The following is a 72,089-nucleotide window of genomic DNA, read 5'->3' as shown; positions in this document are numbered from 1 at the left end:
CATGTCTCCGCCATTCTCTCTAACCTCCAAAATTCCTTCCTTTATGATCTTGTTGATTCCCAGATAAATGTAGCATTGGTACAAACCACAGTGTGACTATATAATCTTGAATCAGTAGAAGTGTCTTAAATTCTTTGAGAAAAATTGTATCCGTAGAAACTTCATTATTTTCCCGCATCTGAAAATCCAGTAGTATCCAATGGAGTAAGCATTTGAGAAAGTTTTATAATTTACTTCAGTAGGTCTTGAAATTAGTTTCATTGGAATAAAAAAATATTTATCTTTAAACTCTGTATTCGGGAATTTCCCGTCTGAATAACACATGGTCTTCATTTTCTTTAAAAGATCAAAATCATCTTTAAAGCTTGGAGGAATCTCGAGTTTACTAATCATTGTATAATCCCTAATTTTATATTTAAGAAAAAAATAAATTTTCAAAATTTTTAAATTTCTTAAAAAATAAATAAATTAAAAATAAATATTTAGAAAGAAAATTATATTTCAAGAATTTTGAATTTTTTAAAAAATTAAATAAAAAGTAAATTATTATTTAAGAAAAATTTAGATTTAAGAATGTAAAATTCCTCAAAAATAAATAAATCAAAAATATTAAATTTGGCGGCTAGAGAATTGAACTCTTGTAAATTAGGAGACAACGCAATTTGTTGAAGAGTTGGTTAAGTTGCGTCAAGAGGGAGCAGTTGATGGCGCAAGTAGTACTAACACTTGATATCTCGTCGCGCAAGTACTTAACAAATAAAATAGTGGTGACAAGCTTTCTCACTGGGGACACAAGCTGCTGAGTACATGAAATAAATTGGCAGCCAATTAACTTGAAAAATGAATCCGAAAAATTAATTTTAATTAAAAATTTTATTTACTATAATTTAAATGATAAATTTATTTAATTCAAATTTTTAAATTAAATTTAGTTAAATTAAGTTCATAAAATAAACTTATTCAAGTTTAAATAATAAACACATTTAAATAAATTTATAAAAAAAATTCTAAATCAAATTTCTGAAATAAATTTATGTAAATTCAAATTAATAAAATAAATTTATTTAACAAGGTCTCTCGGCAATTGAAGTTCAAACGGCTTCTACACACTAAGCTTCACTATACAAAGGATCCTGATTTGTATATCAATCATCAAACTCTAATACCAATTGTTAGGTCTCGAGTATCGTAGAAGGGGCGGTTGGATACCATACTCACTAAATTAAAAAATTCTTTCGAATCTTTTTCAGATAAATAATTTAGTATTCGGATAGTGGTTCCGTGTTTGTAAGGTGAATACTGTTTAGGACAATAAAGTAATGAACAAAAAAATTCGTGGAAATATATATTCATATAAATCCTCGAGGGGTTGATACACTCCGGATAATAAATTAATCGGATACAATCCAAGTAAAAAATGTTCTTGCTATTACAAAAACTAACAAATTAAATCATATACAAAGATCTAGCATATTTTTCTATAAGAATTTAATTGTTGGTTAACGTTTATATTAGCCTCTATGAATATAAAAGAGTTTAATCGGGTATTATAACGTTACTCTGGTGAAAAAATTAACAGATATAAATTTGAGTGTGTATCTCCTCTGTCTTTTTTTACTTCAGTTCTTCAGCTCCATTGGAAAGAAGATGAATAAAACCACTCAATTGAATCTGAATTTTTTGTGTAGACTTATTACATAAACTAATTTACGTGGATGATTGTGAGCCTTACAAAATAATTTATGTTTCCAATAAAGTAGCGGCTTGAGACATCAGTTACACTAAAAGGGTAAACAATTTACTTGACAAAATGTTGAAGCTTGTTGGTTGCGCCAAGAGTGTTTGTACTTGGAAAATCTTTTACTCGTTCAAGTTATGTTGCGACAAGAGGAGTAGTAGTATATGACTTGTACTTGGATTCATTTTGTTTACACGCTGGTTGTACCAACTACTGGTACTAGTATCAGATTTTTCTACACTCGGAAGGAGAATAACTACATAAGGCTTCCTATTTGTTTTGCTTTTGGACCCGCATGAGTAATTTAAATTCTAAGCTTTCCTCTCATTGTCATGGTAACCAAACTTGTTCAACTTGTCCTTTGATTAACTGACAAGACCATCCATTTTTTTGTTTAATAAATAAACTTATCAAAATTATTAAATAAACTTTGTTAGGTCACACACACTGTAGAGGGGGTGAATACAGTGTATAATACAATCAAATCGAACTTTTAATATTTCAAGTAACAGAAAGCAAACTTTATTGAAACAATAAACTCTGTTACAGTATGGAACTGTTACCTCTCAGTGATGAACAAATATCACGAGAGCTGCTAGGGTTACAATGAATAATCTTCTCGATTATGATAACACTTATAGTGTAAACCCTATGTCTGTGTTTATATACTACACAGTTACAAGATAATCGCTAATTGATATGGAATATAATTCTGCTTCCTAAAATATATCAATCAGATATCTTTTCTTCCAAGTATTCTATTCTTCATAGAATTCCTTCTTCATGCATATCTCTTCTTATGTTTATCTCGATCTTCTTTCCTTTAATCAGCTACTGTCCTTATCTGAATGTCCTTTAACACTTAAGTTCTGATATCCATCTTCTGATGATTATCTCCTGATAATATAAGTACTGATATCCTTAAGTCCTGACTTCCAGTATAAGTACTGATTCCCAGTTAAGTACTGATTTGTCCTGTTAAGTAAGATCTGAAAACTAAACATAAATCATATTAGCCATAACATTATCAAATATATCTAACAATCTCCCCCAACTTGTAAATTAGCATAATATACAAGTTTAACAGATATTTGATGATGTCAAAAACATTAAGTATAAATGCATGAGAATTAGACTAGATAACTACAACTTATAGTCCTTAAAGCTTTACCAACATTTAACTTCTGATAACAGCTTCAGTCTGTACAAATATCAGAATTTAATCAGTTGTAGATCTTGACTTGGCTTCATCTTTTGATCTCTCTGATGTCAGGAGTTGTTCTGAGATAGTTCTTCAACAAACATCTCTCAGCATATCTAAGTTCATCAATCATCCTCCTTTTAGCATCTTTAAGTTCTGCAGTATCTTCACCAATTTGAAAGATTGCAGCCCTGAGATCATTAATCTTTGCTTTTCTTATATCCTGATCCAGTCTGATCAAATAAGCTTTATCAGACTCAAGATTGAATTCCACAGCCCTGTAACCTAGAAAGGTACTTATAATTTTAGCAGTGTTGGGCTTCATTTCAACTATATCATCCTTGTGATCTCTGTACTTTGGAACATATGTGCTGTCAGACTTAACAGAATAAAGCCTTTTCTGTCTCTGAATCTGATCCTTCAAATAGTTTGCAGCACTTCCTGTCAATCTGTCATCCACTTGAAGTAAGAATAGTACATGCTCCAATTCTTCAAAATACTTCAATGGAATGGCATTTTGCCTTATATGATAAACCCTACCATCTGTCATGAAGTACAACAAGATGTGTTCTTTCAAGTAGGTATGGTAAACCATTTGTACAGACTCTAGTTGATTCAATCTCTCAAGAATTGCTCCAATACCTGGTTCACTCAAGGAAGTTGGATCATTGGTAGTGTTCTATATTCTTCTTTCATCAGCACTTCCCAATCCAGTTTTATCTCTTGCTTCCTTTCCAGTAACTACTCTTACTTCAAAACCACTTGCAGCAGTCTTCAAAGGTTGAGTCTGTTTTGCTTTAGTGAATCCTAGTAGGAGTGTCTTTGGTCTATCTTCTGATATCAAGTTAACTTGAGCTGTGTCAGAAGTTACTTGCTTCTTTGAAATATCAGAACTTACTTTATCTTGACTCTGAACAACTTGAGCCATATCAGAGGTTGTTTTAAGAACTTTTCTTGAAGTCAGAGCAAGATCATCCTTTTCATCAGTGATGTCTACATTCTCAGGAGGCACATAAACCTTGATAGGTTCACCAACCTTTTCTTTACCCTTGGATCTTGGATCTATCTGCGGTTGTGATTTAGCCAATGTTGCTTCAGCATTTGTCCTTTCTTTTATCACAATGCCTTTGAGTTTTGGAAGTGTCTTTTTACCAGAAGCTTCAGATTTAGATATGGCTTTTTCTGATTTAAGTATGACTTCTTCTTCCATTAAACTCTCCAAGTCCATTCCTGGATTTTCCTGAAGAAATAACTGTCTTGACATTTCTTCATCAAGATTTAAAGTTCATCAGAACTTATTCTTTTACCAGCCGCAGAACTAATTCTTTTCCCAGTATCAGAACTTGTCCTGTGACTTGTGATTTCAGCTTTTCTTGATGTGAAACCTCTACCTTGACTATGACCTCTACCCATTCCAGGGTTTTCTTGATCATCCTTTTCATCATCCTTTCCTTTCAGTGTCTTGTCAGTTTTGCATTTGGACTTAATTACTTTCTCCCCCTTTTGGCATCAGCAGGAAGTAGAAGAGAGACAAGCAATTCCACTGAGGCTTGGATTTCAGTAAGTTGAGATTGCTGAGAAGCTTGATTTTTCAGAATATCATTAATCTGAGCTTGTTGTTTCTCTTGAGTCTTCTGAATATAAGCAATCCTGTCAAAGGTAGGTTGGAAGAACTTTTTCTTATCAATCTTTTGAACTTGTTCCTGTTTGATGAATTCTTCCTGAATCTTGTGTAGCTCTGCATGAGTAGTTGAATGAAGACCTTATAGATGTTTAGTACTCAATACAGTGACTCTAAGCTGGGTTTTGAAAATATCAGAATTTAACATTTCATCAGCTTTAGTCAAGTGCTCAGCAAGATGCTTTTCATTTGGAACACAGGAAACTGAGTTCCATTCCTTAGTCCACTCCTGTCCTGCAGGAGTTTCACTCCAAGGCACTGGTGCTTCTCTGGTAACAAACTTCTTAACAAGTTCAGACTTAAGAATAGTTTGTTGAGGAGCATGTCCTGAAGGACCTGCTGCATCAGCATCTGCATTTGGAGCAGCATCACCAGTATCTCCAGCATTTACAGCATCAGAACTTACAGAATCAGTATCTTCTGATAAAACAACAGTGTGAGTAGCAATGGAGGCTTCAGCATCCTCTAATTGCTAATCTGGTTCTAAGTTCTGATCAACAGCCATATCCTGATGCTCACCTATATTCTGATCATCAGCATCTAGATGCAGAGAAGGTGTAGTAGATAACTCTGGAGTTTGAACAGCATCAGTAACAAGTGTTGTTGATGGATTATATGTTGTTGGAGCTTCTAAGAGAATTACTTCAGGCACAACCAAGTTTTGAACATCAATATCAGCACTTGTGCCTGGATCAACAGGAGATACAGATGGTGTGTTGACCTTTTCAGAAACAGCTTCCTGAGATGGAGTTGATGGAGTTCCTGATCCCCTTCCTGAGTTGTTGCTTCTTCATCATCTGAAACAGGTCTTATTGCCCTCTGTTTCTTGTATCTCTTTGAAGATTTGGATTCCGTGGGAGTTTCAGGAACTGTCATTCTTCTAAGCCTCTTGAGAAGCCTAGATCCCCCAATTCCAGAATCCTTCCGAGAAGTCACTTTCTCAGCTTCTTTAACAATAGGTTCTGAAGAAGGAACCTGTTCCTCAGTATCAGATTCATCTCTCAAAGCAATCCTCCTTTTTTGAGGTGTTTGAGGAACAGTCTTTGTCCTCTTAGGTTTGGAAGAGGAAGGCTTCACAGTAGGTGCCGAGGATGAGGGTTTAACTGTCTGTGAAGTGGAGAGATAGGATTTGATATATTGCCTGAGGGTTGGTTGAGTAGAATGAGTGGTAGGTGCTGATGGTTGTTGTGGTGTTTGGAAGGTTGATGTTGGTTGGACATCAGAATAAACAGATCTATAAGTATCAGGATCAGCATTTACTAAGATCTGTTTTACAGACTGAGGAATCTGTAAAGATCTAACCACTGATTTCTTAGTGTCAGCATTTATCAGGTCATTAAAGTAGCGTTTTGCAACCTTAAAAGGTGGAGTTGAGGAACTGACTAATTGAGGTTCATCAGTACAAAAAGTATATATAAGTTGACAGAATCTAGCAAAGTAAACAACATTCCTATCCTCTGTCATCCTATCCCCAATAAAACCAATTATAGCAGTTGCAAAATCAAAATGAGTTTGGTTTATAATAGCATACCCGATGTGCTGACTCATAATATGAGCCCGTTTCAACTGCCCAAGCTTTGCCAAACTCTGTTCATACCCCAAATTGGCCATTAACTCCTGAAGAGCTGATTCCTCTGGAATTGAAAAGGTACATCCTTCTGGGAGATGTAGAGCCTTGCGTATTGTACCATGAGTGACTGCATATGAAGAATCACCCACTTCAAAAACAATACTGGGAGTGCCATTTGTACCACTATTATCAAAGTGCCCAGTCCGCCAAAATGTCAGAACTTGTTGGCTCGAAAAGACTGAAGGCTGGGTCAATGCATACCTAGTCTCACTGTGTGCAAGAAGATCTTGCACAAAATGCAATTCAGATGGAGCTTCAGCATGATCAAGAATTGCAGCATAGTTGTTTGGAACAAATTTAGCTCCATCAATGATTAAATCCTTAGGTGCCATGCGAAAAATTGAGATTTAAGAGTGCCTGTTAGGTGTTTGATAAAATGTCTGTCTGAAAAACCAACGTTAGAAGAAGAAGGAGAGTAAAAACAAGTAGAGAGAAAAAGTATGAAGGGAAATAAAGGATTAAAAAGTCCTCTCTCTCTCTTACTTATACTCAAAAAAAATGTTACAGTTGGACACCTGTCAGACATGCAGTAATAACGGATAGTTACTGGGCTCGAGAAAATAGTAATCATTACTTACCCACTTGCAGTTTTTCAAGGAAAAACCGTTCCACTTACCCAGTTATTCCATTAATGACGGTGAAACAGTTTTAATTCAAAATTGAAACCGGTCCCACTTATTTAATTATTTCTCACTTCAACATCAATATTCTGAAAATAAATTCGAGTGAGAATGACCAAAATAAATCAGATGAGTAAGTACTGATAAAGGAAAATCATAACTTAAATTAAAACAGAATTGATATGGTCATCAGAATATGATTATTTTTCAGGATTTACCAATGCATTACAAATTATCTCAGAGACAAAATCTTGAAACAAAAACAAATTTCATTAATATATCAAGATAATACATTCATGAAACTGAAATTACATAAGAACTTATACAAGATTTCCCTAAGCTGCTAAACCTAACGTCAATAGCCTTTGTCCTAGCTCAAGAAGCAGGGCAAGGCTGATGATGAAGAAAAATAGGAAGAAGAAAATAAATAATTTCTTCTTCCTACTCTCGACAAACAGAATGGCGAGTCGAATGATTCACTCTTGCTGGCGGAGAGCTTCCAGCCTTTCCTCCTCCAATCGCTCCAGATGGCGATGGTAATCCATATAGAAGAACAGGAGGTGGGTGAGAACCTCCTGTGGGACAGAGTCCCATATCTTATCAGGAATGACAGTGACGTGCCATTCATGCTGCCAATCGGCACAGCTTAGCTCCATATTGAAGGTTTTGTAGTTCAAAAACATGTTGTATCTGACCATGGTGTTTTTGAAAGAAAAAGTATGTAGGTAAGGTGAGTTTATGAGAAAAGATTTGATGGGAAGGCTGATGTGAAGTGGTTGCTTATATAGGCAAGAGAATGCCAGAAGACGTAAAGAAATTTAAAGCTGACAGGTAGAATTAATTCTACCTCGTCTCCCCAGACTTGGAAAAAGAAAAACATTCATTGGAAAGGGAAAACATGATTTAATGCGCACAAGAAGCAAGTAAAAGTTGACTGTTCAAGTACGAGTACCACTAACCCTAACCATAGTGACTATTAATCTTCCACTTTAACATATTCAGGTTTAAACTGAGACTGTTTCCAAATTTTATCCACAAATAAGTCAAGTAAGGAATCATACGTTAATATCAGAACTTAGACTTATATCAGAACGTAACAGTCATCAGAACATAATTTCTTAACTCGAAAAAGAAATGCCTATCTTAGTAAGTCTTCTCACAAATTCTGATTTATATTCTTCAGAACTTAATCCTCAGAATATGTAATCAGAACGTGTCCTCAGAATTTGTGCAATGTGACACAATGACTGTTCATCTAAAACAACATAGATCACCACAGTAATTTTCATCATTCATATGGAGTGATTAGTGTGTGCATTAAGCTAAATATCAGACAAAGAATAAAGTCTGATTCACTTCAGTACATCTTAAAAATAAGGCATAACTAAAACTTTGCTAAAGAGTTGTCATTATCCTGAAACCTACTGATGAATGAGTTCATGCTTGAGTCCACCTCAACTATTGTGTGCTAATTTTGTGCATCTTTTTAAATTTCTTTTTACAGTGGCTTCTCAGTGTAAGTGAGTCACGACCGCTTATCAGAATTTATGCTATTATCAGAGTATTTCTCCAGTAATCATAGAGTATGAAAAGTCACCAAGAAAATATTTTATTTGCTTTTCTGATGCATATTACTTAATACCAGCAATGCACTTGGGTCTTCCCTTCCACATTTTTACTCTAGATCTCAAAGGAGTACCTGATTTTCAATCCTTGATTCTTTTGCTTTTTCTTTTGATAAGTGAGGTTTATCAGCACTTAGTACATTCAACAAATTTACTAGCATCAGAACTTAACAGATGAGTAGCATTATTCTAGTTTGTGACTTAGTAATAAGATAGACAAAGTAAACTCAACTAAGCTCAATTATCAGAATTTGCTTGTGTCAATAGATTTCCACAGAAATAATTACTTCTTATATGGGATCCCTTGTTTATTGAAGACTACTAGTTCAGCATCTAGCACAGTTATCCTCATAGGATTGAATAGTTACTTAAACGGACATATCACTTATCAGAGTTTAGAAACATATATCAGACAACAGTCAGTACTTAAACACATTTTTCAATTAAGTACAGAATACACAAAGAGATTAAATTCTGTAAATACTGATCATAAAGTCTGATGCAACAGAACAAAACTAAGCAGATTTAGAGAAAAAACCTGAAACCATTCCATGTTCATTTACCAATCTTGTAAAGGTAGCTTCACACAATGGTTTTGTGAAGATATCTGCTAGTTGTTGATCTGTTGGAACAAAGTGCAACTCCACTGTACCTTCATCTACATGTTCCCTGATGAAGTGGTAACTGATGCTGATGTGCTTTGTCATAGAGTGTTGAACTGGATTACCTGTCATAGCAATAGCACTTTGATTATCACAGTAAATAGGGATTTTGAAATATGTTAACCCATAATCCAGTAACTGATTCTTCATCCAAAGAATCTGTGCACAACAATTTCCTGCAGCAATATATTATGCTTCTGCAGTTGATGTGGAAATTGACTTTTGTTTCTTGCTAAACCAAGAAACCAATCTGCCTCCAAGAAATTGGCAGCTTCCACTTGTGCTTTTCCTGTCAATTTTGCAACCTGCAAAATCTGCATCTGAGTAACCTATTAGTTTAAAGTCTGATTCTCTGGGATACCACAATCCCAGATCAGCTGTGCCCTTAAGATACTTGAAAATTCTTTTCACAGCTGTTAAGTGAGGTTCTCTTGGATCTGCTTGAAATCTTGCACAAAGACAGGTAGCATACATGATATCAGGTCTACTAGCAGTTAGATAGAGTAGAGAGCCAATCATACCTCTGTAATCAGTAATATCTACTGATTTACCAGTATCCTTATCCAGTTTTGTTGCAGTGGCCATGGGAGTGGATGCACTTGAACAATCTTGCATTCCAAATTTCTTCAGCAAGTTTCTGGTGTACTTAGTTTGACAAATAAAAGTGCCTTCTTCATTTTGCTTGACTTGAAGGCCCAGAAAATAGCTAAGTTCCCCCATCATACTCATCTGATACCTTGACTGCATCAGTTAGGCAAATTTCTTGCAAAGTCTGTCATTTGTAGACCCAAAAATGATATCATCAACATAAATCTGGACCAGAAGTAAGTCATTTCCATGGTTGAGGTAGAACAGTGTTTTGTCTATTGTTCCTCTGTTGAATCCACTTTCCAGAAGAAACTGAGCTAAAGTCTCATACCATGCTCTAGGAGCTTGCTTAAGTCCATAAAGTGCTTTATCAAGCCTGTAGACATAATCTGGATGTTTGGAATCTACAAAGCCTGGAGGTTGTTCAACATATACTTCCTCCTCCAATTCTCCATTGAGAAAAGCACTTTTCACATCCATTTGAAAGACAGTAAACTTTTTGTGAGCAGCATAAGCCAAAAATATCCTTATGGCTTCTAACCTAGCAACTGGTGCAAACGTTTCATCATAATCAATTCCCTCCTGTTGAGAATATCCTTTTGCAACCAGCCTTGCCTTATTCCTTGTAATTATGCCATCACTGTCAGTTTTGTTTCTGAATACCCACTTTATACCAACAACAGATCTATTCTTTGGTCTTGGCACTAGGGTCCAGACTTTGTTTCTTTCAAATTCATTTAACTCTTCCTGCATTGCTTGCACCCAATCAGCATCTTGAAGAGCTTCTTCCACTTTCTTTGGCTCAGTCTGAGAGAGAAAAGAATTGTAAAGACATTCATTTGAAGTACCTGTTCTAGTTCTGACACCTGCATCAGGATTTCCAATTATCAAATCAGGTTTATGTGATTTAGTCCACTTCCTTGCAGATGGAAGGTTTTCTCTAGAACTGGATGCTCCCCCATGATCCATGCTGTCTTTAATTTCATTTCCTGATGCTCCCCCTGAAATTATGCTCTCTGAGTTGGATTCTTCAGAATTTAGATTTTCAGCACTATCAGAACTTGGCTTATCAGAACTTGACGAATCAGAACTTGAAGAGCCAGATGTATGTTCTGATGCTTCTTGAGATATGGTAAGATCTTGAGTATGCTCCCCCTGCATAGGTGCATCTTCCTTTGACATAGTTACCACAATTTTAATAACATCAGAGTTTAATCCATCAGAGTTTACAGTATCAGGACTTAGACTGTCAGGATTTTCAGTATCAGAATTTGAGTCTTCATTTTCAAATCTCAGCTGATCATGGTCAATAAAATCTTCAAGACCGGTAATTTTCTTGTCATCAAAAGAGACATTGATAGATTCCATGACCACTCTTGTTCTCAAATTATAGACTCTGAAGGCTTTTGTGGAAAGTGGATATCCAACAAAGATTCCTTCATCAGCTTTTAGATCAAATTTAGATAGCTGTTCAGGATGAGTCTTGAGAACAAAACACTTGCATCCAAATACATGAAAGTACTTCAGATTTGGCTTCTTTTTCTTCACCATCTCATATGGTGTTTTTCCTTGCTTGTTAATGAGTGTTGCATTTTGAGTAAAACAAGCAGTCTGCACAGCTTCAGCCCAGAAATAGGTTGGAAGCTTTGCTTCTTCAAGCATTGTACGTGCAGCTTTAATAAGAGTTCTATTCTTCCTTTCAACAACTCCATTTTGCTGTGGAGTTCCAGGAGCAAAAAATTCCTGCTTAATTCCATGGTTTTTGCAGAACTCTTCCATTATCAAATTCTTGAACTCAGTGCCATTATCACTCCTTATGGTTTTCACAGAATCTTTGACCAATTTATCCAGATGTTTGACATGATCAATCAAGATAGATGCAGTTTCACTTTTTGTGTGCAAGAAATACACCCATGTGTATCTGGTGAACTCATCCACTATGACCAACGCATATTTCTTCTTTGCAATAGACATGACATTCACTGGACCAAATAGATCAACATGTAGTAGATGATAAGGCTCAAGAATTGATGATTCAGTCTTGCTCTTGAATGAAGATTTTCTTTGTTTGGCCTTCTGACAAGAATCACAAAGGCCATCAGGAGCAAATACTGACTTTGGCAGTCCTCTCACAAGATCTTTCTTGACTAGATCATTTATATTGTTGAAATTTAAATGAGAGAGTTTCTTGTGCCAATTCCAGCTTTCTTCAATTGATGCTCTACTCATCAGACAGATTGCAGAACCATCAGTACTTGTTGAAAGCTTAGCTTCATAAATGTTACCACGCCTGTATCCTTTTTAAACAACTTTGCCTTTGGATTTACTCACAACTTCACAGTGTTCTTCAAAGAAATCAACATGATAACCTCTGTCACAGATTTGACTTATACTCAGCAGATTATGTTTAAGTCCTGAGACCAGAGCTACATTTTTAATGATGACATTCCCTAGATTGATATTGCCATATCCCAATGTTTTTCTAATGTTTCCATCTCCATAAGAAACACTTGGGCCAGCTTTTTCCATAAAGTATGATAGCAGGGCTTTATTTCCAGTCATACGTCCTGAACATCCACTGTCCAGAACTAGAATATTTTTCCTGTTGCCTGAAATCACAAAGACCACTAATGATTAGTTTTAAGGACCCAGACTTGCTTGGATCCTTTGGCCTTATCAAGTTTGTTAACATTTGCAGCGGATTTAGCATCAGAGTTTATGTTAACATTTTTCTTATCATAACTTACACTATCAGACTTTGAATCAGAATTTACACTAGAAGGAACAATGGAAACTTTCTTCAAAGAAGGTTTTAATTGATAATAATCATAGTACAAACTATGATATTCCTTACAAGTATAAATGGAATGCCATAAACTACCACAATGAAAACAAGGATTTTGTGGTTTATATCTAACAGACTGACTCTTAACTCCTGATTTTGAAGGTAAGGAGTTAAAGTTCTTATTCTTCCTGCAAAAAGAAGCCAGATGGTTAGAACTTCCACAGTTATGACATGTTTTCCTAGGAGCATCAGGAACAGGTTTATAATCATTGCTTTTATTCACACCTTCCTTTCAATTCCTATTTTTCCTAGGTGATTTTACCTTGTTTACATTCTTAACATCTTTCAGCTTATGTTTAAGCTGCTTCTTAGTCATTAAGCCTATGTTTACTTCAGCTGTCTTTTCCTGTGTTAGTTTGTCAGAAGTTAATCCCTCTCTAACTTCTGATTTATCATTATCAGACTTTACAGTTACAAACTTAACAGGTTTTAACTTTGGCTTTTGCTTAACAACAGGCTTAATTTCTACAGTTCCTTTATCATTCTTATCCTCTCCATAACCTAAGCCCTCTTTCCAATTTTCACTACTTAGCAAATTTTGAGTTGTTCTGCCAGAGTTAGTCCAAGTCCTGATTATCTCTCTTTCCTTTTCTAACTCAGTTTTTAGATATTCATTCATTTTTAGCACTTCATCCCTAACATAAAAAGCATCATCTCTATCCTTCTGAGTTTGATGGAACATAACTAACTCTTTTTCTAAGAAATCATTTCTTTTCATAAAAGCAAGATTTTCAAAAGTTAATCTTTCACATGTTAAAGTTTGATCTCTATAACTAACAAACATGGTTTTAAGATATCTTCTCAACTCATTAATATCATCAGTATGAAAAGCATAAGTAGTCTGAGGTACCTTTGTTTCAGCAGCTTCAGAACTGCTCTCAGCACTTTCTTTATCAGCATTTGCCATCAATGCGTAGTTCTCCTCACTTTCACAGTCTGAGGTGTCTGTCCAGCTTTTCTGCTTTGTGACAAGAGCCTTGCCTTTTTCACCCTTTACCTTCTTGAAATCAAGAGATATGTGGCCTTTCTCACCACAGTTATAGCATTTGACATTGGTATAATCTCCTCTATCAGACTTTCCTCCTCTGCCTTCAGATCTTCTGAAATTCTTGTTATCAGAACTTATGCCTTTCCTGGAAAACTTCTTTCCCTTCCTGAACTTCCTGTATGAAATTTTTGTGATCCCTTTCACCATAAGAGCACACAGCTTCATCATCTCCTCATCAGCATCAGTCTCAGGCAAGCTTTCAGAATCTGAGTCATCATCACTTTCAGAACTTGATGACTCAGTATCAGACTTTGTGAAAAGAGCTTTACCCTTGTCTTTCCTTGGGGTAGCTGCCTTGGGGGATTCTTCTTCAGCCTTAAGAGCAATTGTCCTTGACTTTCCTCCTTTCCTCTTGCTTCTTTGTTCCATCTCAAGTTCATGAGTCTTGAGCATTCCATAAATTTCATCAAGAGTTGTTTCATCAAGATTCTAATTGTCTCTTATTGTTGTTGCCTTCAAATCCCAACATTCAGGAAGAGCTAACAGGAATTTAAGGTTTGAATCTTCAAGATCATACTCCTTATTAACCAGTGACAGATCATTCAAGAGTTTGACAAATCTATCATATAAATCAGTCAATGATTCATTAGCCTTTGAGTCAAAGTGTTCATACTCTTGAGTGAGTATTGTCTTCCTGTTCTTCTTAATTGTATCAGTTCCCTGACACCTTGTTTCCAGAGCATCCCATATCTCCTTAGCAGTCTTGCAGTTAATTACCCTATTTGACATTACATTATCAATGGCACTATGCAGTAAGTGTTGTACCTTAGCATCCTTAGCAATTGATGCGATATCTTCAGCAGTATAATCACTCTTTTCCTTTGGTACGGTCTTTGCTGCTTCACCTGCAACTGCAACAGCGAGCTTGGTTGGTTTGTGAGGCCCTTCCTTGATTCTATCAAGATATTCTGGATCTATAGCTTCCAGAAACATGGTCATCCTCACCTTCCATATGGCATATTCAGATGGTCTCAGTATGGGAACTCTGATGGTTTCATACCGACTTTGAATTTGTGTCTTTGGAGGTTCTTCAGTTTTGGTAGGCTTAGTTGGAGTTTCTGTGTCAGACATGATTGTGTTTGGATATTTAACTGTATGTGTGTTAACAGATAGGCTCTGATACCGCTTATTAGGTCACACACACTGCAGAGGGGGTGAATACAATGTATAATACAATCAAATCGAACTTTTAATATTTCAAGTAACAGAAAGCAAACTTTATTGAAACAATAAACTCTGTTACAGTATGGAACTGTTACCTCTCAGTGATGAACAAATATCACGAGAGCTGCTAGGGTTATAATGAATAATCTTCTCGATTATGATAACACTTATAGTGTAAACCCTATGTCTGTGTTTATATACTACACAGTTACAAGATAATCGCTAATTGATATGGAATATAATTCTGCTTCCTAAAATATATCAATCAAATATCTTTTCTTCTAAGTATTCTATTCTTCATAGAATTCCTTCTTCATGCATATCTCTTCTTATGTTTATCTCGATCTTCTTTCCTTTAATCAGCTAATGTCCTTATCTGAACGTCCTTCAGCACTTAAGTTCTAATATCCATCTTCTGATGATTATCTCCTGATAATATAAGTACTGATATCCTTAAGTCCTGACTTCCAGTATAAGTACTGATTCCCAGTTAAGTACTGATTTGTCCTGTTAAGTAAGATCTGAAAACTAAACATAAATCATATTAGCCATGACATTATCAAATATATCTAACAAACTTAAATACTTTTAAGTTTATAAAATAAACAATATATAATATTTTAAATAAACTTATAAAAATTCATAAAATAAACTTATTTAGAATTTATAATATAAACTATGTTAGATTTATTAAATAAACTCTTTTAAAGTTTATAAGTAAATTAATTTTAAGTTTGTAAACTAAATTCATTTTAAGATCACAAAATGAATTAATTTAAGTTTAAAAAGTAAACTTAAAAACAAGGACATAACCTGCTAAATCATTCGGCAAGGTAAGTGACTTGAATGGTCAAATTACCATTTGGTAACTAAAGTTTCGTCCTCCTTTCACTTCTCGTACTTTGGTTTAGAAACTTGCATTCAGTGTACCAAAGTTATACTACTTTAAATTATGCATCCTTGAGCTGTTGATTTGTATACCCTGTTCACCTCTTCTCGTACTTTAATAAATAAACTTTCACTTCTAAGTATGTTCTTCAACTAAACACTTCTTTTATAAATAATCCTCAGATTTCTTTGACAAACCGATGATGCCTAGTGCAACTGGTCTTATTTAGAGACGACTAACTTCGATTCAGGTCTTCGTATTATAGCTTTGATTATATTGTTAAGCTTGCAGCAACTTCATTGCTTCGAACACTGAGTGTAACACAATCAATGCAAATACACTTGAAATCTTATGGCGACACTTTTACAACGTATCTTCAACATTTATGAAATCCTGAAAGTCTTCAAACCTTATTCTTCACTGAGGCATGAACAGGAACTTCTTTCAGTGACATGTAAATAGACTTCAAACCTTCTTCCAATATTTTGATTATTTCAATTTTCCTTGTCTTCATTTATTCCTGATTTTTTGTGTAGATGTAGTATTATTTACCTATCATATTATAGTGTTGAGTCATCACGTCTACTATTTATAGAGATTCACAATCTCACTAATATTGTGGTTGTTAAACTTGGTTTGTCGTATGTGGAAAACCTGGTAAAAGTTTCATACTAGATTGAATAAAAAAATAGATATTAAAGATTAAAGATGTAGTTTGTGACGGGTGCTATTTGAACTTGAAAGTTGGAAAGAAGGACTTTTTGTGCTTTCTTCTGCTGATTCCGAAGTCGGAATCCTTATAAGGGAGTATACTGGAATATTTTTTATTTTCAGAATTTATTATTATTATTATTTGATTATGTCTATATGATTTTCTGATTTTGAAGGAATAAAATTATGGATGTTTTATTCTTGTTTGGTGAGTTCGTGTCATTAATTGACTCAATGTGCTAATTGATAGTTTTGTTTCAAACCCTAGCGGTATTATGAATTTATTCGATTACTTTTACTATTTTAAAAATTTTTATTTAAGAGTTGATCGTTTTATCAATATCGGAAAATTGAGTTCATTTATAAATTTTGGGGATCGAGTGAATATGTTATCCGCGTAAAAAATAATTTGACATTTTATTCGAGTTCACCATGATAGTAAGTGAGGTGTGAAAATAATTACATGTCAGATTCTAATATTGAGTTATCACGTCTACCGTTCATACAGCTTCGCAATCTCACCAACAATCTCCCCCTATTTGATTGTTAAACTTAACAAACAAATTAATAGAGGGGATAACTCAATTAAAAACCAGAAAAACTAAAGTACCAGGACTAGTAAATAATACTACTGGTATTCTGGATCAGATTCTCCATTTTCAGATTTCTTGAGTAATCGAAATGAAAGATGCTAGTCCCTCTAGCGTTGAACTGATCTTCAAGTAGTCTCATCTTTATTTTACTGGTTCTTCAAATCTCTGCCAGATAACTCTTCTCACTCTTCAAGTAATTATCAACAACTTCTGTTGTACAAACATATTTCCTATTGAGAAGCACATATCTCTCTTGCTTCTCCCCCTATGAGAGACGACTACTCCCCTTTAGGAAAATAACATCTCCTCATACGAAGAACAGTGATGAACCAATACCACTTCTTCTGATCAGTAGAAAATCACCTATGTTTACCACTTCTGCTGTTCAATAGGACATTCGTAGAATAAATATGAGAAGGAAGATATTATGTTGTCTGAAGGAATTCTCATATAGCACTTGGTTGAAAAGAAGTAGCAAGTTGTAGACTAATCAACCATGCCCTTTTAAATACTGAAAAAATGGCTCCACCCTTGATCACCTTGGTAACCAAATTTCCCGACATTATTATACCTCCCAACTGTTAGATCATAATTGATAGGCCCCAACTAGTCGATTGTTAGATTTTAACTTTTTGATTCCAATATGTAAACGTTAGATCCCTAGGAGTTAGGTTCTGGCATAAACAGATTTAAATCCCTGAAGAACAGAGTTGGCTTCCTAAGAATCATATTCCGAAAGATTGAACATTACGAACCATGTTTCAAGAAATGGAATGGGATATGGTGTTTTTCTTTCTTCCTCACTGTGAGTCTGTGATTCTGTTTCGTGTAACTCACAAGTGTTTCACTCTCCTCTCCACTTGTGTTTACACTCATTCTCACAAGTGTATCACTTCTCTCATAGATCTAAAATCCAACTGTACTTGCAAGGAAAATCACCTTAGCCATCCTTAAGGAGGTCACATATGGTGCAATGGGAGTTTGCAAAATCCCATCCTTGTTATACTCGTTAGATAAATCTTAGTCATAATCTACAAGTTGCTATTTCCCGTTGAAGTTCCAGATTTAAACTCTAGGAAGGTAAACAATTATCCAAAGAATTTAGCATAAAGATTAAATATTCCTTCTAATGTTTGTGAAAATATTTCCTTATGACTTATCAGGGGATTTAAGCCTAGGAAGGTAGAAACTGACCACTGACATATGGTCATTGGATCAGTATCCCCTCTTAACACCTGTAAAAGCAATTTGTCCAATAAAGAACCTTGAACAATTGAATCTGACTTTAAAATGGTCGAAACTCTTGTTTTCATCAATTCTTCCTCATGTGTGTAACCTCACCTTGTGCACCAAGAATCGTTTGTGTACGAGGTGGTGTCACTACTTCGGATACCCTGACCGACATGTGAATTTTAATAGACGCAACCTGTTGGGAGAATAAATCTAGTAACTATTTTTATGCTTTTTCATCCATTACATCTTTTAGAGAAGATGTATGGGGGCTAGCAGTTGCCTCAGTTTTAATACTACTCAAATTTATAGGAAATAGAGTTGCTGGGTTGACCTCAGAACCTTCCTTATATTGTGCATTAAGGCCCTTTCTCCTTCACACTCGTTCTTACTTCATTTTAAGGGTAAGAGAGTGTTAATTGGTTCTGTTTTAGTGTTTGTCTTTGTAGTCTAGGATAGAAGTTGTGGCTTTTCAGCCTATATATTTTTATAAAATGATTGGGTTATGTTAAAATTATGGGATTTGTTTTATAATCTCTAGAATACTTATGTGGACTTTTTAAAATTGTTAGTTCATTTATTTTAAGAAATATGCATTTTAGAATGATTTTTTTATACTTTCTATTCCAGTTACTGACCATTATCTTATAATTTCCGTATAAAATAATCTATGCAGTAAACTATTATTTTAAAAGTATGGGGATAAATATAATTGTATTTTCTATATTTTAAAAATAAAATTTATATTTATCCGAATTGTTACCGAGCAATTTTATATGTTAGAATAACATTTTTACTAGTTTTTTGCCAAAAAGAAAATATTTTTATTATTTTCTTAAATAGAAAATTAGTTTTCCCCCGGCCGCCTCTCGTCTCACGTACACCAAGGCCCCCTATTCAGTCCTATCTTATCCCCTCTCTCTAGTTTTGTTCTTGAATATTTAGACAATCAAACATAATTTTGACAATGATTCTGGTGTCTAAATTTAAACCATGAGTAGTCAAATTGAAGCTTAAAACGAGCCCTATTATATTCAAGAATTTATTTTTTGTTTGGCTAAATTTTTGTTTTATTTCAAATTTTTTTAATTTTGATGAATTTGGGGTTCTTGGTTGTGATGGTTCTTGGTTGATTTTGACGTTATATATTGATTCAACATGAGTAGGAGAGTTGATATATGTGTCTACTTATATGGTTTTATTTTTAAATCGTGTTAGTCGAGGTTTTGGTTTTTTTGTAACATCCCCAAATCCAGGGTCAGGTGAGTTGGTCGTCATTATGAAACATCATCCAAAATAACTTGTTGAATCAATAAATAAATGCCTACAACTGAAATATAGCATATGTTACCCCAAACTACACCAAGATCTTTTTAGGTTACAGTTCTGGAAACAAGATATCCAAATACCATAAATAAAATTTTCACTTTCTTTTAAAACATCTTTTCAACAAATTTTAAATCTCAAAACTAAACCCGCTAGTATAACTTCGAAAAGAAGTGTACTACGCCCAAATACACGATAGTAAAATTATAATATATATATACACAAAAAGCTTTACATAACAGAACTTACACTAGTTCAATAAACCCTGGACCAACCATCTTCGTATTTGCATTCTTCCTAGCCTTTCTTAAATTACGCAGCTAAACAGCTTCAGTTAATCCTCAATGGAAGGTTAAATTTGAAAATAGGCAAGTATGAGCGAAAAATATGCTCAGCAAGTTCATTATAGTATATATATGGTCTTTTGATATAAAACCAATATCTGCAATAGAGCGAAACATTTAAAATCATAATTGCTGAATCAGAATATTTGTTAAGGAATCCCAAAATTGGTTCCTTCAATGTATTCAAAACCATTCTGATATTTTTGAGCGAAAATGCATCATCAATACTTTAAATTTCGATGAGAATAAAATTCGTAAAATAGTGTTTACAGAAATATCATAAACAACAATATGAAACAGTGATTATGGACTAAATCATAAACTCATTCAAAACTCAACTCTTGATATCAATACTCATTTTGGTGTCATATCAAATCATATATCAATATGAACTTTGATGCTCACAACATCCCTTACTGAAGTCAACATCAATCATCTCTATTAATACCACTTTTGATATTTAACAACAAATTAAGTATCAGTATAAAGCGGAAACTGAATCAAAACTACATTTCACCTTTTATCCAAAACCAAAATACTTGATAAAATATTTATTATAGGATTATGAAAAATAATATGATAATCGACGGACATACTATCACATGCTGATCAGCCCGTGTGATAGCACTGGGTCATGATTCGTAGAAACATGTCCCAAAACTCGAGTACTCAAAAAAATAGCATTATATCTGCATGTGGCATAGTTTGTATTATAAATAGTTCATATAATACATGGCCTTCCGCTGGACTGTCCGCCACAGTCACTTACACATACACCCAATCTTAAAACCTTTTATTGAAAATGGGTCAAAATATTCGACACCCTTATAAATTTAATTCCCCTTTTCACTTGGTAGGAATACTCGCAACAAAATCATCTTTTTCTCTCACTGCAAAACATTTATAAATCCAGTTGTTTGATAGGTAAAAGCACTTAACTATTCTGAACATAGAATAGCAGATGAGTACTTGCATAAACAAAATCATTTAATTCAGCTATATGTAAAACATTTATCTATTCTGAAGTGGGAATAGAGAAGAATACTTGCATAATCATAAGCAGTTTGATATGTAAAATATTAAACTATTCCGGAATTAGAATAACATATAAAACTTGCCTTTACGGGTTTTTAGCAGTTAGTAACACTCGCAACATCATAATTATCTTTGTCTGACATCGCATGACTCCGCTGTCTTTCTATTTCGAAAATTTACTGATATGCTGCTCCAGCGATTGCTAGAAGCCTGATATGCATCACTGTTCAACTTTACTCTGGATTCTACTACCTGGTCTTGATCCTCTTGAATGATTTGCATCTATAATTAAAAGATAATATCTTAATCGTCTGCACGACAATTACTCGACGAACTACGGGTCAAAACCCTATCGTCTACCTATACGATAACCGGCATATAAAGAGAACAGTCAAATACAAAACTCTTGACCCATGTACACACTTAATTCACATAGCACGTAAATACATAATTCACATATCAGATTGCTAGGTCACACAACACTATAGAAGGGGGTTGAATATATTGTTTATACAATCAAATCGATTTCAACACAAGTATGTAACAAAGATCAAGTATATTCAAATAAACTCTGTTACAATAGAACTGTTGTTCTCTCTCAGTGATGAACAATATCACTAAGAGCTGCTAGGTTACAATGAATAATATTCTCGATAATGATAACACATATTGTGTAAACCCTAAGTTGTGTTTATATAGTACACAGTTACAAGATATCTTCTAATTGATATGGAATATAATTCTGTCTCCTAAAATATATCAATCAAATATCTTCTACAAGTCTTCTAGTCCTCTAACTCTTCATGCATATCTTCTTTTGTTTTAGTCCAGATCTTCACCTATAAATTAGCAGCATTCCTTATCTGAAGTCTTCCCGTACTTAAAATCTGATATATATCTTCTGACGCCTTAAGTTCTGATATTAAGTTCTAACTTCAGTAAGTTCTGATTTCAGTAAGTTCTGATAAGTCTTGTTGTTAAGTTCTGAAAACTAAACACAAATCAGATTAGACATGACATGTCAAATATATCTAACAATCTCCCCCAACTTGTAAATTATGAAAAATATACAAGTTAAAAGATTTGATGATGTCAGAAATATTTTAAGTACAAATGCAATGAGAGTTTAATAAGACAACTAACTACAACTTATAATCCTTGTAGCTTTTACCAATCTCACTGAGTCAATCTGAATCCAAAGTGATTCTTGACAAAGTTTGATATCAGCTTTTCTTCTTTATTCCTCAGGACTTGAGATAGTGTAGCTTTGACTTCCAATCTGGTATATTGCAATCCTAACTGCTGAGATGTGATTTCCTTCTAAACCATCACCAAATCTGATTACTCTTGGATGGGAAGAGTCTTCATTGTAGCATAGAAATTTCACTTTCAGAATGACTTCAAGTTTAGCAGAATCCTTCTTTATTGGAATTTCACTTCCATCATCTTCAACTATGTTTGGAATGAATTCTGTAACCCTTGAACCAAAAATTCTTACTTTATCCCTCATGGTCTTCATTATGAAATTTGACCATCTCCTGGTAATCTCAGACTTTATCTTTAAAAGATAATAAAACAATTGAAGTTCTTTCAGAGATTTGTTCAACACATCTGATTCTGACATTTGATATGTTTTTCCATCTTCAAGAAATAGAATCAGATTTTCTTTGACATTATGTTTATCATGAGCATCCAGTTGCACTTGAACAGATATAACCTTATCAAGGTATTTATGTGTAACTTCTTCAAGAGGTTTGTCAGTCAATAAAAATGGATCTCTTGTAAGTACTTCAACTCATGTCTTGATTTTTGCTTCTTCAGAACCTAATCTAACTCTGTCTCTTGCTTCTCTGGCTCTCAATCCAACAGTCATGAAATCAAATAACAGCTGGCTTTTCTTAGGATCAGATGGATTAACATTCTTCCATAGGAGTTTTCTCTTATCAGTAAATGTCAATTTACTCAAATCAACTTGAGCACTGTCAGAGGTTGATGTCTTGATGACTTGATCAGAATTTGTTGTTTCTTCTGTAGCTTGATGTTCTTCATTCTGAATAACTTGAGCTGTGTCAGAGGTTGTTTTAGATTCTTCAGTTATCTTCCTTCTTTTCAGAGTTTGAACAGTTTCATCTACTGTAGCAGCATCATCAAATACTTGAACCAGTTTGTATACAGGTTTCATAAGGATTTGAGGAATCTTCATCTCCTGTGGCTTTGTTGGTTCATCAATTTTTCCTTTCCATTTATCTTTGGGATCAATCTGTGTTCTTTTCTTGGGCTTTGAAGCCTCAGAATTTGACTTTTCCTTGATCACAATGCCTTTTACCTTAGGCCTTGGAGGTTTCTTAGCATCAGAAGCTTTAGACTTTAGATTTGCCTTCTCAGCTGCAAATCTAGCTTCTTCCTCCTTGAGATTCTCTAAATTCATTCCAGGATTATGCTTGAGAAATAGTCTTCTAGCAATCTCTTCATCAAGTGTCTGAATTTTAGGATCTTTGTAGTAGACAGTAGTATGTTTTCCCTTGAGTTTCAAAGTTTGCAAAAACTTCTGAGAGTCTTTACTTCCTCCTTGAATCAGAACATCAGAACTTGATATCAGATTTTGATTATCAGAACTTGCTATCAGAGCTTGAGCATTTACAGCATCAGAATTTGTCTTCTTTTAAGTAGAAGATTTGCTTGAATCAGAAATTAGTTTCCTTGAACAAACTTTGTTGATGTGCCCTTGACCTTGACCCTGACCCTTGCCCTTGCTAGGGTTTCCCTGGTCATCCTCATTGTCATCTTTTTTCTTCAGTACTTGAGTATTAGAGCATTTGGACTTAACTACCTTCTCCCCCTTTTTGGCATCATCTGGTAGTAGGAGAGAGAGAAGAAGTTCTACTGAAGATTGAATTTCATTCAGTTGAGCTTGTTGAGAGACTTGATTCTTCAGGACCTCAGTAATTTGGGCATGTTGCTTTTCTTGAATCTTCTCAATTGCTTCAACTTTCTCATGTATAGGTATGATAATTCTTGACTTGTCTAAATTGAGAGTCATATCTAGTTTTTCAGCTGATTCCAGAAGTTTATCAACCTTGGCATGAGTTGTAGAGTGTAGATCTTGAAGATTTTTAGTACTTAGAGCTGTGACTTTAAGTTGGTGCTTGAAATCAGAATTTGTCATCGACTCATCAGCCTTTCCAATATGATCTGTCAGAACTTTGGAGCTTGGAATGAAATTAGATTCATTCCACTTCTTGGTCCACTCAACTCCTCTGTGAGTTTCTTCCCAAGGAAATGAGCAGCTTGCTCTAGAAACTTTTCAATCAGTGCCTCTTTTCCAAGAATGGGAGCTGGAGTATTAACTGGAGCTGACTCTCCAAAACTTGTAGAAAACTCATCATCTTCTGACAGTACCAAGTGTGTGTCACTGAAGGTGATTCTACAGTAGCTTCATCTAAATTATGATCATTAGAATTTATCTCCAGAATTGGAGTTGTATCTCAGCCTGTAAGATAGGAGAAGTAACAATAGTCGGCTGAGTTGCAGTTGGAATGATCAGCCTGTGGATGTCAATTTCAGGACTTAATCCTGAATCTTCAACTGTTGTTTCTTTAACTGGAGAGATAGGAGGTGTAATCACTGTTTCTGGAACAGTGTCTTTAGCTTGAGTAGGGGATGGAAAAGCTTAAATTACAACAGGTTCTGATAAGATCAGAGATTCCTGATCCCCTTGCTCAGCTTCTTTAGTATCCTCAGAGTGAGGTTGTTCCAAATGCCTTCCAGCTCTCTGTTTCTTTGATCTCCTGGATGGTGTAGGAGTTACTTTATTAGCATTAGAACTTGAAGTTCTTTTTCTCTTCAAAATATCAAAATTTTCAGCTTCAGTTTCTTTCTGAGAAGTTGCCTTTTCAGCTTCCACAGTCACAGGTTTTGATGCATGAACCTGGACTTGCTCCTCTTCATCATCAGATTCATCCCTAAGAATCATCCTTCTTCTCCTTGGTGGAGATTAGGAACAGATTTTGCTCTTTTAGGCCTGAAGGATGAAGTTCTGATGGTGGGTACTATAACGACTCGTGTATTTCCGTATTATTTAAATACGTAATTATGAAATTATTAAATGAATAATATATATGTATAGCTTCTGTCAGCTATGTGTTGTTTTATTTTTATCTATGTGTGTGAATTATGGTATCCAGGGTTTGTTCGTGTAGTTAATTATGGACGTGTATTGAATTGTTTCCACTTTTAAAAGTGGATTTAATACAAGTTTATTTGTGTAAATATGTGGATTGTCAATAAAAATTTTTTTATGACTTTATAATTTCAATATTTATTTTTGGGATTTTATAAAATTTAGAAATCAATATTTCATCAATTATTCAACCCTGTATAATTTTCTGATTGCATTTATTTGTAAAATCTGTATTTAATTCCTGAATTCTTCAAAAATTATGAAACTCATATTTATTTAAGTTGGGAATATTCTGGGAATTTTAAAATTATTTCGGGAATTTTCAGGATTAATTTCACCCACGCATTGATTCGTTAATTGTGAAATGCGGGTATTTTGTGCGATCTAAAAATATTTTAAAAATTATTAAAAATTTATTTTCTATAACCTTGGATTATTTACGATGTTTTAAAATCAAGTTGGTAGTGTCTCGGATTAATTAATCCGCAAAATTTTGATCGTTAAATTGTAAATAGCGTATTTTTTTGCGGGGCTTTTCAGGTAAGATAATATCAATAAACAGGGAAATAGATAAGCATGGTTAACCTTATCCCTATTCTTGTTCTCTCGGGAGTCCTCTCGAAAATTCCATCTATCTTTTTCTCGGTTTCATCAGAAATCAGAGGGGGGAGATTAATCTGTGTTCTCAATTCCATCTTTCCATTTCTCTCTATTTCCCTATGCTCTGATTGCTGTTTGCCCTGTTATTCTGGCGAGTTGCCGCCGGTTTGGCTGGTGGCAGCCTGGATGGTTGCTGTGTATATATATACTTGTAAGTATATGTGTATGCGGTTTGTGAGTGTTGGTCTTGTTGTTCTGTATTTCTCTGTTGTTTTCTTCCTTATTTCCGGACGCCGCTGTGATCTTTCCGGCGAGGTGGCCGGCACGCGCGTGCTGCTGTGCGTGTTTCCAGTGCGTCCCTGTTCTGTGTTCGGTGTTGTGCGAATCAATTTCATGATTCTGGGTAATCGATTTTTTTTAAAACCTGATTATTGTTTCTATGATTATATGAATCGATAAATCTTGGGTTTGTAAAATTATGGTGAATTTGACAGGAAGCCCGTAAGGGAACCGTCGGAATTATGCCGCCGTCGGCAATGGACTCGTTGAGCCGACGGATTATTGGCAATGATGATTCTTGAGCCTAATAATAAATTATAAATTTTATTTTTAGAATATTTGGAATAAAAGTAATTATAAATAATTAGTTTCGAGATAGTTGGGTAGTGTGTTTGGTTGGGACTAGAATTGTATTGATTGTTTGGTTGCGTTATCGGTTGGATTGTGGATTATTGATGTTGTGAATTTGGTTGTTGGCTTTGGTGTCGATATGAGATCGACTGGTAGAGGAGGTGCTTTCCGGATTTCGAAAGATTACTATTTCAAAAATTCGGAAATGTTTCCTATAATTATCGGACTTACCAATCGAGTCGTTTACTTATATTATTATAGATATAACGTTTCTTAATTTAATTTTTGGTACGAGTACTAACTCGGATTAGTACGACCTTGAGTTGTATTTGATTAACCGTTACTCAGATAAACTTACTAACTTATGTTAGTCGGTTATTCTTACTAACGATTAATTAAGTATAAATTCGGTTCTGCTAGTCTAGGTTAAAACTCAAAACCAAGATTCCAAACAGTTAGTCATATCTAACACAGTTGGGTATATATCTTTATATTTTGTGAAAAAAGGAATTCCAAAACCTATTTTCTGTATCAAGAGTATATGTATATTCTGAAAATAATTAGTGAACTGGGTTGTGAATATATATGAACCTTAATTGTTATGTAAGTTGTGATAGTTCGAATATATGTGAGTCGGGATTGTTATTGTTTGGATAGGACTGTTTGAGAGGATATGTCAAGCATACCTAGACGTCTAACATAGGGTATTTCGGCTCTGTAGGTTCTAGTCAAAGGACTCAAGAAGTGATATCGAACTAAGATAACCTAGTGATCAGTTGACGAGCGCAACGAGGTTCCCAATCGAAGGACCTGAGCGTTGAAGTCGGATCCAGGATAGTCAAATAGTAAAGCGATAAAGCCGAGTGTCCCGAATCGGTTCAAGGTCAATCAGAGATAGTTGTAACACTCTGCAAGGCAAGTACCCCTGACCATTCTTTTATGGTTCAGTACATATGAATAGCTAAATATTTTACTTTCGTAATGGAACAGAAACGTTTTAACTTACGTATCCCCTGTAGTTATAAATCACTGTTTTCAAATTGTTTTGGGGAGAAGTAACTTCGGAAGGTACTTATCTCGAATGAAATGATTTGCAAAATGGATTTTATATGTGTGCTGGTTAAATAATGATTTTGAAAATGAGATAAGTACAAGTGTTTTGGAAACTGGATAAAATGGTCAGATATGGGATACATTGGGGCCAGAGTAGGCCTATTGAGGTGGCGTAAGAGGCTAATTCAGTTGCGCGCAATATAAAACCGATTAGTCCAGCAGGTTAGAGACCTAGCTAGTCTCTGAGTTCCGAAACAGGTATATAGGATGGCAGTGAGAGCCGTCCAGTGTTGATAGCCTGATTAGCTGTCTTCACATATCCGTAAGTATCTGATTTGGCTTTGTGATTCTCGTAACGGAACAAGTAAGTTATATAGTGGATTTGAAAATGAAAATGGCATGCTAGAATTAAACTCTGGTATTTGTACACAGCACACTACTACGTTTGTTTTATTGAAAGCATGCTAGTTTTGGAATATCCAGTTTATGAATTATTTTATATATTTTGCAAGCGAGCTATAATCTCTGTTCCTGTCACTGCTTTATCATAAACTATTTTACTTGTTATTCATATAGTGGTGCTGGTGAGCAAGCAATTTCTCACCCTTGCAGAATGTTTTATATATGTATTGCAGATGCCTAGGAGATTCTTGCGCGATAGTCAGGGCAGAGTTCCAGCTCCTTTTGTGACAAGCTCCTCTGAGGTAGTTGTGCAGGACCAAAGATGGTCTGTTGAGTTGCTGTGTTAGGTTAGTTATGTTAGGATTGTATGTAATTAGGTGAGTTGTAATAGTTGTAACCTAAGTCATACTTAAACCTGGAAAAGATCTTGGAAAAAGGGGTCGTATTTATATTCTATCTTGGAATTGATTATATTATGTTTGTTATGGTGATTGTTGATGACGTCAACTCCTGACCCCGGGGTTGAGGCCGTCACAGGTACAGATGGTTGAGGTTGAGATGATTGAGCTGACTGGAAATATGTTCTGATGGTAGGTTGAGTTGGTTGAGGTTGAGAAGTGGTAGTTGGTTGATTGGTTGTGGGTGCTGATGGAGGTTGGGATGGTTGTATATCAGGATATATAAGAGTATAGGTGTTTGGGTAAGAGTTTACTAAGACCTGTTTGACTAACTGAGGAATTTGGAGGGGTCTTAGGATAGCCTTCTTATTATCAGTAGATAATAAGTCAGTGAAAGCCCTTTTAACAAGTTTAAAGGGTTCAATCAACTCACTAGCTAGTTGGGCCTTATCAGAACTACGGAAACTGTAAATAAGTTGGCAAAATCTAGCAAAATATACAGTATTTTTGGCCTCTTGCATCCTATCCCCAATAAATCATAACATAACACTAGCATAATCAAAATGAGTTTGATTAATGAGAGCATGCCCGATTTGCTGACTCAGGATTGGGATTGCATCAAAGTTGGAGCACTTGTTGGCAAAGGCCTTGGTGATGCAGTTGAAAAAGAAACTCCACTCCCTCCTGATGTGGGGCCTCTTCAATTGTCCCAGCTTGGACAAAGATTTTTCATAACCAAGGTTTGCCATCATCTGTTAACAGTAGGTTCCCCAACTTGTGAACTGTAAACATAATTTTCTGGAAGATGTAAAGCTTGTCGAACAGTTGACAATGTAACCAAATGTTCATCTTCCCCTGTTGTAAATATGATGCTTGGGGACCCATTTGCACCACCATCATCATAAACATCACTCCTCCAAAACTCCAGCACTTGAGTTCCTGAGAGTGCTTCTGGTTGGGTCAGAGCATACCCAATCTCACTTCAAGATAGAAAATCTTGGATGAAGTGAAGTTCTGATGGAGCGTCATCCTTAGAAAGAATAGCTATGTAGTTATTAGGAACAAACTTGGCTCCATCATAAATCAGATCTTTTGGTGCCATTTCTGTAGAGAAATAAGTGAGAAAATGTGTGTTTGCAAAGTGTTTGAGAAAATGCCTGTGAAAAATAGGCTTTAGAGAATATTAGAAAGAGAGAGAAAATAATAGAGATAAGAAAAGAATTAGAAAGTAGGTATAAGATTGTAAAATCTTTTAACTCCCGTATATATACTCTCTCCACTTAACAACTCTTTTTGGAAGTAAAACATACACTTTACACCTGTCAGCCAGTAAATAGTTAAAGCAGTAGTTAGTGGGCACGAGAAATAAGCAGTAATTATTGTGCACATGCAGTTGCCAAGGCAAACACGTTTCCCACTAACCAAATGATTATGACTATTTTTATCTCACTTAAATATATTCTGATAAAATATGACCGTTATAGTAAAACCACAAATAAGTCAAGTAAATAAATAATGCCACGTAAGCATCAGAGTTTCCATCAGGATTTGCATCAGAACTTTACTATTATCAGAATTTAACGGTCATCAGAATATGGCTTCTGTACTCAAACAGTGAATGTTTGTTTCTGTGATTCTTCATACAAATACTCACTTGTTTCTTCAGAGTTTATCATCAGAACTTCCATCAGAACTTATCCTCAAAATTTATGCAAATAATACTTAACTGTTTGTCAAAAACAACTTAATCACCATAGTAATTTTCATCATTCATATGGAGTGAGAGTGTGTGTATTTGAAAATGATGAGATAATGATTAAAGTCTGATAAACTTCAGTATATCTTAGAAATAAGGCATAACTAAGAAAGTGCTTAAAATCTGTCTTTAATTTTAAAGTCTACTATAGAATAAATTTATGCAAGAGTCCACCTCAACTGTTTGTGCTCATTTTATGCATCTTTTGACATTCTTTTTACAGTCAATGTATGTGAGTGAAAACTGCTATCAGAATTTATGCTATTATCAGAGTATTTCTCCAGTAATCAGAGATTGTGAAAAGTCACCAAGAAAAATTTATTTGCTTTTCTAATGCATATAACTAAATACCAGCAATGAACTTGGGTCTTCTTTTTCACATATTTACTCTAGATCTCAAAGGAGTACCTGACTTCAATTTCTTTTCTTTTCTTTTCTTCAGATAAGTGAGGCTTATCAAGTATGTAGTTCATCCATAAGATTTACTGACATCAGAATTTAACAGATAAGAAGCAAAAATCTAGTTTGTGACTTAGTAATAAGATACACAAAGTAAATTTGACTAAGCTCAAAATCAGAATTTGCTTGTATTAATGAATTTCCACACAAACAACTAACTCAAACATGGGATTTCTAGTATGTTAAAGACTACTAGGTCAGCATCTAGCACAGTAATCCTCATTGGAATGAATAGCCACAGAACATTCAAAACACTATTAAAGTATATAGAATCACATCAGATAATAATCAGTATTTAATATATTACAGTTTAAGCACAGATTACATAGAGATAAGACAATCTGTAAATACTGATCATAAAGTCTGATGAATGAGAACAAAAACTAAGCAGATTTTGAGAAACAACCTGAAACCATTCCAAGTTTATTTACCAGTCTTGTAAAAGTAGCTTCACATAGTGGTTTTGTGAAGATATCTGCTAGTTGTTGATCTGTTGGAACAAAATGCAATTCCACTATACCTTCCATCACATGTTCCCTTATGAAATGGTACCTAATGCTGATGTGCTTTGTTATTGAGTGTTGAACTGGATTACCTGTCATAGCAATAACACTTTGATTATCACAGTAAATGGGTATTTTAGAAAATTCTAACCTATAGTCTAGTAACTGATTCTTCATCCAAAGAATCTGTGCACAACAGCTTCCTGCAACAACATATTATGTTTCTGCAGTTGATGTGGAAATTGATTTATGTTTCTTTCTAAACCAAGAAACCAATCTGCCTCTAAGAAATTGGAAGCTTCCACTAATGCTTTTCCTGTCTATTTTGCATCCTGCAAAATATGCATCTGAGTAACCAATTAGCTTAAAATCTGATTCTCTAGGATACCACAATCCTAGATCAGCTGTACCCTTGAGGTACTTGAAAATTCTTTTCACAGCTATTAGATGAGGTTCTCTTGGATCAGCCTAAAATCTTGCACAAAGACAGGTAGCATACATGATAATAGGTCTACTTGCAGTTAAATAGAGTAAAGAGCCAATCATATCTCTGTAGTTAGTAATATCTACTGATGATCCAGTATCTTTATCTAACTTGGTTGCAGTGGTTATGAGAGTGGATGTAGTTGAACAGTCTTGCATTCTAAATTTCTTGAGTAAATTTCTGGTGTACTTGGATTGATTTATGAAAGTACCATCTTCATTTTGCTTGACTTGAAGTCCCAGAAAATAGCTAAGTTCTCCCATCATACTAATTTGATATCTTGACTGCATTAGCTTTGCAAATCTTTCACAGAGTTTGGAATTTGTAGAACCAAAGATGATATCATCAACATATATCTGTACCAAAAGTAAGTCCTTTCCATGGTTGAGGTAGAACATTATTTTATCAATTGTGCCTCTGTTAAATCAACTTTCCAGAAGAAATTGAACTAAAGTCTCATACCATACTCTTGGAGCTGGCTTGAGGCCATAAAGTGCTTTATCAAGTCTGTAGACATGATTAGGAAATTTTGGATCTACAAATCCTGGAGGTTGTTCAACATATACCTCTTCTTCCAATTCTCCATTGAGAAAAGCACTTTTCACATCCATTTGAAAGACTTTAAACTTCTTATGAGCAGCATAAGCCAAAAAGATTCGTATGGCCTCCAATCTAGCAACTGGTGCATATGTTTCATCATAATCAATACCCTCCTATTGAGAGTAACCTTTAGCAACCAGCCTTGCTTTGTTTCTTGTAATTATGCATCACTGTTAGTTTTATTTCTGAACACCCATTTTGTGCCAACAATGGATCTGTTCTTTGGTTTTGGCCCTAGGGTCCAGACTTTTTTTCTTTCAAATTCATTTAACTCTTCCTGCATTGCTTGCACCCATCAGCATCTTGAAGAGCTTCTTCCACTTTCTTTGGTTTAGTCTGAGATAGAAAGGAATGATAGAGACATTCATTTGATGTTGCTATTCTAGTTCTGACACCTGCTTCAGGATCTCCAATTATTAAGTCAGGTGTATGTGCTTTAGTCCACTTCCTTGCAGATGGAAACTGTTCTCTAGAACTGGATCCTCCCCCATGATCCATGTTATCTCCATCAGCATTTTCTGATGCTCCCCCAGTAGTTATGCTCTCTGAGACTTCAGAATTTGAGTTGGATCCTTCAGGATTTGAAGAATCAGAGTTTCCAGAATTATCAGAATTTGGCTCATCAAAACTTGATGAATCAGAACTTGAAGAACCGGTGACAGGTTCTGATGCTTCTTGAGAGTCTTGAGTTGTGGTAGGATCTTCAGCTTACTCCCCCTGAACAGGTGCATTTTCCCTTGGAGTACTTACCACAATTTCAATGACATCAGAATTTAACCCGTCAGAACTTACAGGATTAGGATTTAGGCCATCAGAATTTACAGAATCAGAATTTAAATCTTCATTTTCAAATCTCAGCTAATCATGATCATTGAAATCTTCAAGTCCAGTAATCTTTTTATCATCAAAAGATACATTGATAGATTCCATGACAACCCTTGTTCTTAAATTATAGACTCTGAAGGCTTTTGTGGAAAGTGGATATCCAACAAAAATTCCTTCATCAGCTTTTAGATCAAATTTTGACAGCTATTCAGGATGAGTCTTAAGAACAAAACACTTACATCCAAATAAATGAAAGTATTTTAGAATTGGCTTTTTTTTCTTCACCATCTCCTATGGTGTTTTTCCATGCTTGTTTATGAGTGTAGCATTCTGTGTAAAACAAGCAGTCTGCACAGCTTCATCCCAAAAGTAGGTTGGCCTCTTTGCTTCATCAAGCATAGTTCGTGCAGCTTCAATGAGAGTCCTGTTTTTTTCTTTCTATAACTCCATTTTGCTGTGGAGTTCCAGGTGCAGAAAATTCCTGCTTTATTCCATGCTCTTTGCAGAACTCTTCCATGATTGAATTTTTGAACTCAGTGCCATTATCACTTCTTATTATTTTAACAGAATCTTTGACCAACTTATCCAGCTGTCTGACATGATCAGTTAGAGTAGATGCAGTTTCATTCTTCTTGTGCAAGAAATACACCCAAGTGTATCTTGTGAACTCATCCACTATAACCATAGCATATTTCTTCTTTGCAATAGACATGACATTGACTGGACCAAATAGATCAACATGCAGTAAGTGATAAGGCTCAAGAATTGAGGATTCAGTTTTGCTCTTGAATGAAGATTTTCTTTGTTTTTCCTTTTGACATGAATCATGAAGGCCATCAGGAGCAAATACTGATTTTGGTAGTCCTCTCACAAGATCTTTCTTTACTAGCTCATTTATGTTGATAAATTTTAATGAGAGAGTCTCTTCTGCCAATTCCAGCTTTCTTCAATTGATGCTCTACTCAACATACATATTGCAGAACCATCATAATTTGTTAAAAGTATGGCTTCATATATGTTACCATGTCTATAACCTTTCAGAACTACTTTACCTGTAAAATTACTTACAACTTCACAGTGTTCTTCAAAGAAATCCACATGATAACCTATGTCACAGATTTGACTTACACACGGCAGATTATATTTAAGTCCTGAGACAAGAGCTACTGATTCAATGATGACATTCCCAAGATTGATATTGGCATATCCCAGAGTTTTTCCCATGTTGCCATCTCCATAAAAAACTCCTGGGCCAGTTTTCTCCACAAAGTCTGATAGCAGGGCTTTATTTCCATTCATATGTCCTGAACATCCACTGTCCACAACTAGGATGTTTTTCCTGTTGCCCTACAATCACAAAGACCACTATTGGTTAGTTTTAAGGACCCAGACTTGCTTGGATTCTTTGGCCTTTTTAAGTTTGTTAGCATTTGAAGCGGATTTAATTTTAGAGTTTATGCTAACATGCTGTTTATCAGACTTTATATCAGAATATGCATCAGAATTTACACTAGAAGGATTTACACTAACTTTCTTTAAAGAAGGTTTTATTTGATAATAATCATAGTACAAACTATGATAATCCTTATAAGTATAAATGGAATTCCATAAACTACCACAATGAAAACAAGGATTTTGTGGTTTGAAACTAACAGACTGACTCTTAACTCCTGATCTAGGAGGTAAAGAGTTTATATCTTTATTTTTCCTGCAAAAAGAAGCAAGATGGTTAGAGTTTCCACAGTTATAGCATTTCTTTCTATTCCTATTTTTCCTAGCTTCCTTTACCTTGTTCACATTTCTAATCTCTTTCAGCTTATGCTTAAGCTGCTTCTTTGTCATTAAGCCTATGTTTACTTCAGCTGGTTTATCCTGTTTTAATTTGTCAGAAGTTGACTTTTCTTTTACTTCTGTCTTAAAATCTTTCATCTTTTCAAAATCAGACATTACAGTTTTTGCTACAAATTTAACAGGATTTACCTTTGGCTTAGCAGTCTGTTTAACAATAATTGGCTCAATTTGCACAGTTCCTTTCTCACTTTTATCATCTCCATAACCTAAGCCCTCTTTCCAGTTTCCATTACTTAGTAAATTCTGAGTTGTTCTGCCAGAGTTAGTCCAAGTCCTGATGATCTCTCTTTACTTTTCTAAATCAGTTTTTAGAGATTCATTCAATTTTAGCACTTCATCTCTAACATACAAAGCCTCATCTCTTTCTTTCTTAGTTTGATGAAGAAAAACTAACTCATTTTCTAAATAGTCATTTATGTTTTTAAGAGCAAGACTTTCAGATGTTAATCTTTCACATGTTAAAGTCTGATCTCTAAAACTAATGAACATGGTTTTAAGGTATAATCTCAACTCAGTAATATCATCACCATGAAAAGCAAAGGTTGTTTGAGGTACCTTTAATTCACCAGTGTCAGTACTTCTATCAGCATTTGCCATCAAGGCATAGTTCACCTCATCTTCAGAATCTGAAGTGTCTATCCAGCTTTTCTTCTTTGTAACAAGTGTCTTGCCTTTATCACTTTTTCCTTTCTTGCAATCAGGAGATATGTGGCCTCTTTCACCATAATTGTATCATTTGACATTTGAGTTGTCTTCTCTGTCAGACTTTCCTCCTTTGCCTTCAGACTTTCTAAACCCTTTCTTATCAGAACTTCCACCTTTCTTGGAAAACTTCTTGCCCTTTCTAAATTTCTTGTAGCCTATTTTTGTGATACCCTTCACCATAAGAGCACACAGTTGCATCATCTCTGCATCAACATCAACTTCAGATAAACTTTCAGTTTCTGAATTATCATCATCAGAAATTGATGACTCTGAATCAGACTTTATGATGAGACCATTTCCTTTGCCCTTCTTTGAGACAACAACTTTAGGAAACTCCTCCTCAGCTTTAAGAGCAACTGTCATTGACTTTCTTCCATGCCTCTTGCTCTTTTGATCCATCTCAAGTTCATAAGTCTTGAGCATACCATAAATTTCATCAAGAGTAGTTTCAGTAAGGTCATAGTTGTCTCTTATGGTAGTAGACTTCAAATCCTAATTTTTAGGAAGAGCTAAAAGGAATTTTAGATTTGAATCTTCAAGATCATATTCCTTGTCCACCAGTGACAGATCATTCAAGAGTTTGACAAACCTGTCATATAAATCAATTAATGACTCATCAGCTTTTGAGTCAAAGTGCTTATATTCTTGAGTGAGTATAGTCATCTTGTTCTTTTTTATTGCATCAGTTCCCTGGCATCTTGTCTCTAAAGCATCTCATATCTCCTTTGCAGTCTTGCATCCAATTACCCTGTTTGACATGACATTATCAATTGCACTATGCAGCAAATGTCTTACCCTTGCATTCTTGGCAATAGATGAGATATCTTCAGGTGTGTATTCACCTCTCTCCTTTGGTATGGTTTTTGCTGGTTGATCAGCAACTGCAACAGAGAGCTTGGTAGGCTTATATGGTCCTTCATTAATTCTGTCAAGGTATTCAGGATCTGTAGCTTCCAGAAACATATCCATCTTTACTTTCTATATGGGATACTCGGAAGGTCTTAGTATAGGAACCCTAATAGTCTCATATCGACTATGGGTTTGAGTGTTTTGAGTTTCTTCAGTTTTGGTGGGCTTAGTTGGGGTTTGTGTTTCTTCAGACATGATTGTTTGGATCTTTACTGTATGTGTGTTAATAGAAAAGCTCTTATACCACTTGTTAGGTCACACAACACTATAGAAGGGGGTTGAATATAGTGTTTATACAATCAAATCGATTTCAACACAAGTATGTAACAAAGATCAAGTATATTCAAATAAAATTTGTTACAATAGAATTGTTGTTCTCTCTCAGTGATGAACAATTTCACTAAGAGCTGCTAGGGTACAATGAATAATGTTCTCGATAATGATAACACATATAGTGTAAACCCTAAGTTGTGTTTATATAGTACACAGTTACAAGATATCTTCTAATTGATATGGAATATAATTCTATCTCCTAAAATATATCAATCAGATATCTTTTACAAGTCTTCTAGCCCTCTAACTCTTCATGCATATCTTCTTTTGTTTTAGTCCAGATCTTCTCCTGTAAATCAGCCGCATTCCTTATCTGAAGTCTTCCCGCACTTAAGTTCTGATATATATCTTCTGACGCATTAAGTTCTGATATTAAGTTCTGACTTCAGTAAGTTCTAATTTTAGTAAGTTCTGATAAGTCCTGTTGTTAAGTTCTGAAAATTAAACACAAATCAGATTAGACATGACATCTCAAATATATCTAACACAGATAATTCATGTAACACATAATTTGGTTCGTCAAAAGGTAGGTATCGGTATTTTTAAAATCAAAATTGGGTTAAAATATGACTTTTTAATCAATACGCGACTCAAAATCGATTTACAAAACAAGCAACCTTTCAAAACAAAAGGATTTGTGTCTCGAAAGTATGTTTAATAGAAGCAGAATATTTTTCTGAGTCTAGACGCGTTCGATTCGTATTAAACGGACAAACGGTCTATTTTTTACGAATAAAATATGAATAATTCAATTAATAATAGTATTAGTTGAATATTCAATACTCTATAAATATTTTTAAAAGCTCAAAATAATTTTTAGGAATTATTTGGATTAATTATAAATAATTATATTTTATTTTAATATTTATAAATATAATTAATTGATTAAATGAATCAATCAATCAATTAAATCCATAAATACTTAACTAAAATAAATTATAAATATTTAAATCAAATTTGAATTTTTGAAAATAATAAAAGAAAATGATTTTTGGAATTAAAATAATTCATTTAACTATTTAAAATAAATAACTAAATTAATTTTTGAATTTAAAAATAATTTTTTGGAATTTCAAATGAATTTTGAATTATTTTCTGAAAATAACTCCTAGAAACATGTTTTGGCAAGAGGTCATCTTCTTAGATGGATCAAACAGTAGCAAATCAGAAGAACACGGTCGGGAAGCTTGAAGAACTCGCCGAAATTCCCCAGAATCCAGCGAGTTGCAACACCTCCGGCGAACCCCCGAATCACACCAAAACATCATGAAAACTTCTGTTTTTCACACCAAACTCGACCAAAATCATTCCAGAAATTGAATGGAAGCAACTACAACATCAAACAATCAAAGCCACACAAAAATCGATCAAAACCATCAAGAACAACAAACTTTCTGGCCAAAAAATCGATTTGCTTCGTTTCTCAACTATAATCGACGTACTATATATCAAAATGATGTTAGAAACACGTACAATCTAATCATATCATCACAATCAACAACCAATTAACGTAAAAACCAAAAAATTGAAAAATACAGACTAACAAAATCTTTAACTCGACCTAATAATAGAACAGACACAAAAATAGTATGAGTCGACTCTAAATAACATGTTAAAGCTAATCCTAACATCCAAAACAAGCAAAAATTCCTGAAAATCAAGAACCCAATTCGTATTAAAATGGTGAACTATATTTTTTTAGAGATACTTAACCATAGTTGATGATTATGGTATCAAAATAATGGGCTCGAAGAGAGCTTCGATTCGACTACTAGATCGTCAAAAATCGAGCAACGGTTCTCCAGATATCGCAAGATTAAGATCAAGAATGGATTAAAAACTCCAAGAACAATTTAGAGGATTTTTTCAATTTTTCTAATAGATAAAAATAAAAATAAAAAATTGAATATCTGATTTTTAGATAATTATGTCGAATAAAATAGAAATTCAACTATTTATACTTATGGAATATTAATACCCGTTGGATCTTATCGGATCCGACAATAGATTACTTAGCTGTTAAGTAACTATAAAAACGATCCAATTTGGTACCAGTTTTGGATATCGAAACCGGGCTTCTTAAAAAAACACTCTACAAGAACATAATATAATAATTTAATCAAAATATCCCGTCTCTCGAGAATACGGGTTTTAATAATCTATCGAAATGACTATTATATCGAAAAATTTGCGCTGGGACTCGTACCTGTCAAACCGTACTCCGAATAGAAAAGGTCAAAACATGGAAAATATTCAGAATAATCAAATTAGGTTAGGTAAAAGTTTTCTGAAGAGTTTCGGGTTGTAAAAACGCAAAAATGGTTGAAGTTGGACGATTCCCGATTTTATAAAATAATCTATAGCTACTCAGAAAATAATTTATTAAATCTATAAATTCTTTATAAAATCATGTAACAACCTTTACCTTACCAGAAAAATATCACAATTATCTATACTTTATTTTGGACATATAAAAATTAAAGTACTCAAATTTTACCCCATATAAACATCCAAACATCAATTCCAATTACCGAATAATTCACCGAAATTCACATAATAATCACATAATAATTATTTAATGATAAAAATAATACACGATATATTCCTGATATTGAAAAATAAACTTAATTTACTGATATTAATAAGATCGACTTTTAAATAACTTTTAAAAATAATACATTTAAGTAAATATTTCCAGAAATTAACGAGGATCAATACAACACTTAACAATTAGCACATTACCATTTAATAACACAAACTCGTCAAACAGGAATAAAATATCCACCAATTTATTCATTCTAAATCATAAAAGCACATATATATATATATTCAAATAATAATTATTATAATTTTAAAAATACGGGATATTACAATCTACCCCCCTTATAGGGATTCCGTCCTCGAAATCAGCAGAAGAAAGCACTAAGGGTCTTCTTACCAACTTTCCAATCTTGCATATGTAACTTTTCTCAAAATTTCAAATAACACTGAAATTCCTTATACCATGCCATTATCAGAGGAGTTTCACTCTGCACCATCGTTATTTCCAATATAATCAATTATTTATTCCCATACCATTTGACCAATTTCTTCATAGAATCACTTTTACTGATAGAGAGAGAAAGAATAGAGAGAAAGATAAAGACACGGAAAAAAAAGAGAGATAGAGATAAATAGAGAGAGAAATAAAGAAATAGAGTGACTTCGTTATACGCCACTGATATTTTATTCGTATTGCAATCCATTGTTGCTATTAGTAATCCCAGCACATAGCCTTACTTTGACTTGACCAAGATAACTCAACCCAACTTGATTGGCATACCTTCACATATTTGAGATGATAAAATCATGGAATTCCAAAGAGAAAATAATTTTATAACGTAACTGGTGTCATACCATTGTGGTTATCAAAATCTGAATTAGTGAGAAAGTATTGTTGAAATGAAAGAATAACCAAGAGATCAATACGATCAAATGAACATGGTGTTGCGTGCCCAAATTAAGACATAACTAAAGGTTGCTAACCTTCTTGTAGTCACAACACACACAAGTGATGGTGTCCCATCCAAAACCTATCACACAGACATGTATACCTTGTGTTCCCTATAGTTAGGATTGTTCATCTCAGTCAAAATAAAAGAATATGAAATGAATTCAAAATTAAATGAATAATAAAGGATTTCTAATAAATGACTTGTCAGGGAAATCCTCGGATCAATACCGATATGGTTTCAAAGCTAATATTTCTAGAGAAAAATAAAATCCAGAAAATAAGATTCTAACACAAAATGACGAAACGAGTGTTAGGGAATATATCCTCTAACAAATACCTCTTTTTTTTAGAGAGGTAAAAAGAAGTTATAGAAAGAGAAGGTATTTTAAAGGTCGTAATACTTATCTTATATTTGAACTCTTCGGTTGACTCGCCATCCGATTCTCAACACTTCTTCATATTCCAAGGATATCGATAATCTTCATCATCATCAAATTATAGTAGCCTCGGAAGATTCCACAATAGAACTTTGCAACTGCCAGGAGTTTTGTCCAGCTCAACACAACCATCTCAAACGAATGCCCCTATCTTAACTTACTCGTTGGTACTATATCCAATAGTCCAACAGGAACTAGATATGAGCTCAAACGTCCTCACATAGCTATACACACTCCTACACACTCTCAATTCTAGTTTAATATAACCTCGGCTCTGATACCAACCTGTAACGTCCCTAAATCCGGGGTCAGGGGATTTGGTCATCACTATGAAACCTCAATCCAAAATAACTTGTTGAATCAATAAATAAATGCATAGAACTGAAATATAACATCTGCGACCCCAAACTACACCAAAATCTTTTTAGCTTACAGTTCTAGAAACAAGATATCCAAATTCCATAAATAAATTTTTCACTTTCTTTTAAAACATCTTTTCAACAAATTTCAGAACTCAAAACTAAACCCGGTAGTATAACTTCGACAAGAAGTGTACTAGGCCCAAATACACGATAATACAACTAAAATATGTATATACACAAAAATCTTTACATAATAGAACTTACACTAGTTCCGTAAACCCTGGACCAGCCATCTTCGTATTTGCATCCTTCCTAGCCTTTCTTGAATTACACAGCTAAACAACTTCAGTTAATCCTCACTGGAAGGTTAAATTTAAAAATAGTCAAGTATGAGCGAAAAAAATGTCAGCAAGTTCATTATTGAATATATACAGTCTTTTGATATAAAACCGACATCTACAATAGAGCGGAACATTTAAAATCATAATTGCTGAATCAGAAAATTTGTTAAGGAATCCCAGAATTGGTTCCTTGAATGTATTCAAAACCATTTTGAAATTTTTGAGCGAAAATGCTTCAACAATACTTTAAATCTCGATGAGAATAAAACTCATAAAACTGTGTTTACAGAAATATCGTAATTAACAATATGAAACAATGATTATAGACTGAATCATAAACTCATTCAAAACTCAACTCTTGATATCAATATTCATTTTGGTGTCATATCAAATTATATATCAATACGAACTTTGATGCTCACAATATCCCATATGGAAGTCAACATCAATCATCTCTATTAATACCACTTTCGATATTTAACAACAAATAAGTATCAACATAAATCGAAACTGAATCAAAACTGTATTTCACCTTTTATTCAAAACCAAAATACTTGATAAATCATTTATTATAGGATTATCAAAAACAATATGATAATTTAGATTCGAATCTTTCTCTGACGGATGTAAAATAACATGCTGATCAGCCCGTGTGATAGCACTCGATCATGATTCGTAGAAACATATCCCAAAATATGAGTACTCAAACAAAAGGAAATATATCTGCCTGTGGCATAATTTGTATTATAAATAGTTCATATAATATATGGCCCTCCGCTGGACCGTCCGCCACGGTAACTTACGCATTCATCCAATCTTAAAACCTTTTATTGAAAAGGGGTCATAATAATCGACACCCTTATAAATTTTATTCCCCTTTCACTTGGTAGGAATAATCGCAACAAAATTATCTTTTTCTCTCACTGCAAAACATTTATAAATCCTGTAATTTGATAAGTAAAAACACTTAACTATTCTGCACATAGAATAGAAAATGAGTACTTGCATAAACAGAATCATTTAATTCAGCGATATGTAAAACATTTATTTATTCTGAAGTGGGAATAAAGAAGAATACTTGCATAATCGTAAGCAGTTTGATATGTAAAATACTAAACTATTCCAGAATTAGAATAGCATAGAAAACTTGCCTTTGGGGGTTTTTAGCAGTTAGTCACACTAGTCACACTCGCAACATCATAATTATCTTAGTCTAACATCGCATGACTTCGCTGTCTTTCTATTTCGACAATTCACTAATATGCTGCTCCAGCGATTGCTAGAAGCCTGATATGCATCACTGTTGAACTTTTCTCTGGATTCTACTACCTGGTCTTGATCCTCTTGAACGATTCATATCTATAATTAAAAGATAATATTTTAATAATCTGCACGATAATTACTCAACGAACTACGCGTCAAAACCCTATCGTCTACCCATACGATAACCCGTACATAAAAAGAACAGTCAAATACAAGACTCCTTACCCACGTACACACTTAATTCATATAGCACGTAAATACATAACTCACATATCACATAATTCATATAACACATAATTCGGTTCATCAAAAGGTAGGTCTCGATCTTTTTAAAATCTTAAAATATGACTTTTTAATCAATACGCGACTCAGAATCGATTTACAAAACAAGCAACCTTTCGAAATAAAAGGATTTATGTCTTGAAAGTATGTTTCATAGAAGCCGAATATTTTTCAGAGTCTAGACGCGTTTCGTAATAAACGGACAAACGGTCTATTTTCAACGAATAAAATACGAATAATTCAATTAATAATAGTATTAGTTGAATATTCAATACTTAATAAATATTTTTAAAAGCTCAAAATAATTTTTAGGAATTATTTGGCTTAATTATAAATAATTATATTTTATTTAACTATTTATAAATAAAATTAATTGATTAAATAAATTAATCAATCAATTAAATCCATAAATAATTAACTAAAATAAAATTAATTTCTGGAAATATGTATTATTTTCAAAAGTTATTTGAAAGCCGATCTTATTGATATCGGCGAATTGAGTTTATTTTGCAATATCGAGGATATATCGTGTAATTATTTTAATCAATAAATATTTATTATGTGAATTTTGGTGAATAATTATTATCGAATACATCTGTTTTCTGTTACTTGTGTTCTAAATCGATTTGATTGTATTAAACACTATATTCAACCCCCTTCTACAGTGTTGTGTGACCTAACAAGTGGTATCAGAGCCTATCTGTTAACACACATACAGTAAAGATCCAAAACAATCATGTCTGAAAAAGTAGAAAATCCAACTAAGCCCGCCAAAACTGAAGAAACTCCGAAGACTCAAACCCACAGTCGATATGAGACTATTAGGGTTCCCATGCTGAGACCTTCTGAGTATCCCATATGAAAACTGAAGCTGGCTATGTTTCTGGAAGCCACAGATCCAGAATACCTTGACAGAATTAATGAAGGACCACATAAGCCAACCAAACTCTCTGTTGTAGTTGTAGATCAGGCAGCAAAGACCATACCAAAGGAGAAAAGTGAGTATACAGTTGAAGATATATATCTCATCTATTGCCAAGGATGCAAAGGTAAGGCATTTGCTGCATAGTGCCATTGATAATGTTATGTCAAACAGGGTAATTCACTGCAAGACTGCAAAGGAGATATGGGATGCCTTGGAGACAAGATGCCAGGGAACTGATGCAATCAAGAAGAACAGGAGGACTATACTCACTCAAGAGTATGAGCCCTTTGACTCAAAACCTGATGAGTCATTAACTGGTTTATATGACAGATTTGTCAAACTCTTGAATGATCTGTCACTAGTGGATAAGGAATATGATCTTGAAGATTCAAATCTTAAATTCCTTTTAGTTCTTCCTGAAAGTTGGGATTTGAAGTCAACTACTATAAGAGACAACTATGCTCTTGATAAAACTACTCTTGATGAAATTTATGGTATGCTCAAGACTCATGAACTTGAGCTGGATCAAAGAATCAAGAGACATGGGAGAAAGTCAAGGACAGTTGCTCTTAAGGCTGAGGAGGAATCCCCCAAAGTGGTTGTCTCATAGAAAGGCAAAGGAAAGGCTCTCATCATAAAGTCTGATTCAGAATCATCAAGTACTGATGATGATGATTCAGAAACTGAAAGTCTACCTGAAGTAGATGTTGATGAAGAGATGATGAAATTGTGTGCTCTTATGGTGAATGGTATTACAAAGATAGCCTATAGGAAATTTAGAAAGGGAAAGAAGTTTTCCAGGAAAACTGGAAGTTCTGATAAGAAGGGATTCAGAAAATCTGAAGGCAAAGTAGGAAAGTCTGACAGAGGAGATTACTCGAATGTCAAATGCTACAATTGTGGTGAGAAAGGCCACATATCTCCTGACTGCAAGAAAGGAAAGAGTGACAAAGGCAAGGCTCTTGTCACAAAGAAGAAAAGCTGGACATACACTTCAGATTCTGAAGATGAGGAGAACTATGCCTTGATGGCAAATGCTTATAGCAGTTCAGATGCTGCTGAATTAAAGTTACCTCAAACAACTTATGCTTTTCATACTGATGATATTACTGAGTTGAGATTATATCTTAAAACCATGTTTATTAGCTATAGAGATCAAACTTTAACATGTGAAAGATTAACTTCTGAAAATTTTGCTTTTAAAAAGAGGAATGATTATTTAGAAAAAGAGTTAGTCATGTTCCATCAAACTCAGAAAGAAAGAGATGATGCCTTTTATGTTAGAGATGTAGTGCTAAAAATGAATAAATCTCTAAAAACTGAGTTAGAAAAGGAAAAAGAGATTATCAGGACTTGGACTAACTCTGGAAGAACAACTCAGAATTTGCTAAGTAGTGGAAACTGGAAAGAGGGCTTAGGTTATGGAAATAACAAAAGTGAAAAAGGAACTGAACAAATTGAGCCAATTGTTGTTAAACAAACTGTTAAGCCAAAGGTAAATCCTGTTAAGTTTGTAGCTAAAACTGTAAAGTATGATTCTGAAAAGATGAAAGATATTGAGACAGAAGTTGAGACAGAGTCAACTTCTGACAAATTAAAACAGGATAAACCAGTTGAAGTTAACATATGCTTAATGACAAAGAAGCAGCTTAAACATAAGCTGAAAGAGATTAGCAGTATGACCAAGGTAAAAGCAGCTAGGAAAAATAGGAATGGAAAGGAAAGTGCTAATAAAAGTAATAACTATATACCTGTTCTTAATGCTCCAAGAAAGAAATGTTATAACTGTGGAAACTCTAACCATCTTGCTTCTTTTTGCAGGAAGAATAAGAATATAAACTCTTTACCTCCTAAGTTAGGAGTTAAGAGTCAGTCTGTTAGGTTTAAGCCACAAAATCCTTGTTTTCATTGTCGTAGTATATGGTATTCTGTTTATACTTGTAAAGAATATCATAGTTTGTACTATGATTATTATCGGATAAAACCTTCTTTGAAGAAAGTTACTTTAATTCATTCTATTGTAAAGTATGATGCAATGTCTGATATTTTAAAATCTGATAAAAAAATGTTAGCATGAACTCTGATGTTAAATCTGCTGCAAATGCTAACAAACTAAATAAGGCCAAAGGATCCAAGCAATTCTTGGTCCTTAAAACTAACCATTAGTGGTCTTTGTGATTGCAGGGCAACAGGAGAAACATCCTAGTACTGGATAGTGGATGTTCAGGACATATGACTGGAAATAAAGCCCTGCTATCAGACTTTGTGGAGAAAGCTAGTCCAAGAGTTTCTTATGGAGATGGCAACATGGGAAAAACTCTGAGATATGGCAAGATCAATCTTGGGAATGTCATCATTGAAACATTAGCTCTTGTCTCTGGACTTAAACACAATCTATTGAGTATAAGTCAAATATGTGATATAAGTTATCATGTAGATTTCTTTGAAGAACACTGTGAAGTTATAAGCAATTCTACAGGCAAAGTGGTTCTGAAAGGTTACAGGCATGGTAACATTTATGAAGCCAGACTTTCAACAAGTACTGATGGTTCTGCAATCTGTCTGTTGAGTAGAGCATCAATTGAAGAAAGCTGGAATTGGCACAAGAAACTCTCTCATTTAAATTTCAATAATATAAATGAGCTTGTAAAGAAAGATCTTGGGAGGACTGCCAAAATCAGTATTTGCTCCTGATGGCCTTTGTGATTCATGTCAAAAGGCAAAATAAAGAAAATCTTCTTTCAAGAGCAAAACTGAGTCATCATTTCTTGAGCCTTATCACCTACTGTATGTTGATCTATTTGGTCCAGTCAATGTCATGTCTATTGTAAAGAAAAATATGATATGGCTATAGTGGATGAGTTCACAAAGTACACTTGGGTGTACTTCTTGCACAAGAAGAATGAAACTGCATTTACTCTAACTGATCATGTCAGACAGCTGGATAAATTGATCAAAGATTCTGTTAAAATAATAAGGAGTGATAATGGCACTGAGTTCAAGAATTCGATTATGGAAGAGTTCTGCAAAGAGCATGGAATGAAACAAGAATTTTCTGCACCTGGAACTTGACAGCAAAATGGAGTTGTAGAAAGAAAGAACAGGACTCTCATTGAAGTTGTACGAACTATGCTTGATGAAGCAAAGCTGGCAACCTATTTTTGGGCTGAAGCTGTGCAGACTGTTTGTTTTACACCGAATGCTACACTCATAAACAAGCATGGAAAAACACCATATGAGATGGTGAAGAAAAAGAAGCTAAATCTGACATACTTTCATGTATTTGGTTGCAAGTGTTTTGTTCTTAAGACTCATCCTGAGCAGCTGTCAAAATTTGATCTAAAAGCTGATGAAGGAATTTTTGTTGGATATCCACTTTTCACAAAAGCCTTCAGAGTCTACAATTTAAGAACAAGGATTATCATGGAATCTATCAATGTCTCTTTTTATGATAAGAAGATTACCGGACTTGAAGATTTCAATGATCATGATCAGCTGAGATTTGAGAATGAAGATTTAAATTCTGATTCTGTAAATTCTGATGACTTAAATCCTGATCCTGTAAGTTCTGACGGTTTAAGTTCTGATGTCATTGAAACTGTGGTAACAACTCCAAAGGAAGATGCACTTGTCCAGGGGGAGCAAGCTGAAGATCCTACCATATCTCAAGACTCTCGAGAAGTATCAGAACCTGTCACTGGCTCTTCAAGTTCTGATTCATCTAGTTCTGATGAGCCAAGTACTGATAATTTTGGAAGCTCTGATTCTACAAACTCAAATTTTGAAGTCTCAGAGAGCATAACTACAGGGGGCATCAGAAAATGCCGATTGAGATGGCATGGATAATGGGGGAGGATCCAGTTCTAGAGATCAACTTCCATCTGCAAGGAAGTGGACTAAATCACACACACCTGATTTAATCATTGGATCTTGAAGCAGGTCTTCAGAACTAGAACTGCAACTTCAAATGAAAGTCTCTATCATTCCTTTCTATCTCAGACTAAACCAAAGAAAGTGGAAGAAGCTCTTCAAGATGCTGATTGGGTGCAAGAAATACAGGAAGAGTTAAAATGAATTTGAAAGAAATAAAGTCTGGACCCTAGTGCCATGACCAAAGAACAGATTTGTTGTGGGCACAAAATAGGTGTTCAGAAACAAAACTGACAGTGATGGTATAATTACAAGGAATAAAGCAAGGCTGGTTGCTAAAGGCTACTCTCAACAGGAGGGTATTAATTATGATGAAACATTTGCACCAGTTGCTAGATTAGAAGCCATAAGGATCTTTTTGGCTTATGTTGCTCACAAAAAGTTCAAATTCTTTCAAATGGATGTGAAAAGTGCTTTTCTCAATGGAGAATTGGAAGAAGAGGTATATGTTGAACAACCTCCAGGCTTTGTAGATCCTAAATTTCTGAATCATGTCTACAGGCTTGACAAAGCACTTTATGGCCTTAAGCAAGCTCCAAGAGCATGGTATGAGACTTTAGCTCTATTAGTTCTGGAAAGTGGATTTCACAGAGGCACAATTGACAAGACTTTATTCTACCTCAATCCTGGAAAGGACTTACTTTTGGTACAGATATATGTTGATGATATCATATTTGGTTCTACAAATGCTAAACTCTGTGAGAGGTTTGCAAAGCTAATGCAGTCAAGATATCAAATGAGTATGATGGGAGAACTCAGCTATTTTCTGGGCCTTCAAGTCAAGCAAAATGAAGAAGGCACTTTTATCTGTCAATCCAAGTACACCTGAAATTTACTGAAGAAATTTGGAATGCAAGATTGTTCAACTGCATCCACTCTCATGGTCACTGCAACCAAGTTAGATAAGGATACTGATTTTAGGCCGATCCAAGAGAACCTCACTTAATAGCTGTGAAAAAAATTTCAAGTACCTCAAGGGTACAGCTGATTTAGGATTGTGGTATCCTAGGGAATCAGATTTTAAGCTAATTGGTTACTAAGATGCAGATTTTGCAGGATGCAAAATAGACAGGAAAAGCACTAGTGGAAGCTCCCAATTTCTTGGAGGCAGATTGGTTTCTTGGTTTAGCAAGAAACAGAAGTCAATTTCCACATCAACTACAGAAGCAGAATATACTGCTGCAGGAAGCTGTTGTTCATAGATTCTTTGGATGAAGAATCAATTACTGGATTATGGGTTAGAATTTTCTAAAATCCCTATTTATTGTGATAATCAAAGTGTTGTTGCTATGACAGGTAATCCAGTTCAACACTCAATGACAAAGCACATCAGCATTAGGTACCATTTCATAAGGGAACATGTGGATGAAGGTACAGTGGAATTGCATTTTGTTCCAACAGATCAACAGCTAGCGGATATTTTCATAAAACCACTATGTGAAGCTACTTTTTTAAGATTGATAAATGAACTTGGAATGGTTTCAGGTTCTTTCTCTAAATCTGCTTAGTTTTTGTTCTCATGCATCAGACTTTATGATCAATATTTACAGATTGTATTATCTCTATGTAATCTGTGCTTAAAATTTGAAAATTCATTAAATGCTGATTGTTATCTGATGTGGATTTATATACTCTGATAAGTGTTTTGAATGTTCTGTGACTATTCAATCCAATGAGGATAACTGTGCTAGATGCTGACCTAGTAGTCGTAACATACTAGAAATCTCATGTTTGAATTAGTTGTTTATGTGGAAACTCATTAACACAAGCAAATTCTGATTTTGATCTTAGTCAAGTTTTCTTTGTGTATCTTATTACTAAGTCACAAACTAGATTATTGCTTCTTATATGTTAGATTCTGATGTCAGTAAACCTTAAGGATGAACTAAATGCTGATAAGCCTCACTTATCAAAACAAAAGAAAAGAAAAGAAAAGAAAAGTCAGGTACTCCTTTGAGATCTAGAGTAAATATGTGGAAGGGAAGACCCAAGTGCATTGCTGGTATTAAGTAATATGCATTAGAAAAGCAAATAAATTTTCTTGGTGACTTTTCACATTCTCTGATTACTGGAGAAATACTTTGACAATAGCATAAATTCTGATAAGCAGTCGTGACTCACTTACAATGAGAAGCCACTGTAAAAAGGAATTTCAAAAGATGCATAAAATGAGCACAAACAGTTGAGGTGGACTCTTTCATAAATTTGTTCTATAGTAGACTTCATGATTGATGACAGATTTTAAGCACTTTTCTGAGTTATGCCTTATTTCTAAGATGTACTGAAGTTTATCAGACTTTAATCTTTATCTGATATTTTGCTGAATGCACACACTTTCACTCCATATGAATGATGAAAATTATTGTGGTGATTAAGTTATTTTTGACAAACAGTTAAGTGTCATTTGCATAACTTCTGAGGATAATTTTTGATGGAAGTTTTGATGATTAAACTCTAAAGAAAACAAGTCAGTCTTTGTATGGAGAATTACAGAAACAAACATTCACTTTTTGAGTACAGAAGCCAAATTCTGATGACTGGTAAAATCTGATATAAGTTAAGTTCTGATATTAAATCCTGATTGAATCCTTGATGCTTACGTGGCATTTTTCTTTACTTAACTTATTTGTATAAAATCTGAAACAGTCATATTTAAATCAGAATATATTTGGGTAAAATAAAAACAGTCAAAATCATTATGGGTTAGTGGTAAACGTGTTGGTCCTGAAAAACTGCATGTGCACGGTAATTATTGCTTATTTTACGTGCCCATTAACTCTTGTTCTAACCATTTACTGACTGTTCACATGTTTCCAGGTGTAAAGTATATCCCAAGCTTCAAAATTATAATTGTTGAGTGGAGAGAGTATATATATAGGGGTTAAAAGATTTTCTAATCTTTTACTCACTTTTATATTCTTAATCTCTTTTATTCTCTCTCTCTGTCTAATATTCTCTGAAGTGTTTTCTTACAGGACTTTTATCAAACACCTTGCAAACACTCTCTCTTTATCACTTAATTTCTTACAGAGATGGCACCAAAAGATGTGATTTTCAATGGAGCTAAGATGTGATTTTCACTTTATTCAGGATTTTCTTGCTAATTCTGATATTGGGCACGCTCTGACCCAACCTAACGCAGTCTCTGGAATCCAAGTACTAGAGTTTTGGAGAAGTGGAATATATGATGATGGAGGTGCTCAAGGGTCCCTAAGTATTATCTTTACAACAGGGGAGGATGAACATGTCGTGACATTTGTAACGCCCCCAAATCCGGGGTCAGGGGATTTGGTCGTCACTATGAAACCTCAATCCAAAATAACCCGATTAATCAATAAACAAATGCCAGCGGAAGATATTTATCATTTATGACCCCAAACTAATCCAAGATCTTTTAAGGTTACAGTTCTAGAAACAAGATATCCAAATTTCACAAATAAATTCTTCTGAGTCTATACTCTTTTCAATAAATTCCAACTCAAAACTAAACCCACTAGTATAACTTCGAAATGAAGTATACTAGGCCCAAATAAAATACACCACTATAATATAATATAATATAATATAATATAATATAATATAATATAAACAACTTTACACAATAAACTTACACTAGCCCGCAAACCCTGGACCAACCACCTTCCAAGTGCTTTTTCTTTGCTTCCTCGAATTTCGCAGCTAAGTAGCGCAAGCTAATCCTCATTGGAGGTTAAATTTAAAAACAGGCAAGTATGAGCGAAAGAAATGCTCAGCAAGATCATTATAGCGAATGTAGGGTCGTTTTGATATAAAACCGACATCTGCATTAGAGAAGAACATTTAAAATTATAATTGCTCAATCATAAAATTTTAGTTGAGGAATCCCAGAATTGATTCCTTAATTGTATTCAAAACCATTTTGATATTTTTGAGCGAAATGCTTCAGCAATACTTTGAATCTTGACGAGAATCAAACTCATAAAATAGTGTTTACGGAAATATCGTAAACAATAATAACAAGAAACAATGATTATGGATTTAATCATAAACTTTACTCAAAACCGAACTCTTCAAATTAATACTTATTTTGTTGTCATATCAATACGAACTTTGATACTCACAACACCCATATTGAAGTCAACATCAATCATCTATACTAATACCATATTTAATATTTAACAACAACGTAGGTATCAACATAAATCATAATATGAATCAAAACTGCATTTTTCCATTATTCCAAAACAGAAACAGTTGATAAATCATTTATTCTATGATTATCAAAACAATAAAGAAATTTAGATATCAATTTAGATTGGAACCAATTATATTTCATGTTGTTCCCGATGATCAGTCGCGAAACAATACCGGTATCCCGTAGCCATACCGTAAATATAGGTACTACCCGTATCCCGAAGACATACGGTACCTATAGGGCGCCAGAAAAGGCATAACTAGCCTTGAAAGATATTACAGCTGGACCGATATCTCGATCTCCTATGCTGTAACCAGTAACCAATAACCATTCCAATCTTAAAACCTTTTTTATTGAAAAATGAGCCGAATCAATCGATATCCTAAATAATTTTATTACCCCAATCACTTGGGCAGGAATTCTCGCAACAAAATCATCTTTCTCAAAATCCAAAATATTTATAAATCCAGTAATTTGATAAGTAAAATCACTTAGTTATTCTGAACATAGAATAGCAGAAAAATACTTGCATAAACAGAATCATTTAATTCAACGATATGTAAAACATTTATCAATTCTAAACTGAGAATAGGGAAAGCAATACTTGCATGAGAAGATTTAAAATAAATATCACTTGAACAATAAGTGATGATAGGGATACTTGCATAATTAATTCGAAATAAACATCACTTGAACGATAAGTGAAATCAGGGGTACTTGCCTTTGGTTTTAACAGTTAGTCACACTCGTAATGACGCATCTATTCTGACATTCTGTCTCGAAATATAACCGTCTTTATTCTACTAATACATTGGTCTGCTGCTCATGCAGTGTTGCAACCCATTATTCCATACTTATTCAACTCTAGTCTTCATCCATTCCAGTCTTGATCATCTTGAAAGACTCGCATCTATAATTAAAAGATCACACTTTAATCGTCTAATCGATAATTACTCGAAGAACTGTGCGTCAAAACCCTACCGTCTACCCATACGATAGCCCACAGATAAAGAAAATAGTCAAATACAAAACTCTGAACCACGTACGCACGTAATTCACATAATTCATATCACACACGCCTCGGTTCGTCAAAAAGGTTCGACTCAATACGTTTAAAACTGAAATCGGGTCGAAAATATGATTTTTCAGTCACTACGTGACTCAGAATTGATTTACAAAATAAGCGAAATTTCGAAACAAAAAGGTTTTGGGTCTCGAAAGTATTATTATTGAAAACGAAATATTTTTTTTGAGTCTAGAGGCGTTCGTTTCGTATTAAACGGACAAACGGTTTATTTATTATGAATTTTTGAATATTTTTCGGAATTAAAACGGGTCTCTGAATCATTTAATAATTATATAATAGGGCTCGAACACCCGAAAATAATTTTATAAGAATTATCGAGCCTGGAAAATATTGTAAAATAATATTTTAAAGTTCAAAACTATTTTTCGGAATTTTTAAATCAAAATAAATAATTAAATCTAATTAAATAATCAATTAAAATTAATTAATAACTAATTAAATTAATTAATCAATTAATATTTAAATTAATTGACTAATTAAATAATTAATTATCAACAAAAAATAATTAACTATATAATTTGGATTTATTTTTGAATTAAAAATAAATTTTCAAAATTAAAATAATGATTTTCAAAATAAAAAATGAATTTTGTAAATAAGAAAAAGAATTTTAAATAGATTTTAAAACAGAAAAATACAAAAACAGGTTTTTATAACCAAACACCCGGGTCTGAGGATTAAAACCGGGTAGGTAAATATTTTTAAACGGGTCGAATAAGAACAAACCGGGTCGGGTTCGAAGACCACCGGTTTCTGGAAAAACTCCAGATTCGGCGGCTCCTCGCCGGACTCCGGTGAGTTCAAATCCCCCCGAAAACGCGTATATTCCCCCAGATTTTTAATCCAAAATCGATTCCTGACGAACCAAAAACCCGGAACAACAGTTAACAATATCAAACCATCATCGGAGTAAGAACTCCGACCATTCGCCATCAAAACCGACGTGGTCGAGTTCTTATCCGGCCAAAATCCGATAACGTTGAATTAAACACCAACCACAACAATCTATAGCTCAAATTAAAGGTATGAATTCAAAGAATCTAATACCCTAATCAAAATCAACAATCAATTAATTATAAACTTTGAAAATCGAATATAAAATTAAAACAAAAACAAGAACTCGGTTGAATCATCGAGCAATAGAACAAGCATAAAATTATCATTAATCGATTGTAAATAATCATGTAAAGCTAATCATAGCATCAAAACAAGCCAAAAATCCGTATACAAGAAACCCCCAAATCGAACATAAACCCTAAAATTACGAATTGAAAAATTATCTAACCTCGAATTGATTTGATGATATAAAATGATAGAGGATGGTCTGCGATTCATTTTGGTTACTCATACTTGAAATTTGGAAATCGGAATCACCTTTAAATTTGGATTTGATTCTCAGAATTGTTTTCAAGAACACCAAGAACACATTTTCAAATGATTTTCAGAAAATCAAACTTCAATTACTACATGATATTGGACTCTATTTTTGAAGTATAATATACCAAATTGACCAGAAAAATATTATCTACACGATGGAAGCATTAAACCACATTAACAACATCAAAAACAAATTTTCATAATTTAATTATCAAATAATTAAAATATGAATAAATAAATAAGAAAATTACCTTAATTGCTGCACCTAACTGGTTGATTGATTCAGAATTCACTTTTTGAGAGCTTTAATTTGATATATTACACGCCCGAATCGGAGTTCGGTAACGTCCTCGTTCATGCGTTTGATTCTCAGGAACGTATCGTTTTCTAGGGTTTTTCTCTGTATTTACTGTATTTTTACTGGTTGCAAATGAATAGACGAAATAAATGAAATAAGAAATGGGCTATTTATATTTACGGAATATTGGTTCGTTCTGGATCGATAAATTAGTTGCTTAGCCGCTAAGTAACTACAAAACGATCCAAAAATAGATTACTTAGCCGCTAAGTAACTATAAAAATGATACAATTTAATACCCGATTCGGATAATTATCAAAACCGAGCTTTTCATAAAACACCATATACGAAAGTAATGTAAACATATCCCGTCTCTCGAGAATACGGGTTTTGTTGATTTATCAAAATGGTTATCGTACTGAAAATCTTGCGCTGGGCCGCGCACGGGTCAAACCGTAATCCGGATCGAAAAAGTCAAAACACAGAAAATGTCCGGAATTACCAGATTAGGTTAGGAATGAGTTTTCGGAAGAGTTTCGGGTTGTAAAAACGTAAAAACAGTTGAAGTTGGACGATTCCCGACTTTATAAAATAGTTTTGTAATTATTTAGAAAATAATTAATAAAACCAAAAATATTATAAAATCATATAACAGTCCAAAAATTACCATAAAATATCACAATTATCTATATTTTATTATGGACATATAATAATTAAAATACTCAAAGAATATCACATATAGACATTCAAAACATCACTTCAATTACCAGATAATTTACCAAAATTCACATAAATTCATATAAACAATTCCAAATAATAATAATAATTATAATATTGAAAATATGGGATATTACAGTCTAGCCCCCTTATAAGGATTCTGTCCTCGGAATCAGAAGAAGAAAGCACTAAGGGTCTTCTAACCAACTTCCCAGTCTTGCATATGTAACTTTTCTCAGAATTTCCAATAACACTGCAATTTTTTATACCACACAGTTATCACGGGAGCTTCACTCCGCACCATTGTTCCATCCACATTCTTTGACCAATTCCTCAATAGAATCACTTTTACTGATTGCGAGAGAGAAGAATAGAGAGAAAGAGAAAGAAAAAGAAAGAGAGATAGAGATAAATAGAGAGAGAAATAAAGAGACAGACTGACTTAGTTATATGCCACCGATATTCTAATCGTATTGCAGTCCACTGTTGTCCTTGGTAATCCTATCACATAACCTTGTTTTGACTTGACCAGGATAACTCAGCTTAACTTGATTGGCATACCTTCGAATATTTGGAATGAAAAAATCATGGAATTTCAAAAAGATAAGAATTTGATACCATAACGAGACCAAAATTTGAATTTGAGAAAAAGTATTGTTGAAATAAAAGAATAACTGAGAGATCAATATGATCAAACGAACTTGGTGTTGCGTGCCCAAATTAAGACACTACTAAAGGTTGTTAGCCTTCTTGTAGTCACAACACACACAAGTGATGGCGTCCCATCCAACTCCTATCACACAGACAGGTATACCTTGTGTCCCCTATAGTTAAGGTTGTTCATCTCAGTCAGAATAAAAGAGCATTAGAGGAATTCAAACTCAAATGAATAAAACTGAAAAGATTTCAAAGGTGATATTTCTGGAGGAAAATGAAATCTAGAAAACAATATTGTGGCACAAAATGATTAAATGAGTGTTAGGGAATATATCCTTTATCAGATACTTTTTTTGAGAGAGGTCAAAAGAAATTATAAAAAGAGAAGGTATTGCCAAGGTCTTAATATTTATCCTCTATTTGAACTATTCGGTTGACTCGCCATCCGATTGTAGACACTTCTTCACATTCCAAAGATATCGATAATCTTTATCGTCGTCGAATCATAGTAGCCTCGAAAGATTTCATAATAGAAGTTTGCAGCTTCCCGGAGTTCCATCCAGCTGAACACAACCATATCGAAAGAATGCACCTATCATAACTTACTCGTTGGCACTATCTCAAATAGTCCAACAGGAACTTGATATGAGCTCAAGCGTCCTCACATAGCTATACACACTCCTACACACTCTCTTTCAAGTTTACTATAACCTCAGCTCTGATACCAACCTGTAAAGCCCCCAAATCCGGGGTCAGGGGATTTGGTCGTCACTATGAAACCTCAATCCAAAATAACCTGATTAATCAATAAACAAATGCCAGTAGAAGATATTTATCATTTATGACCCCAAACTAATCCAAGATCTTTTAAGGTTATAGTTCTAGAAACAAGATATCCAAATTCTACAAATAAATTTTTCTGAGTCTATACTCTTTTCAATAAATTCCAACTCAAAACTAAACCCACTAGTATAACTTTGAAATGAAGTATACTAGGCCTGTTGTGCATATGTTGTGTACTTGATGATTTCACAAAGAAAACACCTAAGTAGATTTTACCTAGTGAAATAATGTAGCACTCGACGGATAAGAATTTTAGTCCCGATGGATAAATCTATAGTCCTGACGGATAATGATTTATTATCCATCGAGTGAGTAGCTTATGTAATAATGAGTCTGTAGCACATTTCTGCATACACCTTTGTATAAAGTCTGTAGTAGCATATAAGTCATGTGGACTTTAACTAGATATGCAGTATAGGTTAATTAATTGTACATAGATGATGTCTTGTAATTCTGCATAAGTGAAATGAAGTCAAGTGCCTGATTGCTACCCGACGGATAAACTATAGAGCACTCGACGGATAATCAACAACCCGATGGATGATCAACAATCCGACGGATGACCATGAACCCAACGGATAAAGAATTCAAACATCAGTTGACAGTGACAACTGGTCACATGCGTCGGGATGTATGCAAATGGAATGAGGAAGCCTATTAACCGGGTAATAGAGAACAAAGTAGCAAAGCATAAAAACTGATATTTTTTATAATGATTCTATCTTTTGACTTTGTAATCTTGGTAATATATAAACCAAGAAGTAGCAAATAGAAACGAAGATCTGAGATACAAAAAGTGAGAAACATTTGTAAGCAGAATTATTAGCATTTCTTTGTATTCTCAGTAGTTAAAAATTTGTAAGCAGCTGTGAGCATTCTTGCACACAGAGTTCTCTCGATATAATATATATCTCTGGTGGAATTGTTTAAATCCACCAGAAAGTTTTTAAAGACTCTTGTTTTTAATTACTTATGTTTTGATTCAATTAAGTTTTTATTCCGCATTGTGCTAATCAAAACACTTATATTTGTATTCGAGTTTGAACATTTTTATTTTAAGAAAAAGGTTCAAGAATTCCATTCAACCCCCTTCTGTAATTCTTGCTATATTGTTAAGGGACTAACAATTGGTATCAGAGCAAGCTCTTAATCAACAAAGAGTTTAAAGATCAAAACAATTCAGCAAGATGAACAAGAAGGATGTTGGAGTCAAGATTCCTTTTCTAGATAAAGATAATTACCATCATTAGAAGGTAAAGATGCATCTTCATATGCTTTCTCAAGATGAGGTCTATGTGGACTGCATAGAAAGAGGCCCTCATGTTCCAATGAGAGCTGCAACAGGAAACGAGCCATCAGTTCCCAAGCCAAGGCATGAAAGGTCTGATCCTGACATTGAACAAGTCAGGAAGGATAAAAAGGCCATGAATATTCTGTTTAATGGAGTTGATGCAGACATGTTTGACAACATTATCAACTGCAAAACTGGCAAGGAAGTCTGGGATACTATACAGATAATCTGTGATGGCACTGAGCAAGTTAAAGAAAATAAGATGCAGCTCTTGATTCAGGAATATGAGCATTTTCACAGTGAGGAAAGTGAGTCTCTCACTGACATTTTTAGTAGGTTTCAAAAACTACTAAATGCTCTTAAGTTGCATGGGAGAATCTATCAGACTAAAGACTCTAATCTGAAATTCCTTAGATCTCTTCCAAAGGAATGGAAACCAATGATAGTCTCATTAAGAAACTCACAAGATTATAAGGAGTTTACTTTGGAGAGACTGTATGGCATCCTGAAAACCTATGAGCTTGAAATAGAGCAGGATGAAAGGATGGAGAGAGGAAAGAATAAAGGAGGATCCATTGCACTAGTTGCTGAGTTAAAAAAGGAGAAGGAAGTGAAGATGGAAGCTGTTGAATCAACTTCAAAGGTCTGTGAGAACAAGGGCAAGGGGCTTGCAGTAGAAAGTGAAGATTCATTGAGCCAAGATGACATGGAGGACATTGATGAGCACCTACATTTCTTTCCAGGAGATTTGCCAAGATCAAGTTCAAGAAGAACTTTGGAGCATCCAAGCCAAATAGAAACATGGTGGATAAGTCAAAATTCAAATGTTTCAAATGTGGCATGGCAGGGCATTTTTCCAATGAGTGTAGAAAGTCAGATTCCAGTAAGAAAAAGTTTGAGTCTGTGGATTATAAGCAAAAATACTTTGATCTACTCAAACAAAAGGAAAGGGCTTTTATTACACAAGAAAATGACTGGGCAGCAGATGGTCTAGATGAAGATGAAGATGTCAGCTATGTCAATCTAGCCCTAATGGCCAAGTCTGATGAAACAGAGACAAGTTCCTCAAGCAATCAAGTAATTACCACAAACCTTGCACATTTATCTAAGGCTGAGTGTAATGATGCCATAAATGACATGTCTACAGAGTTATATCACTTGCGTGTTACACTTAAGTCTCTTACTAAAGAAAATTCTAAAATCAAAGAAAATAATCTGTTTTTAAGTGAGAGGAATAATGTGCTTGAGTATCAGTTTATTGATTTTGAGAAATTAAGAATTGAGTGTAAGATTGCTAAGGAGGAATTAACTGAGTCCTTGAAAAAGGAAGAAATTTTAAAGAAGCAGCTCGAGCGTGAACAAGAGGTGATTAAAGCTTGGAAAACATCCAGGGATGTCCATGCTCAAATCATCAAAGTTCAAGGAATCGAGTCTTTCTGTGATGAAGCCTGGAAAAAGAACAAATAGAAACTAGAACCTAATTTGGTAGATGGACTGCTAACAGAAGTAGACTCGACGGATGATGAGGACTATCCATCGGATAACAAAAAGTGTTATCCGTCGAATGATGAAAATCCTCATCCGTCGGCTGTGAGCAAGCCCATTAGCAAAGCCAAACTAATTAAGCTAAATGAGAAGTATGGGTCTGTTTCCAAGAACTTTGTTTCAGGAGAGTCAAGTCAAGTTAAGAAAGGGAAAAAGGCTAATGTTGGTCATATGACTGTCAAACAGTTAAGTGACAGACTTGAGAAAATTGAGGTAAAAACAGAGACTAAAAGGAAAAACAATAGGAATGGTAAAGTAGGGATTAACAGACACAATAACTACACACATGATAAATATGCTCCTAGAAAAATCTGTGTCAAGTGTGGTAGTGTAAATCATTTATCTGTTAATTGCAAATCTGCCAGGCCTACTCCCATGTCTGTTCAGTCTCAATTTCCTAACATGAATGCCATGCCTCCCATGCCTGTTAATGTTATGCCTACACAGAACATGAATGCACAGTTTGCTAATATGCCATTTGCACCTAATCCTTATTATGCTGCATATAGTATGCCATAAATGCCATTTAGCATGCCTTACTGGAATAACATGTTTACACCAAGCATGCCATTTCCTGTTAGTCATAATATGCATTATAATTCTGTTGCAATGAATGGTTTCAAAGGTCCAACCCAAATGACTAAGGATGAATCTGAAATTCCTAAGTCAAATGAGACAAGACCTAAGAAATAGAAAAAGAAAGCTAACAAGGCAGGACCCAAGGAAACTTGGGTACCAAAATCAACTTGATTTGATTTTGATGTGTGCAGGGAAACAGAAGGAATCTTTGGTACTTGGATAGTGGTTGTTCAAGACATATGACTGGTGATTCTACCCTGCTCACAGAGTTTAAGGAGAGAGCTGGCCCAAGTATTACTTTTGGAGATGACAGCAAGGGTTATACTGTGGGATATGGCTTGATTTCAAAGGACAATGTCATCATTGAGGAGGTTGCATTAGTGGATGTTCTCAAACACAATCTGTTGAGTATCAGCCAGCTTTGTGACAAAGGCAATTCAGTAACCTTCAACTCAGAAGCCTGTGTTGTGACTAATAAGAGAAGTAACAAAGTGGTACTCACTGGTGTGAGAAAAGGAAATGTGTACCTAGATGATTTCAACTCATCCAATGCAGAGTCTGTAACTTGTCTTCTCAGTAAAGCAAGTCAGGATGAAAGTTGGCTATGGCACAAGAAGCTATCCCATTTAAACTTTAAGACCATGAATGAGCTGGTAAAGAAAGAACTGGTAAGAGACATTCCTCTAGTGGGGAAGATGGACTATGTGATGCCTGCCAAAAAGGGAAGCAGATCAAAGCATCATTCAGGAAGAAACTTGATTCAACAATTGAAGAGCCTTTGCAACTGCTTCACATGGATTTGTTTAGACCAGTCAATGTATTGTCCATCTCAAGGAAAAGATTTTGCCTAGTAATTGTAGATGATTTCTCAAAGTTCTCTTGGACATATTTCCTAAAGTCTAAAGATGAGGCTAGTGAAATCATCATCAATCACATAAGGCAAGTCAACAATCATCCTGATTTCAAAGTTAGAAGAATTAGGAGTGACAATGGAACTGAGTTCAAGAATTCTGTCTTGAGAACATTTTGTGAGGAAAAAGGGATTCTGCATGAGTTTTCAGCAGCAAGGACTCCACAACAAAATGGAGTAGTTGAAAGGAAGAACAGATCACTTATTAAAGCTGCAAGGACAATGCTTGAAGAATCTAAACTACCAACATATTTTTGGGCTGAAGCAATAAATACTGCATGCTACACTCAGAACATTTCTCTGGTTAATCAAGCAAGATGCATGACTCCCTTTCAATTGTTCAAGAACAAGAAGCCAACTCTAAACTTTCTTCATGTCTTTGGCTGCAAATGTTATATCCTGAGAAATCAAACTGATCAAAATGGGAAGTTTGATTCTAAAGCAGATGAAGGAATTTTTGTTGGATATGCTGTTGGTAAAGCATATAGAGTCTACAATCTAAGAACCAACATTGTTGTGGAATCTATACATGTTATGTTTGATGATAAAAAGATTGAAGGACTGAAAGATGGAGATTACCATGAGAGCCTCAAATTCGACAATGTGGAGATGGTTAGTGATGACAGTGATGATGAAAGTGATCAAGAAACAGTGTCTAAGGATAATGCAGACAAATCTACTACCAATGAAGCACAAAACTCAGGGGGGGTTTCTAACATCTGTCGAGGTGCATAATGCTTCATCCATCGGAAGGCAATCTGCGTTATCTGTCGGGAGACAACCTGCCTCATCCGTCGATACTCAAAATTCACCATCCGTCGGGTTATCAAAAGGAGCAGGAGGTCAAGACAGATCACCTATAGAAATTTCCCCTTTCTCAAATCAAAGATCCACAAACTCAGGGGGGTTTCTAGCAAACAAAACTCAATCACACATCAAGACAACTATGAGGTCTCTTCATTTAGAGCTAATCTACCTGAACAAAGGAAATGGACAAAAGATCACCCCTTTGAGCTTATCATTGGTGATGTTTCTTCTAGAGTTCAAACAAGAAGAGCAACTCAGGAAGAATGTCTATACAGCAGCTTTCTATCAAAGGAAGAACTAAAGAAGGTAGAAGAAGTTTTATTGGATCCTGATTGGATTTTAGCTATGCAGGAGGAGCTAAACCAATTTGGAAGGAATAAAGTATGGAAGCCGGTACCCAAGCCTAAAGGAAAGAATCCAATAGACACCAAGTGGGTATTCAGAAACAAGATGGATGAAAATGGCATAGTAGTCAGGAATAAAGCTAGATTGGTTGCTAAGGGCTATTGTCAGCAAGAAGGAATTGATTTTGATGATACATTTGCTCCTGTTATAAGACTTGAACCCATCAGAATCTTCTTAGCCTATGCAGCCCATGCCAATTTCAAGGTCTATCAAATGGATGTCAAAAGTGCCTTTCTGAATGGAGATTTGGAGGAAGAAGTATATGTCAGTCAACCTCCTGGTTTTGAAGATCCAAATTTTCCAGAATATGTCTATTATCTTCTGAAAGCACTTTATGGACTGAAGCAAGCACCTAGAGCCTGGTATGACACCTTATCAAAGTTCCTTTTGGAAAATCACTTCACAAGAGGTACTGTAGATAAAACTTTATTTTCAGAAATGTTAATGGCTCTAGTATACTTGTTCAAATTTATGTAGATGATATTATTTTTGGCTCTACAGATGAGAAACTTTGCAAAAAGTTTGCCAAATTGATGCAAAGTAAGTATGAAATGAGTATGATGGGAGAACTAACTTACTTTCTTGGTTTACAAGTTAAGCAAGTTAGTGATGGAATATTCATTAGTCAAACTAAATATATTTTTAATCTTTTAAAGAAGTTTGATCTAATGGATTGCACATCTGCAAAAACTCTCAATGCCACTTCAACTAAGCTTGAATTAAACACTACTGAAAAGTATGTGGATATTTCAAGTTATAGAGGCATGGTTGGCTCACTTCTGTACTTAACAGCTAGTAGGCCAGATATAATGTTTGCTACATGTTTATGTGCCAGATTTCAGGCTGATCCCAGAGAATCTCACTTGATAGCTATTAAGAGAATTTTCAGAAATCTCAAGGGAACACCAAACCTTGGCATTTGGTACCCTAGAGATTCTGGTTTTGATCTAACTGGTTATTCAGATGCAGATTATGCAGGTTGTAGAATTGATAAAAAGAGTACAACAGGAACCTGTCAATTTCTAGGAAACAAGCTTGTGTCCTGGTTCAGTAAAAAGCAAAATTCAGTTTCTACTTCTACAGCTGAAGCTGAATATATTGCTGCTGGCAGTTGCTGTGCACAGATTTTATGGATGAAAAATCAATTGCTAGACTATGGTTTGCAAGTTGAGAGAATTCCTATTTTCTGTGATAACACAAGTGCAATTGCCATCACTGAAAATCCAGTGCAACATTCAAGGACAAAGCACATAGATATCAAGTACCATTTCATAAGGGAACATGTAATGAATGGTACTGTGAAACTACATTTTGTTCCAAGTGAGAAGCAACTTGCAGATATCTTTACCAAGCCACTGGATAAATCCACCTTTTCAAGGTTGGTAAGTGAGTTAGGTATGCTTAATTACTCTTAAATTTATCTGAGTTATTTTACAAGTTGTTATGCAGCCAGAAATTTAATTGATTTTTTAGTCTTGGATGAAATTTTGGCTAAGTCAAAGTTTACATCTCGACGGATGACCCTTATCCATCGAGTTTAGTCATCCGTCGATATACTATTTGCTAATGAAAATTAATTGCTTTTCTGGAATCTTTTAAGACACGATGGATAACAGTTTATCCTCATCCATCGAATTGTCTTAATCTGAGCCGTTAATTCCCTGTACATTATCCATCGAGTATACTTACAGTTTGTAAGCATTACACGACGGATAATGAGTGGAATTTTTACAGTTTATTTTTAAACGGCTATTTTAGGCAATTTTTTATTGGTTAATTTACTTTACTTTATTATTTTCATCAGTTATTTTTGAGATAGTATAAAAGCTTATTTCATTGCAATTATTTTCTTTTATCATTCTTAAATTCAACTGCTCTAATTTCATTCTCTCTCAAGCAATTACTCTCCTTCTCTTCAAGCTTTCATTCTCTATCAATGGCACCTGTAGTAAAGATTATGTCTCAAACTGGGTTCATTTATGAGAAGAACAATTTCACTGCATTGGTCAATAAGGGTATTCGGCAATCAGAGGACTACCACAAGATGATGGACTTTGTGAAGAATTGCAAGCTCAATTACGCCATGCTGGAATCACCCACAATCTTCTGTGAAGTTGTTGAAGAGATATGGACCACTGCTATCTACAACTCTACTGACAAGACCATCACTCTAACCATCAAAGGTAAAGAATTCTGTATCAATAATGATGGATAAAAGCATGTTTCAAAATTCATGATAACAATGTGACTTCACCACACAATGACACTGATATTATCAATATGCTTAATTCCATGCATTATGCACTTCCTACTTCTAAACTGAGTGATATTAGGAGAATGGGTCATAGGAAGGAGTGGAGTTTCATGTGTGATGTAGTTACTAAGGTTTTCTCTGGAAAAATCAGTAATTTTGATTCAGTGAATATTTCCATGCTTAACATGCTATACATGCTAGTTACAGATAAATTTTACAATTTCAGTGACCTTGTCCTATTTGAGTTAGGTTTTAAATTGGGTGAGTTAGCTAAAAGAGGTAAAAATGTGTATTATGCTAGATTTTTCATGTTATTGGCTAACCACCTCTATTAAGAGATTGTGCTTGAGAACCCTAACAACAAACTGGATTGTTGGGTTCAAGAGAGAAGACTCATTGCAGATTTGAACAGGGCCAATCATCACAAGGATGTGCCAATGTTCTATTTTCCTGTAATGCAGGCACCTCAGGTAAGTGAGGTAAGTTCATCCATCCCTACAACTATTCCAACCTCCACTATTTCTTTGAATTCAGGAGTAGTTATGGAAACTGTGCCAATGACCAAACATTTGCCTACCAAAGCCTCCAAACCTACTACTATTTCCAAATCTAAATCAAAGAAAACCCCCTCCGCTGTCTCTCAAAAGATGCCAGTTGAAAAATCCACAAAAGCAAAAGAGGGGAGTGTGAAGGAGGGAAAGTCAGGTGAGGGAAGGGGTGAACATCAAAGAAACCCCAAGAATAAGGTTGGAGAGTTGAGTGAATCCCAGCCTAGCCACACTGTAGTTTCCCAACAAACTGCAGTGCTTAAAAAGGACAAAAGCTCACTTCTAGCTGCATCCTCCCAAAAGGATGTGGTTATTGAACAAAGCTCTCAGCCAAGAGCACAGGCCAAGAGGGTTAGGGACACAAGCTCACCCCAAACTTATACAAGAAAGAAGAAATCTAAAACCTCTAGGGATGCACAGGGTACACACACTGTGCAAACTGGTGCTAAAGACAGTCACTGCACCCTCTCAAGTTCAGTTTGATGTGGCTCCAATAAATGTGGAGTCACAGCCAATATCTCTAGTTATAGAAGAACCTCATACACCATACTCGCCAACAAACTCTCTGGATGTGGATATGATAAACACATCAATTCCTGATTTCCCTTCTTTAACTCTGTTGGGGAAGACAAAATCTAGTACAAGTGAGCATCATCTGTTAGATGATTTGTTGGCTCACTTGCCAATTCTTTCAGAAAATATTATGACATTTGTGCCCCAAATATCTTCAATCAGCATAGAGTCAACAACAGTTTCTCTTCCCAACTCATTCATTTCTACTCTCTCGACGGATATTGCTCATCCGTCGAGTAGTGATTGTATCCCGATGGATAAGCCTAACAGCAGTTATCCGTCGGATAGCATTACCACCCACTCGATGGATATCACTCATCCGTCGAGTATCTCTGCACAAGTTCAAACTTCAATTATTTCAAGTGCAGAAGATTTAGTGGTTGTACAGTCACTCTTAGGATTGAGAGAGGAGAGTGTCTTGAGTGAGAGGCTGGGTTGCTCACAGGAAAAAGGAGAGGAAATGAGTGAAAATCTGCAATCCATTTCTTCAGGATTGGCAAAAGTGAGTGAGAGGAGTCCCACCTTAGTAGGTGAAGGTGAGGGTGTGAGGGTGGTGAGCCAGGGTGAGACCCTGATGCAACAAAAGAGAGAACATGAGAGAAAAGCAGGTACAGAGGGTATAAGGGTGGATCCAGCCATTGCTCATGAGTTAATGATTGTGGATGATATTGAAAAGGAAAGACAATTTCAGCAACATTAGAAAGCTGTAATTGATAACATTTCCTTGGATGCTGACACTTTTACTCATCCTGTGTCAGCCTATCAATTGTTTGCTGCTCAGGGCAATGAGGAGGCAGAAAAGACTTTGAATCCGGTGCATACTTCAGAATCTCTACAAAGGGATAAAGCTGCTGTCAATTTAATGCCTCCTACAGCTGGTGAGCCATCTGAGGAATTTGGAGTAAATTCTAATGATGATGACTCTATTTCATTTGATGGAAGCATGAACTTAGGGGGAGATGAAGGCCCAAGTTCTATTCCAGATTTACCTGAATGGGCCTTGACAAAGGAGTCCACACCAGGACAATTTAATGTATCCTTGGTCAAACAAATCATGTCTATCCAAAAGGACATTCAGAAGAGCTCAAATGCTGGTACCAAGGCTATTCTTCAAGCTCACCTAGATTCTCTACATCTCATGAAGCTACAGAAATTAAGACAGAATCTGAGTGTAGATGAACTCAAAAAGGATATAGCTGACTTGAAGACCTACAATTCTGAGAAGCTAGATTCAGTCATGCCATATGATACCATGCAGGATCTATTACTTAGACTGAGAAAAGCATCAGATGCTGAAAAGAGGCTGACCAAACTGGAGAATAGAGTTCAAAGTATTGAAAAATCTGTGGTCACCATTCTTCAAAATCAATAGTCTCAGACCAGTCTTCTCATGCAACTGGCCAAAGCACAAGGCCTGACTCCTCAACTTGATGATAACAAAAAGGGGGAGAAAGGACCAAGTGAGGGGGAGAAACTTCAGATACAAATCAGCAAAGTAATTATGCCTTCAATTACTGTCTCAAAGCCACCAGTTGCAGATGGTATAGATCTGATTCAGGCAGCAGCAGCAAACTTGAAAGTTGCTGAGAATGAAAAGTTAAATTTGATCAACTGGGAGAAGATTGATGAGGAGATACAGAAGAAGTTCTAACTTGTCAAGGAGCCAGTTAAGTCAGCCATCCATCACTCACAAGTCAAGCAAATCAGTGTGAATGAGATGAGCATGAACTATCTGGAAAGAGGACAATCTTCCTGCATCAAGTCTCCAAAGGCTGAAATGATTCTTAAACCAAGGGCAAACTATTCAAAATCATCCTTGAAGAACCCCTTGGATACTGTGTATGAGACACCCAAGCCTGATGAGAAGAAGCTTCTGTCAAGATCAATTGTTTTCTACAAAGATCCAACCGATTCAGCTTCAAAAAGGAGAATTGCTAAGATATTCATAAATGGAAAGGAAATGTGTGTAGTAGCTGGACATCCTCAATTTGCTCAAGCAAGGAGAGAAGAAAAAGCCAGATTGAAGCAGGAAAAGAAGCAAGCTATTCTAGATGCAAAGAAGGCTAAATAAAAGAAAGAGCAGATTGCTATCTTGGCCAAGCTACAGGCTGTGAATTCATCACAACAAACTCCCTCTCAATCATCTGAAGCTACTGAATTAAGGAAATATGTTGAAGAACGGAAGAAATCTCCAAGAAAGAAAGAATTAGCTAAAAGAACAAAAAGGAAACTGGATATTGTTGACAAGGAATTGGGAGATCAATTTCCTAAGGAACCCACACCAGCTACAACTTAAGCATCAAAGCCCTCTGTGGTATTTGAAGATATAAAGGTGGTGGATCCCTACAGGAATATTCATGGTGAACCTATTGTGCCCAAGGATGAGCCAATAGAATGGGATAACATACCAATTCCTGACTTCAGTCTACCAATCCTTAGCAAGCCAAAAAGGACAAAGTCAAGAGCAGTCAAGAAGGTGAAGCTGTCACCTCTCAAATCCAAATCTGTAGTCAAAGCTCAGCCCAAAGTCAATAAGGGAGACTACTTGTACTTGTGTGACATCAAAGAATTTTCTGATCTAAACCTCTATCTGGATGAACTAGATGAAGTGAGGGGAATTGATACATACAGAAACCTACCTGAAAGGTTAGTGTTCAAGTACAAAGGAGGAAAGGAGATTCAGTGGCCACTTCACAGGATTCTTCAAGAGAGCCAAGTTGTACTGATTAAAGTTTATTCATCCTTCAAGAAGAACTTTGGGTTCAATGTCAATGCAAGAAGACTAGTATTGAAGAAGATTGAAGAATTAAGGAGTGTTAGAGCTAAAGATGCACTCCCAAAGACTCTAATCATCCCATACACAGGGAGAAGAGTGCATCTAAGGCCCTACTGGCTGATGGAGTTCATGGATGACAAAGGTGTGAAAAGATTCTTCAGATTAGAAGACCAACTGAGCATCTCCGGCAATGAGACTCTCTTGGAAATGCAAGAAAAGCTAAATCTCTCAGAATCTGATGAACTGGAATTCCACAGGCAGCTCCAAAATCAGATTAATGAAAATAACAGAAAGCTTGGAAGAAGATCCAGACGTTCAAGGAACTAGATAAATCTGCTCAGGCTAGAGGAGCATCATGAAAATGACTGTGAGACAAACTTTATACATTTTGATTAATTGAAGCACTTTCAGTATTATCTACTTTTCTTTAAAGCTGTATGTTTAGGATGTTTTGTTATCATCAAGTATCTCTTAATTTATGGCTACAATTCCAGTAGACATAAATTGGGGGAGATTGTTGTGCCTATGTTGTGTACTTGATGATTTCACAAACAAAACACCTAAGTAGATTTTACCTAGTGAAATAATGTAGCACTCGACGGATAAGAATTTTAGTCCCGACGGATAAATCTATAGTCCCGACGGATAATGATTTATTATCCATCGAGTGAGTAGCTTATGTAATAATGAGTCTGTAGCACATTTCTGCATACACCTTTGTATAGAGTCTGTAGTAGCATATAAGTCATGTGGAATTTAACTAGATATGCAGTATAGGTTGATTAATTATACATAGATGATGTCTTGTAATTCTACATAAGTGAAATGAAGTCAAGTGCCTGATTGCTACCCGACGGATAAACTACAAAGCACCCGACGGATAATCAACAACCCGACGGATGATCAACAATCCGACGGATGATCATGAACCCAACGGATAAAGAATTCAAACATCAGTTGACAGTGACAACTGGTCACATGCGTCGGGATGTATGCAAATGGAATGAGGAAGCCTATTAACTGGGTAATAGAGAACAAAGTAGCAAAGCATAAAAACTGATAGTTTTTATAATGATTCTATCTTTTGACTTTGTAATCTTGGTAATATATAAACCAAGAAGTAGCAAATAGAAACGAAGATCTGAGATACAAAAAGTGAGAAACATTTGTAAGCAGAATTATTAGCATTTCTCTGTATTCTCGGTACTTAAAAATTTATAAGCAGCTGTGAGCATTCTTGCACACAGAGTTCTCTCGATATAATATATATCTCTGGTGGAATTGTTTAAATCCACCAGAAAGTTTTTAAAGACTCTTGTTTTTAATTACTTATGTTTTGATTCAATTAAGTTTGTATTCCCCATTGTGCTAATCAAAACACTTATATTTGTATTCGAGTTTGAACATTTTTATTTTAAGAAAAAGGTTCAAGAATTCCATTCAACCCCCCTTCTGTAATTCTTGCTATATTGTTAAGGGACTAACAAGGCCCAAATAAAATACAACACTATATTATAATATAATATAAACAACTTTACACAATAAAATTACAGTAGCCCGCAAACCCTGGACCAACCACCTTCCAAGAGCTTTTTCTTTGCTTCCTCGAATTTCGCAGCTAAGTAGCGCAAGCTAATCCTCACTGGAGGTTAAATTTAAAAACAGGCAAGTATGAGTGAAAGAAATGCTCAGCAAGATCATTATAGCGAATATAGGGTCGTTTTGATATAAAACTGACATCTGTATTAGAGCAGAACATTTAAAATTATAATTGCTGAATCATAAAATTTTAGTTGAGGAATCCCGGAATTGATTCCTTAATTGTATTCAAAACCATTTTGATATTTTTGAGCGAAATGCTTCAGCAATACTTTGAATCTTGATGAGAATCAAACTCGTAAAACAGTGTTTATGGAAATATCGTAAACAATAATAACAAGAAACAATTATTATGGATTGAATCATAAACTTTACTCAAAACCGAACTCTTCAAATTAATACTTATTTTGCTGTCATATCAAATTAGATATCAATACGAACTTTGATGCTCACAACACCCATACTGAAGTCAACATCAATCATCTATACTAATACCACCTTTGATATTTAACAACAACATAAGTATCAGCATAAATCAGAATCTGAATCAAAACTGCATTTTTCCATTATTCCAAAACAGAAACAGTTGATAAATCATTTATTCTATGATTATCAAAATAATAAAGAAATTTAGATATCAATTTAGATTGGAACCAATTATATTTCATGTTGTTCCCGATAATCAGTCGCGAAACAACACCGGTATCCTGCAACCATACCGTAAATATAGGTACTACCCGTATCCCGAAAACATACGGTACCTATAGGGCGCCAGAAAAGGCATAACTAGCCTTGAAAGATATTACAGCTTGACCGATATCTCGATCACCTACGCTGTAACCAGTAACCAATAACCATTCCAATCTTAAAACCTTTTTATTGAAAAAGGAGCTGAATCAATCGACATCCTAAATAATTTATTCCCCCATTCACTTGGGCAGGAATTCTCGCAACAAAATCATCTTTCTCAAAATCCAAAACATTTATAAATCTTGTAATTTGATAAGTAAAATCACTTAGTTATTCTGAACATAGAATAGCAGAAGAATACTTGCATAAACAGAATCATTTAATTCAACGATATGTAAAACATTTATCGATTCTAAACTGAGAATAGGGAAAGCAATACTTGCATGAGAAGATTTAAAATAAATATCACTTGAACAATAAGTGATGATAGGGATACTTGCATAATTAATTCGAAATAAACATCACTTGAATGATAAGTGAAATCAGGGGTACTTGCCTTTGGTTTTAACAGTTAGTCACACTCGTAATGACGCATCTATTCTGACATTCTGTCTCGAAATATAACCGTCTTTATTCTACTAATCCATTGGTCTGCTGCTCATGCAGTGTTGCAACCCATTATTCCATACTTATTCAACTCTAGTCTTCATCCATTCCATCTGCTCTTGATCGTCTTGAAAGACTCGCATCAATAATTAAAAGATCACACTTTAATCGTCTAATCGATAATTACTCGACGAACTGCGCGTCAAAACCCTACCGTCTACCCATACGATAGCCCATACATAAAAAAACAATCAAATACAAGACTCTTGACCCACGCACGCACGTAATTCACATAGCATATAACTCACGTATCACATAATTCATATCACACATGCCTCGGTTCGTCAAAAAGGTTCGACTCAATACGTTTAAAACTGAAATCGGGTCGAAAATATGATTTTTCAATCACTACGCGACTCAGAATAGATTTACAAAACAAGCGAACTTTCGAAACAAAAAGGTTTTGGGTCTCGAAAGTATTATTATTGAAAACAAAATATTTTTCTGAGTCTAGAGGCGTTCGTTTCGTATTAAACGGACAAACGGTTTATTTGTTATGAATTTTTGAACATTTTTCGGAATTAAAACGGGTCTCTAAATCCTTTAATAATTATATAATAGCGCTCGAACACCCGAAAATAATTTTATAAGAATTATCGAGCCTGGAAAATAATTTAAAATAATATTTTAAAGTTCAAAACT

The sequence above is a fragment of the Apium graveolens genome, chromosome 2 (assembly GCF_009905375.1).
Source record: "Apium graveolens cultivar Ventura chromosome 2, ASM990537v1, whole genome shotgun sequence".
Lineage (NCBI taxonomy): Eukaryota > Viridiplantae > Streptophyta > Magnoliopsida > Apiales > Apiaceae > Apium > Apium graveolens.
The sequence above is the reverse complement of the archived record's forward strand: the minus strand, read 5'-3'. Positions refer to the sequence as shown.